At 40.1% G+C, this 72,089-nt stretch overlaps 1 protein-coding gene across 1 annotated transcript; it reads left to right on the forward strand.

The window, feature by feature from the left end:
- Positions 1 to 496: 496 nt before the first annotated feature.
- LOC126473138 (grpE protein homolog, mitochondrial) lies at positions 497 to 54,413 on the forward strand. The gene is made up of 6 exons (XM_050099997.1): positions 497 to 778; positions 916 to 1,111; positions 31,332 to 31,445; positions 35,303 to 35,422; positions 39,263 to 39,346; positions 54,111 to 54,413. Exons 1-6 carry the CDS (start codon positions 690 to 692, stop codon positions 54,219 to 54,221), a joined length of 714 nt encoding a protein of 237 aa, XP_049955954.1. The 5' UTR covers positions 497 to 689; the 3' UTR covers positions 54,222 to 54,413.
- The last annotated feature ends 17,676 nt before the right edge of the window (positions 54,414 to 72,089 follow it).

A 72,089-nucleotide genomic window follows, 5' to 3' on the forward strand; every position in this document is an offset into this window, starting at 1 on the left:
TGCCATTTAATAAAAAGATTTATCAAATTTTGATTTATTTTCATATGATCGACAGTTAAAAATAAAAAGGTGTTACCTTTATTTTAAAAATATGTGATTCAATATTTGCTATTTATTTTTCCATTTGTTAATAAGTAAGAAAGTGAATCCTAAACACCCTATGACTACAACACGATTAACGTATGCGCTGAGCTACCGACTAGTTCGTTAATATGTTGCAGGTTTTTATACTTAATAGCATTAGAAATGCTCTAGTATTCAAAAGCGCTTTTTAATTGATTTTAAGAGAAGTGTCATATTGCTTTAGGAAATTATCTGGATATTGATCTTATAGATATGAATAACATCGAAGAAACTCAGTCCGCAGGGTGTTCTTGTGAGATTTGTTTGTCGAATAGTTCCACCGAGAGGTCACATAATTTCTTGTAAGATTTCCTCACTTTCAACTGTCGCTGAAATAGTCATGGTAGAGAGTTGATCTGTGTCTCGCTGTGGACTTAATTCTGCTTTTGTACGTCAGCTGTAAAATTCATTTGATATCGCACACATCCGACTAGATAATTATTTCCGCAAAATATGTTCGGGCAGATATTTGAGGATTCCCAATGGGTTCACTGTGCAGATGGAACCGATGGAACTAACAGTTTTCGTGATTAGCTTTGACCTGTTTAAAGTTCAGCAAGGCGAAGATGGCTGCTGCCGGCTTGCGTATGGGCTTGAGGGTGGCATGTGGGTTTACGGAAAGTATTAATGGACAGGCAACAGTTGTAACATCGAGGTATTCATTTAAAAAACGAAATACATAATGTGCTATCAGAGAACAGAACTCATGGCATATATGTTTTACATATGTATGAGAAATGTTTCTTACATGTTGCGTAAACATTTGATAGGTGCGTTTTCTGGTTCTTATAGATTTTCTCACCTCAAGTATGTTCCCCGCAATCGTCAGCAGTGGAAAACTTGCAGCACAGCGGCATATGAAGGGAAAAAAACCGATCCAGATCCGACGCCTCCAGGAACGGATACAACAAGCAATAACCTGAAATCGGAGATTGAAAAACTGAGTAAAGAAGTTTCGCGGTTGACAGAGGAAAACAAAACATTGGATGTAAGTTCACTAGTTTGCATTGTCACAGATACAAATGATTTATATAATTAACCTAATGTTCAGATGTTTGTTGTTATCAAGAGTTGTCTGCATTGCATTCATCTTTTGACTGTTGCCTTTGATCTTATCTTTGACGACTGTGGACTATCCTGTCATTTATTTGAAGATAAAATGATCTTTTAGCAACATGTTTTCCTCTGTTCGGTGTGACTCTTTGGTAAAATGACAGACAATAGATCCAATCTTCTGGGCAGTATAACTGGCAAAGTCAAAACGCAAAGATGGGTGGGGGGGGGGAGTGTAATTGCAGGATCTTGCCTAGCAAAGCACTGTTGCTTTCAAACCAACTTTCATGTTGACACCAGCTTAAAACCTGTCCGTTTCTAATTTTTATTGTGAAATATTCTCTCAAGTGTTGTATTCAAAGTCAAGCTGAGTGTCATATTGTTGTTTAGTAGCCCTGTCCTCTTCGTTTCAGGCTGTGGTGCTGAAATCAGTAAATGTTTGAGATTGACATCAAGTGTCCAAACTACATTGGTTGTCAGTCTGTGTTGGTGCATTTGTGGGCTAGGGTGTTACTCTGACAGGACATGGTGCCTGCCCCCTCCCCACCTCTCTCTCTCTCTCTCTCTCTCTCTCTCTCTCTCTCTCTCTCTCTCTCTCTCTGGCTGTCAGTAGCCCAAGGTTTGAATGAGATTGTGGTAACACATTTGTCTATTTTCTACCCATATGTAGACATTTGCAGCATATTTAGTGCATTTCTTGTTATGAAAAGTAAAACTACAGGATTACTTCAGAAAGCCAAATTATATAGTGGAAGAGTCTGATTATTTTAGTGCGTGTTACGTTTGTATATCATACATACACTGCTAAAAATGCAAGGAGTTGTCCGTTAAATAAATTTAACTCAGTTTGCATGTGTTTAGTCTTTTATTCCCTTTATGTAACTAATTGATTTTATTTTTGGTGTTGAAGCGACCAGGTGAAGCTAATGTTGCATGCTTATTGCTCACCAGTTACATGGACACAATCCTCCGGTCACAACCATAGCTCCACCAAGCCATTTGTTTGTGGCCAGTTAACCAAAACGTTACTGCTCTGATTCTTGCCTAACCAGGTGGGTCCTGGTAGTCCTTTGGAAGCTTCTGCTGCCACTGTCCGTTCATCAGTGCCATCATGTTGTGGCCCTGTGCTATTGTACTCACTGGGCAGTGATTCAGAGTGATGCAGGTGGCCATCGCCTGCAAGCATCGGTACGTGCAGGTGCTAATCCATTCTCTCTAAGCCATGTGGACCTCCGGTGGTTGCCCTGTCCAACATTGTTCCCAAACCACCCTTGCTACGTGCCCTGGCAGTGGTCATCTCATCAATGATATATATTGGATTTACAAACTACTTATATATTATTTCTTGCTGTCAGTGGTTCATCTACCTACTCTTGCGAACCTTGCAACGCCAAACAATAATTGAATTGACTATAACTAACATTTTTCCCGAGGGCATGCAGCTTTACTGTATTATTAAATGATGATGGCGTCCTCTTGGGTAAATTATTCCAGAGGTAAAATAGTCCTCCATTCGGATCTCCGGGCGGGGACTACTCAAGAGGACATCGTTTCCAGGAGAAGGAAAACTGGCATTCTACAGATCGGAGCGTGGAATGTCAGATCCCTTAATCGGGCAGGTAGGTTAGAAAATTTAAAAAGGGAAATGGATAGGTTATAGTTAGATATAGTGGGAATTAGTGAAGTTTGGTGGCAGGAGGAAACAGACTTTTGGTCAGGTGAATACAGGGTTATAAATACAAAATCAAATAGGGGTAATGCAGGAGTAGGTTTAATAATGAATAAAAAAAATAGGAGTGCGGGTAAGCTACTACAAACAGCATAGTGAACGCATTATTGTGGCCAAATTAGACACGAAGCCCATGCCTACTACAGTAGTACAAGTTTATATGCCAACTAGCTCTGCAGATGAAGAAATTGATGAAATGTATGATGAGATAAAAGAAATTATTCAGGTAGTGAAGGGAGACGAATATTTAATAGTCATGGGTGACTGGAATTCGACATTAGGAAAAGGAAGAGAAGGAAACGTAGTAGGTGAATATGGATTGGGGCTAAGAAATGAAAGAGGAAGCCGCTTGGTAGAATTTTGCACAGAGCATAACTTAATCATAGCTAACACTTGGTTCAAGAATCATGAATGAAGGTTTTATACCTGGAAGAACCCTGGAGATACTAAAAGGTTTCAGATAGATTATATAATGGTAAGACAGAGATTTAGGAACCAGATTTTAAATTGTAAGACATTTCCAGGGGCAGATGTGGGCTCTGATCACAATCTATTGGTTATGAACTGTTGATTGAAACTGAAGAAACTGCAAAAAGGTGGGAATTTAAGGAGATGGGACCTGGATAAACTGAAAGAGCCAGAGGTTGTACAGAGTTTCAGGGAGAGCATAAGGAAACAATTGACAGGAATGGGGGAAAGAAATACAGTAGAAGAAGAATGGGTAGCTTTGAGGAATGAAATAGTGAAGGCAGCAGGGGATCAAGTAGGTAAGAAGACGAGGGCTAGTAGAAATCCTTGGGTAACAGAAAAGATACGGAATTTAATTGATGAAACGAGAAAATACAAAAATGCAGTAAATGAAGCAGGCAAAAAGGAATACAAACGTCTCAAAAATGAGATCGACAGGAAGTGCAAAATGGCTAAGCAGGGATGGCTAGAGGACAAATGTAAGGATGTGGAGGCTTATCTCACGAGAGGTAAGATAGATACTGCCTACAGGAAAATTAAAGAGACCTTTGGAGAAAAGAGAACCACTTACATGAATATCTAGAGCTCAGATGGAAACCCAGTTCTAAACAGAGAAGGGAAAGTGGAAAGGTGGAAGGAGTATATAGAGGGTCTATACAGGAGTGATGTTCTTGAGAACAATATTATGGAAATGGAAGATAATGTAGATGAAGATGAGATGGGAGATACGATACTGCGTGATGAGTCTGACAGAGCACTGAAAGACCTAAGTTGAAACAAGGGCCCGGGAGTAGACAACATTCCATTAGAACTACTGACAGCCTTGGGAGAGCCAGGCCTAACAAAACTCTACCATCTGGTGAGCAAGATGTATGAGACAGGCGAAATACCCTCAGACTTCAAGAAGAATATAGTAATTCCAATCCCAAAGAAATCAGGTGTTGACAGATGTGAAAATTACCAAACTATCAGTTTAATAAGTCACAGCTGCAAAATACTAACACGAATTCTTTACAGGCAAATGGAAAAACTGGTAGAAGCTGACCTTAGGGGAAGATCAGTTTGGATTCCGTAGAAATGTTGGAACACGTGAGGCAATAATGACCCTACGACTTATCTTAGAAGAAAGATTAAGGAAAGGCAAACCTATGTTTTTATTATTTGTTGACTTAGAGAAAGCTTTTGACAATGTTGACTGGAATACTCTTTCAAATTTTGACGGTGGCAGGGGTAAAATACAGGGAGCGAAAGGCTATTTACAATTTGTACAGAAAGCAGATGGCAGGTATACCAGTCGAGGGACATGAAAGGGAAGCAGTCATTGGGAAGGGAGTGAGACATGGTTGTAGCCTATCCCCGATGCTATTCAATCTGTATATTGAGCAAGCAGTAAAGGAAACCAAAGAAAAGTTCGGAGTAGGTATTAAAATCCATGGAGAAGAAATAAAAACTTTGAGGTTCGCTGATGACATTGTAATTCTGTCAGAGACAGCAAAGGACTTGGATGAGCAGTTGAATGGAATGGACAGGGTCTTGAAAGGAGGGTACAAGGTGAACATCAACAAAAGCAAAACGAGGATAATGGAATGTAGTCGATTTAAATCGGGTGATGCTGTGGGAATTAGATTAGGAAATGAGACACTTAGAGTAGTAAAGGAGTTTTGCCATTTGGGAAGCAAAATAACTGATGATTGTCAAAGTAGAGAGGATATAAAATGTAGACTGGCAATGGCAAGGAAAGCGTTTCTGAAGAAGAGAAATTTGTTAACATCGAGTATTGATTTAAGCGTCAGGAAGTCGTTTCTGAAAGTATTTGTATGGAGTGTTGCCATGTATGGAAGTGAAATGTGGACGATCAATAGTTTAGACAAGAAGAGAATAGAAGCTTTCGAAATGTGGTGCTACAGAAGAATGCTGAAGATTAGATGGGTAGATCACATAACTAATGAGGAGGTATTGGATAGAATTGGGGAGAAGAGGAGTTTGTGGCACAACTTGACTAGAAGACGGGATCGGTTGGTAGGACATGTCCTGAGGCATCAATGGATCACCAATTTAGTATTGGAGGGCAGCGTGGAGGGCAAAAATCGTAGAAGGAGACCAAGAGATGAATACACTAAGCAGATTCAGAATGATGTAGGCTGCAGTAGGTACTGGGAGATGAAGAGACTTGCACAGGATAGAGTAGCATGGAGAGCTGCATCAAACCAGTCTCAGGACTGAAGACTACAACAACAATAATAACTAACTTGAAACTTTTGATTCTTATACTTTTGTGACATACTAATGGGTGGGTGTATGACTAACATGGACTAATCTTTACTCAGTCCTCATTTTTTGACCCCTCTATCAGCCAGGACACTGAAATAAAATAAATATTAAGTTGTTATGTCCCTTACATTGTGACACTATTTAGCTAGGGTGCTAGATACGCAGTACTTGTGTGTAAGCTGTGCCTTAGTGTTGAGAAGCCAATCCCACCCAGGTATGAATGGGGGCACATAGTCGTAGCACTACTATCATGAACTCACTCAGAGCCTGCTTTCTTATTGGCTCGCTGCTTTTTCCAGCAGTGTTCTGGGCTCTAATGCTGTGTGGTGGCAACAATTGTATGGTTCTCTCCTTATTAATTACCTGTAAGGTGCCCTGTGATAAAGCTGAAAACTGTTTCCAGAGCAGCTCAAAAACTCCTTGTTTATCATTGGTAGCTGACTACAAGACTATTCGTATCTTCTTCTAACAGAGCTTCTTGGACGTCATATCCATACATCACCACTCTTAATTGTCATGGTTGATTGTTCCAGCTAGATTCTTGTAGGATCATGTGAGAAATTATTCTCTCTTTATCACCCTCTTGCACATGCTGGTAGCCAATTGGTCCTGTTCTGTACTTTCCTCTCCTGTTTTAATCAACAAAATATATGATATTTGCAGGAGAAACTGTTCTACAGGTAGACTTCACTACAGCCATATCCTACTGTGTGTATTTGTGTTTTGGCTCCCATTCATGCAATATTTATCCCTTAAATGTGTGGAATTGCCACAGGCTTCTCAGATATCCTCATATAATTTTATTATTAGTGGTGTCACCCAGTTTGCATGTGTAAAAGGTTCGTTTAAGTATTGACTGGTTTCCCAGTTCCTGGAGAAAAACCCTTTCGAAGCCCCTGCAATTTTTTCTGCTGTATGTATGACCTTGAAAAGCTGAGCCTGAACATCATTTTGCTTCCAGAATGAGATTTTCACTCTGCAGCGGAGTGTGCACTGTTATGAAACTTCGTGGGAGATTAAAACTGTGTGCCAGACCGAGACTCGTACACGGTACCTTTGCCTTTCATGGTTCGAGTCTTGGTCTGGCACACAGTTTTATCTATCTCCCAGGAAGTTTCATCATTTTGCTTATTTGCGACCAGAACTAATTAACACATTTGCTGCCAAACTCTTTGAGATCATCAGAATTCCACTGCTTGCAGTCCCCAAGACAATGCTTCTTTTTGAAACCAACTCAACACATAACTTATCTTTCATGCCACTTCAGTGGCACCAGGCCCTCAAATTATCTTAAAAATGATTCTGGAAGTAACTTTTCCTGTACATGAAACAGCTGTGCTGCACATACAGTAAAGAAGCACTTGCAGTTGCTTCCATATTCACTAAATGGCAGAACAGATTCATTCAGTGCTCGTGTTGCAGCTGTTGCTACATTGTTTATCGTCCTCGTTGACTAAGAAATCATAGCATGGTAGTGTCCCTAACTCCATTAACATTTCTTTGCAGTTTTATGTTTGGGTCTTCCGATCCTACCATTACCAGATGGTGGTTCTGTCCCATGATGTTACAATGTGGCACTTCACATTATACATGCACAAAAAGGAAGAAAACAGAACATTAGCAGTAGTTTTCTTTGTATGTTTTGGAATGCAGGTTGTGGTGGCAAACTGATCTGTAGAGTAGCCTGAGATCTAGTCAAGTTCGAAAGGCGATTGTGAGCTGGTGAAGTCAACGAATCTAAGTTCTTAGTAGTGGTGAAATACTGGTCTGTAGTGTAGCTTGAGCCCTTTGTTTGATTGAAATGTGACAGTTTGCTTATGAATTAGTGAAGTGTTATCAAATACTTACGTTAATTACTATGTTGCTGATAATGCATCTCCTTCTCTACCAGCTGATATTTAATTCCATCATTTGTTGGAGTCAATTAAACTGTGAAGTTGGTAGCAATAGCCCCAACTTGTTTCAGGTGCTGTTTGATATTGAGGACTTTGTACACAGTAATTCATTTTGCAGTGGTCTTGGCTAAATGATCCACCATTTCATTAAATACATCTTGCCTTTCAGTTTGTTCCTTCATGTTATGAGAACCTTTGATTTATTGTGCTGATTATTTACAATCTGCTCACGCTTTTTGTGTTTATGCCTATACTCGTTCAGTTCCCAGTTGAGCTTCTGAGTTAAACGTCGTCTTGTATGGATGTGTATATGCAGGATGATTAATAATTAAACTTTCAAACTGCTGTAGAAATAACACCACTGGTCAGAATGATGCCAAATTGCAACAGAATATTATCAAAGAAAGGGACAATGTATGTTAGAAGAAAAATAAATAGTTACAAAATGTAGCAATAGATGGCGTTGTAAACATCATAATTTAAGTGATCGACTACAAATGGCAAAATGAATCATACAACAGTGCCTAAGGTGTACGTTTGGTGTTAAACAAACTGTACTGCTCAGTGTGCATGGATGTACAGGTGTGATACTGTTAGTTGCGTAAGCTCAACCATCACAGCAAGGTCATATCACATTGCATGGGAAAAATTGGCTTTTAGTTGTCCTGAGGCAAAAAACCGCATAAAAAGCATCACTCACATCAGTTTTTAATTGTCCTGACACCGAGCGAGGTGGCACAGTGGTTAGCACACTGGACTCGCATTTGGGAGGACGACGGTTCAATCGCGTGTCCGGTCATCCTGATATAGGTTTTCCGTGATTTCCCTAAATCGCTCCAGGCAAATGCCGGGATGGTTCCTCTGAAAGGGCACGGCCGACTTCCTTCCTCGTCCTTCCCTAATCCGATGAGACTGATGACCTCGCTGTTTGGTCTCCTTCCCCCAACCAACCAAAAATTGTCCTGAGGCCAAAAACTGCAAAAAAAGCATCACTTGCTTTAATTGTTCCACAACTGATCAAAATGTTTCTGGGGTCACGTTCAGAATTTGTTGCGCAATGCATGCCATCAATGCACCTAAGTTTGCAATTGGAACACTGAACACAACGTCTTTCAGATATCCCCACAGCCAGAAGTCACAGGGATTAAAATCAGGTGATTGGGACGGCCAAGCTGAAAGGAAATGGAGGCTGATAAATCTGGCATTTCCGAAATGGCACTTCAGCAGCTGATTAACTGGATTTGCAATGTGCGGCGGTGCACCATCTTGCATAAAAATGACCCCATCCACACTGTTGGAGAGCTGGAATGATGTGGTTGCGCAAAAGACACTCATAGCACTTACTAGTGACGGTGCAGGTAACAGGACCGGAAGCACCTGTCTCTTCGAAAAAATATGGCCCTATGCCATAAATATGGAGCCATAAACCTGCACCAAGCAGTGACCTTTTCAGGATGAAGTGGTACTGGTAGATTTGCGTGTGGATTTTCCATTGCCCATATTCGACAGTTCTGTGTATTGACATAATTATCCTGTCATATGGAAGTGGGCTTCGTCTGTCCACAAAGCCTTCCATGGCCAATCATTGTCCACTTCCATGCGAACAATAAATTCTAAAGCAAACATCTCTCTTGCTGGCAGGTCAATGGGAAGCAACTCGTGCACATGGGTAATTTTGAATGGATAGCAAAGAGGGATGTTTCATAGGATTTTACACACTGTGGTCACAGGTATGTCCAATGTTCGGGAAATTCTCAGTGCACTACATGTTGGCATACGATGATGCGTCTCCTCCTTCATTGCAAGGGCCATTGCATACACTGATGTCGAATCAATTCACACTGATGTCGAATCAATTCATTTCCTTCCTCTACCAGGTTGCACACCAAAAGAACCCGTCTTTTTGAATTTCTGAATCATTTTCTCCAGACCCACGGCAGTCATTGGACCAACACCTTTTTTTGAAACCATTCAGTGTCTGGAACTTCTGCAGAGCAATGTGTGCACAATCGTCATTCTTGTAATACAGCTTTACAAGCAGAGTGTGATCCAGCATTGAGACAGTCATGGCGAACGTCGCAGGCGTGAAAGGAGGATATGCCATGTACCCAGCGTGTTATACCAATTTCAGTGGGTCGTGCGCATAACAGGTGTTTTGATTTACATATTCTGACGCATACAGTGCCATCTGTTGATCAGTGTTCACACTGTTTTTTTCCTGCCATACGTTTTTCCCCCTTCCCCAACAATATTCCATTTCAAGTTGACGTCATTCTGACCAGTGGTGGTGTTTCTACAGAGTTTTGGAAGTTTAAGTATAATCACCCTGTACTTTCAGCTTACTATATCATTTGATACCATGACTACAGCCTCTCGTAGATAGGAGTCCCAAGTTTGCACCACCTACATTCTTGCAAAAGTATTTAACCTGTGAGCTTCTGCTTTTGTATACTCCAACAAAATTTTATGCTGAATAAGAATACAATTGACTTTCAATAATTTGAAACTCCAGGGACTAGGAAAAATGTTCAAATTAGTGTGTCCAGACAATTGAGAGGGACGGAGGAACACATTCGTATAAATGAGTGTGTGATTGAAAGTAAATTGTAGTACATACATGTGACATACATATGTACATTCATCTTTATTTTAATAATGTACAAAATAATATGTATGTATGTACATGATGACGCAAGTGTTGGACCTCTTTTTGCCCAGCGTGGTGCCCCAACTCGACATGGCATGGACTCAACAAGTTACGGGAAGTTCACTCCAGAAATATTGAGCCATGCTGCCTCTACAGCTGTCCATAATTGCTAAAGTGTTTCCGTTGGAGGATTTTATGCATGAACAGGCCTCTTGGTTACACCCCATAAATGTTCAATGAGATTAGTGTTGAGTGATCTGGGTGGCCAGATCATTCACTCGATTTGTCCAGAATGTTCTGCAAACAAATCGCGAACAGTTGTGGCCCTTGGCTGCAAATGGTCTCTAGGTAGCTGACCATAACCATTTCCAGTCAGTGATCAGTTCAGTTGGACCAGAGGGCTCAGAAGTCCATTCCATGCAAAGACAGCCCAAACCATTAGGAACCCCACCAGCTTCTACAGTGCCTTGTTGACAACTTTGGTCCATGGGTTTGTGCCACACACGAACCCTACCATCAGCTTTTACCAAGTGAAATCAGTAGTCATCTGACCAGGCCATGGTTTTCTGGTCGTCTTGGGTCCAACTGATGTTGTCATAGGCCTAGGATAGGCGCTGCAGGCGATGTGCTGTTAGCAAAGACACGCTCTTCATTGTAGGTTTAGGAAGGACCGGTCCACCTTCAATAACCTGGCTCTTGTGGAAGCAGTTTTAATGTAGGCTTTCTTGCATCGGCGTCATCTCCTAGGTATATTTTTTTGACATTGAAAAGGCCCATGATACTACTTGGAGATATACAAGGTGTTTCAAAAATAATATACCTATTTCGAATGCCTATATTTATTAAACATTAAGACATATAGATATGAAACTGTGTACACACACACACACACACACACACACACACACACACACACACACACACATATTTATGAACCTCTCAAGTTCAGAGTACAGATGTTCAATATGTCCTCCATCAGCGACATGAGTAATATCACATCAATACTCAAATTCCTCCCATACTCGGGCAAGCATGTCCTCCGCCACTGATGTTATGGCAGTACGGATCAAGTTCTTCAACTGTTCCAGGTTCTGTGGGAGTGGTGGTACATAAACATTGTCTGTAATGAAACCCCACAGGTAGAAGTCAGAGGATGTCAAATCCAGTGACTGTGGAGCCCAGCTGAGACTTGCTACGTTGCCAGCTACTTGACGACCAATCCTACAGTTTGGGAGAGTTTCATTCAGATATTCACGCACTTGACAAATCAGTGAGGGATGCCTCGTCTTGTTGAAAAATGAAGTTGTCCTCGTGCAGCCTCGGAAACAACTAGTTATATAATATAGCGAGATACTGCTGAACGTGGGCTATAAACACGTGATCGGGATATTGTACAAAACACATTGACTTTGGGCAAATCTCTTACATGTTCAGTGGCTGCATGTGGATTCTGTAGGCTCCAAATTTGAACATCGTGTTTGTTCACCTGACAACTAACATGGAAAGTCGCTTCATCACTGAACACGATGCGTTGTGCAAAAGTGTTATAATTGTCAGTAGCATCAAGAATCTCTTTACAAAATGCCACACGTTTGCGTTTGTCATCAGTATGTAACTCGTGCAGCTTCATAACCAACCAACGTCTCTGAACACACCAAATTATTATTGTAGGCAGTTGTAACTTCCAACTGGCACGAGGAGTTGATTTTGAAGGACAACGTTGGAAAGCATTTGTATTCGTGCAACATTTTCTTCAGGAACACGAGGGTGGCCAGGACTCTTTCCTTTACATACATATCCTGTATCTAGAAACTGCCAATACCATCTGCAAGTGTTCAACCCATTCGGAGGATCAATTTGGTACCACAGCCTGAAACGTCTTTGCACTGTAATCACGGAATTGCACTTCGCAAACTGAAGAACACAAAATGATGTCTGCTGTGGAGTAGCCAGTTTAAACACATGACGGTTACCAAGCGAAACAGAAGACAACTGAAATCTAGAAGCTATTAATATAAACTAGACTATGTATTTGTTTCTCCAATGGCCAAGCCAAGGTACAGCGATCAATAGTTCGGACAAAATTAAACTTTTGCAGTATGTATATTCTTTTTGAAACACCCTGTATTATCCTTGGGCAGCTCCACGAGTTGTGTTTTCAAGGATGTCTTCTTCCTATCACCATGCTGTTTTCGATATCAAGTTAATGACACCTTATGTGATCATTTTGAACAGGGAATTGTCACTCAAGGTAGTGTTTTAAGTGTAACGATGTTGATCATAGCCGTTAATAGTACTATGTCAGTAGGTAAGTGCCTAGAGTCTGATTAAAATTACTTGATATGACACTTCATGGGCTGGAGGTGGTTTGTTTCAATCAGAGCACTCAATGTCATTTCTGAATTGTCCGCTGTTGCCAAACTGTCGCAATATTGTCCAGTTCACCTTGTACAGTTTTCTTTGTTGTTGTATTTGGATCCCAAATCCTGGATCTGGCCCTCTAATTTTGTATTTCATCATACATGGAAAAACAAACACACACACACACACACACACACACACACACACACACACACACACACACATTCCGTACACAGCAGTAGCCAAACACTACTAGATCCTTCTGCACAAGACGTGATTTAGCGTCACATATACAGTTATTATAATCACAGAGATCGATTTACATTAAAAAAGTTTTGCATGAGATTATGTGAAGCCAAATTTTTGAAGGTTGAACTCAACATGGCTACTGCTCTATGACCATAAACGTAATGTTTTAGCTTAGGAGCTTCTTGGAGAAGGTCACAGACTTGAAACTCATGAAGGACAGCAATATTTTTTATTTCTAAACCTAATTAAGACTTTCATTGCTATTTTTCAGTTAATTGATTTAAATCTAAGTTAAAAGCTCTTTGTCCAGTGGTGACATTTCTTTAAATGATTTAATCTGACTTTTACTGTAGTAAAATGATGAAGGCTTATGACAATCAGTGCCATTTTAGTCACCAAAAAGAAAAAAGAAAGAAACAAGCACTTCTTGGTGCCTTTCACAGAACTTATAAAACACAAATTAGTTCAGTCACAAAACTTTCCGAGAGCAAACTAATCACGATGTCAACACTGGACACCCCCCCCCCCCCTGCTGGTCCGGGGATTAGCATAGGCCTGAGGTATTCCTGCCTGTCATAAGAGGGACTAAAAGGACTCTCCCACTTTCTGGCCCTAAAACTTCAGGTCCCATTTTATGGTTTGAGCTGTCCCTTCCCAAATTCTTCAGAAGTGCGGGTCATTTGGGGAAGCACGCCTTACATGGTGCAGTTATCCATAGTGCCATTAGATTTGATCTCCTGAACCTCTTCTTGTCATGGCTTTGATTCTCCACCTGCAATTCAACTGTTTGGCCACTTTCCTGGGTACATCATCATCATCTTCTTCTTCTTCTGTTGTCTCCTGTCCTCTTTTGCCCCCATGACAATATTGGATTTCTCTGCGCCCAATATACAGCACATTAGCCAGTTTGTTGTAGTGGGACCATCATGTACCCATTTGGTGGTAGCCCCCTGACAACACAGGGATTGCACTGCTGATGTCTGAGCTTTAAATACCCCACGTATGCCAAGGAGTAGATGCCCGTGTTCTTGGGGCATCAGGACCCCCGGCAATGGCCCTCATGCCAGGTGGCCTTTGCTGTGACTGAGTGGCGCCCAAGGGGAGAGCCCCTGATCAGAGTGGGTAGCATCAGGGCGGATGACCCGCAATGAAGCGGACCAAGTCATCTCTTGCTGGTGACCAAATGGTGCCAGCAGTCCCTAAGAAGGGAAAGATTGAATACAATGCTGACACGTATGACCCTAACTCATTTCCGTCCCTCGCTACAACGTGCGAGGAACATAGGGCTACAGAAAGAAGAGAGCCATATTCGCCTCGGTATTTCATCTGTAACAGAATGGATGGGGACTCCTTTAGACCTACAAAGCCTCAATTATTTGTTGAAAATCTCGAGGACAAGTTTGGGGAAGTCACAGTGCAAGATGAGAGATGATTCAGTCTTGATACAGACAGCATCCCCAGCCCAGTCTTGGGCCGTACTTGCCTGTGACCAGCTGGGTGATATTCCTGTTTCCGTCACTCCCCATAAAAGCCTCAACATGGTCCAGGCGATTATTTTCCATCATGGCCTCTTCTTGCAGTCTGATGATGAGCTTTGCACCAATTTAGAATGGCAGGGTGTTCATTTCATCTGGTGCGTTTATAGGGGACCCAAAGACAGTAGGGTTGGTAGTGGTGCCTTCATCTTGGCCTTTGAGGGTGATTCATTGCCTGAAAAGGTCAAGGTGATGGTTTACCGCTGTGATGTTAAACCATATGTCCCTACCCCTATGTGGTGCTTCAAGTGCTGGGAATTCGGGCACATGTCTTCCCACTACAATTCCAGTGCCACACATAAAGACTGTGGACATCCACTCCATCCAAATACTCCATATGCGCCTCCTCCCACTTGTATCAGCTGTGGAGAGCACCACTCCCTATGCTCGCCAGACTGCACAGTACCCCAAAAGGAGTGGAAAATTATGCTGTATTATACCCTGGACCGGCAGACTTTCTTCAGTTGCTCACAAAGCACCTACTTCGGGAGCAATACACCTCCCCCCCCCCCCCCCTCAAGTTCAGGGTACATCAGTGCCGTCCCCCCCCCCCCCCCCCAGCTGGAGAAGCAAGAGGCTCCTCTGGCTCCTCTCGTGCGGAAGCGGTCCCTTGGGTCTCTTTCTTCCGAGATCTCCACTAATGCCACAGCAGACACTCGCCACTGGCTAAAGGAGCCAAAATATGCTGGATGAAGAGTTTCATGGTCTTCCTCCATGCCTGAAGCTACTTCAGAGAAGTCCTTAAAGCAAGCCCCTAAAGAGAAGTGAGAAGGCAAGCACACCAAGAAGTAGTCTGCTAAGAAACAGGACCGTCTGGTGGCCCCAACACCACCACTCCCTACCGGTTCTGCATCCATGGATGAGGTGGAGATTTTAGTGTCCCCCGAGGACCTGGATCTCAGCGATGCCTCATCTGCAATGGCAGTGGATACAAATACTCAACTGGTGGCAGCAGGTGATGCTGACGCATAACTTGCTTCTTTGGTCACTACATGCCTTCCCCGATTCTGGAAGGTGTCATCATCCAGTGGAACTGCGGCAGTTTTTTTCTCCCACCTAGCTAAGTTACATCAACTTTTAAGCGTTACACGTTTTTTGCATTGTCCTTTAGGAAACCTGGTTTGCTGCAGTGTAGGCCCCTGCCGTCTGTAGCTTACTAAAAAAAACTGTCGTGCCTGTGACACTCTGTCAGGTGGAGTTTGCATCTTTGTCCTTACCACTGTCTGTAGTGAACCTGTGCCCATTCAAACACCTTTAGAAGCTGTGGCTGTCAGGGTGAGGACAACACAGGAAATTACCATCTGTAACATCTACCTCCCTCCAGATGGTGATGCATCGCCTCATGTATTGGCTGCACTCATTTTGCAACTCCCCCCCCCCCCCCCCCCCCCCCTGCACCTTTCCTCCTTTTGGGTGATTTTAAAGCCCATAATCCTTCATGGGGTGGCACCAAGGTTACTGGTGATGGCAAAGATGTTCAGGACCCACTAACTCAACTCGACCTTTGCTTCCTAAATACAGGTGTCCCCGCACATTTCAGTGTGGCACATGGCACCTATTCAGCCATTGATCTCTGTTTGCAATCCTGGTCTTCTTCCATCTGCCCACTGGGGAGAGCACATGATGACCTGTGTGTTAGTGACCACTTTCCACTCTTCCTGTCCCTACCCCAGCATCCCCCATCTTGATGCATGCCCAGGTGGGCTCTTCCCAAAGCTGACTGGAACACTTTCACAACTACTACCAAGGTTGATTAACCGTTGCATGCCACCATCAATGAAGTGATCCATGCCATCACTAATACCACTGTTGCCGTGGCTGAATCGGCAATGCCTTGTTCCTCCAGTTGCCCCCAGCAGAAGTCGGTGCTGTGGTTGTCGCCGGAATTGCTGCGACCATCAGAGTCTATAGGCGGATCCTCCAATTTCATAAGCACCACCCCTCCCTGGAGAACCTTATTGCCTTCAAATGGCTCTGTGCCCATGTTCGTCTCATCAAACGAAGGAAAAAGGAGTGTTGGGAATGCTATGTCTACACCACTGGAATGCGAACCATCTCCTCCCAGGTTTGGACCAAGCTCCGCCTATTTTACGGCTATCAGACACCTACAGGTATATCTGAAATTTCCACAAATGGATCTGTATCTGCCAATCCAGATGTAATTGCAGAGTGTCTAGCTGAGCATTATGCTTGCATCTCTGCATGTGGGAATTACCACTCAACCTTTCGTCTCCTCAAACAGAGGGTGGAAGATAACACCTTTCGTTTGCTCCGTGCCATCCTGAGCCTTGTAATGCTCCCTTCAGTGAGTGGGAATTTGTCAGTGCCCTTGCTGACTGTCCTGACACATCCTCTGTCCCAGACTGCCTCCATTCTCAAATGCTGAAACATCCGTCAGCGTGTTCCCAATGCTAACTCCTTGCCAGCTTCAACCGCATCTGGGTATCATCATTCCAGTACTAAAGTCCGGGAAGAACCACTAGATGTCAATTGCTATCGTCCTATCAGCCTCACCAGTGTTCTGTGCAAGCTGCTAGAACGTATGGTGAGCCAACGGTTGCGTTTGCTCCTTGCGTCTCGGGGACCTCTGGCTCCATCCCAGGGTGGTTTTCGCCAAGGACGCTCCACCATTGACAACTTGGTGCCCCTGGAGTCAGCTATTCGATCAACCTTTTCCCAGTGACTACACCTTATTGTCTCCGGTCATCCTGATTTAGGTTTTCCGTGATTTCCCTAAATCGTTTCAGGCAAATGCCGGGATGGTTCCTTTGAAAGGGCACGGCCGATTTCCTTCCCAATCCTTCCCTAACCCGAGCTTGCGCTCCGTCTCTAATGACCTCGTTGTCGACGGGACGTTAAACACTAACCACCACCACCACCTACACCTTATTGTTGCCTTTTTTTGACCTGATGAAGGCCTATGATACCACTTGGCGACACCACATCCTTGCTACTCTGCATGAGAAGCTTCTGATTTTTATACAGAACTGTTGTTGCTCCGCACTTTAAGAATTCTCATCAGTGCTTTCCACAGTGCAGTCTGTATATGAGACAATGGGGTCCTGCAGGGCTCTGTCCTGAATGTCCCACTCTTTTTAATTGCCGTCAATGGTCTCGTAATAGTGGTAGGATCATGTGTCTCTCCACCTACATGCTGACGGTTTTTGTATTTTCTTCTGCTCCTCTTCCATTATTGTGGCTTAATGGTAGCTGCAGGGAGCTATATGGAAGGCACAGTCACGGGCTCTCACTCACGGCTTTCAACTTTTGGCTGCCAAAACTTGTCATGCACTTCTGTTGTTGTTGTACCATCTATCCCCATCCAGAATTTTATATTGATGACCAACTGTTAGATGTAGTGGAGACTTACCACTTTTTGGGACTGGTATTTGACACCCACTTAACTTGGCTTCCCCATCTATATCAGCTTAAGGGCAAGTGCTGGTGGCACCTTAATCTTATTCGATGCCTGAGCCACACCGACTGGGGCGCTGATTGTCCTACACTGCTGCAGCTGTACAAAGTCATTGTACAGTCCCTTATTGATTATGGGAGGGTGGTATGGTTCAGCATTGCCCTCTGCACTGTGTCTGTTGGACCCTATCCACCACTGTCGAGTTCACCTCGTGACGGGATCCTTCAGAATGAGCCCAGTGAACAGCTTCCTTGTGGAAGCTGGAGTTCCTCCATTGCGACTCTGGTGGCAACAGTTGCTTGCAAATTCTCTCTCCCACATTCATGTTTGCCTCGCCATCCAAATTACCATCTCCTTTTCCCTAACACAATGATCCATCTTCTGCAACGGCGGCCCCGAGCTAGGAATCCCTTCTTCGTCCATGCCAGGTCGCTTCTTAATGAACTTGACGCTTTCCCGTTACCACCTTTATTGCGGGTCCACTTCCGTACACCTCCATGATCCATACCTCGCCCACGGCATCAGTTGGACCTATTGCAAGGCCCGAAATGCTCAGTTCTGCCTGAGACCCTCCGCCAGCAATTTCTCTCTCTTCTCAGCAAGTTTGAAGGCTCAGAAATAATCTACGCAGACAGATCAATTGCCGACATCTTGTTGGCTTCGCTTACACTCACTTTGGCCATACTGAACAGTGCTCCTTGCCAGATGGCTGCAGCATTTTCATTGCAGCGTTGGTTGCCATCTATCGCACTCTTCAGCATATCCTCTTCTGTGCCACTGAGTCCTTCATCGTCTGTAGTGATTCCTTAAGCATTCCACAAGCTTTCGACCAGTGCTTCCTGTGACATCCTTTGATAATGATTATCCAGGAGTCTCTTTATGCCCTCTGCAACAGTGACTTTCAGTGACTTTCATTTGTACCCCAGGACACGTCGGTATATCGAGCAATGAACCCGCTGACCGCCTGGCCAAAAAGGCGACCGGTAAACCATCTCTGGAGATTGGACTGCCGGAGACTGATTTGCAATTGGTCTTGTGCCGAAATGTGGGGCAGTTATCCATGCGAGACACCATCTGTTGTCCTTTGCCGGCTCCACATTGGCGAGGCCCCACATCAGTGTCGCTGTGGCTCACCTGCGACTGTCGTCCATATCTTGTTGGATCGCCCAATTTTAGCCACTCTGCGGCAGGCTTTTAACCTTCCCAGCACCCTACCTAGGTGTTGGGGTGACAGTGCCTCAACAGCAGATTTAGTTTTACATTTTATTTGTGAGGGGGATTTTTATTGTACCATCTAAGGATGGGCATCTTGGGTTCTCTAAGGCCTCCACTTTCTTTCCATTTTAACTATCTGTCACCCTTTCTTTGCATTTGTTTGTCTTCGTGCGTGTTTTGTCTTTTCCCTACGTGTGTTCATCTCGCCTAGTCCTTTTGGGATGGACATTTTAGTGTGTTGCAAAGTGGCTGGCTCATCCTCTTTTATTCTTGTGATCAGCCAGCCCAGACCATCTGCTCTATAGTTTTAATACCTTCCTGTACCTTCCCTTGTAGTTTACATTTTCCCCGTTTTTTGTTCATTTCTCTTGTTTTCTCTTTCGGTTTTGTTTATACCCCCTTTTACTTCCCCAAACTTAATTTGGGTGTTGTCTTCCCTTGAGCCTTCTTTGTGTCAGGAAAAAGGGCTAATGACCCTGTAGTTTGGTTCCTTTATACCCCAAACCAACCAACCAACCAACACTGGAGAGAAACTGACCGTTCAGAGGAAATAAATATTTCTTCAACAGTGATGATAAAAAATGTTTTGGCTGTATTTTCAGTAACGTCTTAAATAATGCTGTAAAATAAGTTTTAGTAATGTAAATGTTTTAGGTGTAACAGGGACCTCTCATAGAGAAACAAGCTTTGAGTCATCAACAGGCACTGTGTGTGTGTGTGTGTGTGTGTGTGTGTGTGAGGGGGGTTCGATGAAAATTGGTGGGGAGCGAGGTGTGTGTGCAATTTAGAAGAATATGATGGAATGAGAGGTTTTGTTGAACCTAGGCACAAATGGGCCAGCAGTTTATTAAGTACTAGCTGACCTGCGACTTCAAATGGGCTTTGGGCATATTGGTAAAAACACATTGTAATCCATTGATTTTTGTTTTGTTTTGTGTGTAGTTTAATATGGTAAGCTCAGAATGTAAGAATACTAGGTAGTGCAGATTTAATGATTCTCTCTCTCTCCCCCCCCCCCCCCCCCCCCCCCTCTCTCTCTCTCTCTCTCTCTCTCTCTCTCTCTCTCTTCCCCTCCCCCCCCCCCCCCTTCTCTCTCTATATTGGACATATACACTAACACAAGGAAAATTGGCACCGAAAATATGTGAATAACCACTTAAAATGGACAAACCTGTACCTAAATCAATACAAAATAGAACTGGGAAAATAGGAACCTAACAGTTTATTAGGTGCTCCTAATAATATAGTAACACTAAGCCTATTCTGAATTGATTTTAGTCATCTGTTATAATAAGTTATTAGATATTTTACCAAATCTTTCAGTAAGGGCTTATCTTCGTCACATGATGTTATGAAGTAGAACTTCATTGTTGCACTGTTGCTTACAAAATAATCCTCAAAAAGTACGTCTGGAATCACAATGTCTGATACAAAGTTTTTCTTTAACTTGCAAGTTTAAGAGCTAACACGCATGTGCCAATTTTGTATTGTATTAAAAAAAATTACTTACAGTGTTTAACATAAAATAAGGAAACCACGGATTCATATAGGTATAGCAATGGCCGTAACGATTGTTTCATTGTAATTTTCATTTTTTAAGAAGCAAAAAGTGGGTGGTTCAGTACACAGTTTCCTCATTATGTGATATGTTGACCTGTTTCTACAACCAAGACAAGCAGCTGGTGAGAGCTGTTGTGGAAATAAACTCAATTTATGTGCATTCTTAAATTTTTTATTTTCATGATTGTTTATGGCTGTTGACCATGCGTTAGTAAAAGTTCACAATGATTCTGAGTGAAGTTTGGCTGACCAGGTAGGTAGTAATAACTTTTCATGCACCATTATGGTCATGCAAAGTTAGGCATATGGTTTAATAAATTCTGTCTAATGACAAATAAAATGGGTTCAAGCTACTAAACTGTACAAACATAATTTTAAAAATTACCCACCTCAATCTTCTTTTTTCTTGCAACGACGACCCCCACTAACTGCTCCATGCCAAGTTAACGCTGTCTGTTTTTCCACTGCTGTTATGGCAAGACCCCTGAGCTGCTCATTGCTTATTGAAGATCTCTGGTTGTTTTAATGGCCTTTGACTTGGAAAAGCTATGTACTGCAGATGCTACAGACACTGACATGCATAAAAGTATTCTTAACGCAGTGGTTACATTTGGGAAAATATCTTAAGTTCTTCTCAAAGAGGTACTGAAATACTTCTGAACATGTTGGCAGTTTGTGGGGGTATAGGGAACAACAGATCAAATTCATGTATGAAAGAGAGAACATTGAGACCGTGAATTTATGTCTCCTGACTGCATTTTAGTCTCTCAGGGCACTTGCAAGATTTCTGTATCCTCTGTTGTGATCGTATTTTTTTTGGTGCCAACTTCTTAATGCCACAAATAATACTGTACACTGAACATGTCACTGTAGCTAGTGAGTTGCTGAAACCTTTCCTTCCAATACATAATAGTGGTGTCAGCCATAACCTAGAGTAGTACACTTAAGTGGTTTTCTTCCCCAGGAGTGGGTTGTCCCTTACTTTTGTAACAAAACTGTCTTTTAACAGTGGCAGATCTGGATTCTGTTATTTCGGCAACATTTCCTAAAGTTGGAAGCAGTTCCTCTGCTCCTTACGTTGCTGTTTCAAAATTATTGGCTCTGTGACACTAAAGCCTTTTCACAACTATTAGCTCCATATTCTTCAGTGACACTAAGTGTTGATTTTATTAAGTTTACTCTAGCAGTAATAGCACACGCTTTTGCTGAACTGCTTTATTGACTGTTGACATGGCAAGTGACAGACTGCCATACCACAGCTCACAAAGAAAACTTAAATTTTGTGATTTCTTTAAAGAGACTAGATAAAAAGATTTTTCAATGCAACTGGTTTGGGAAATGCATCTACTGCTATTAAAACCATAGTCAATTGCTCTTGTGACCTAAATCAATTGTACAGCCCAATATTATTGAATAATATTTATTTTTGAGTAATTCTTTGTTATACAATCTTACCAGAAATGGTGGTATTGATAACATTTAAGTGAGTAACCAATCCTCCAGGTTTAATCACATGAGTAGTATGATCATTTAATTTGCGGATCAAACATGGCCATTACTTCTATGTGCCCTAAAAAGAGTCCATTACTTGGTTTTCCCAACATGTCATGGTCACCTCTTAATGGGAGATATTTGGCAAAGAAACATACTATAGAAAATAATCTTAACAAACCTGATCTCCACCTCTTTTCTTACTGATCAGTTTGGTCTCAAGTTGCCTGATCCATTAGTTTTGAGTTTTTAATTCTCTTTGAACACCCTTTCATTTGTACATCTCAGTAATATGGTTGTGGGGCAGTTTGTTGTTAGAGAGCTAGCACTCAAATTGAACAACTTGCAACAGAAGCAATAAACCGTATCTTTAGTTCTAGAATATACTTGCCACATTCGCTTAACATTTTTGTCATTTGAGAGATGATAGAAGCAATGGAAAAAGCAAAACAATTCTTGTCATGCTATCCACAGGAAATTTTACATTTCTTTTAAGTAGTGTCTTGTGGATCTTCTTTAATTGTTCTTACCCTAAAATTATCTTTTATATCTTGCCAGGTTCCCAGATCGTTAAGATTGACGACTTGAAGGCCGTTACCTTCCTTAGATGAATTTCTTTCCTCTTGGTGATTTTAACACTCTAAGCGCCAAGCCCGTAAAATTTACGGGCCTGGGATCGCGCGAAAATCACCAAGCCCGTAAAATTTACGGGCCGCTACATTTAATTTCATTCAAAACACTGCAACGTTATTTCTACGGGTTTGGCCAGCGCTATACGTTTTTCAGATGTTTATTAACAAAATGCGTCCATAGATGTCACGGCAGCGCTGTAATTCATGTTAAAACTTATCTTTGCGTTCTCAGTCTGTATATCATTCAGTTGTTTGTCATCATGTTTCGGCGCGGTTTATCAGACGCAGAAATTGCGGATTTGATCAATCATAGCGACACTCTGGATAATGTAGAGAGTGATTCAGACGATTCTGAATGCAATGGTGTGTTTGAAGGTACGTATTTCCGAATTTTCCACGTAATTGTGCAGTACGCACATATCTGTTGAACATGTGTAAACGATGTATGTAGTTACACATAATGTGATATTCTTTTTAGAAGACGAGATTGATGACAGTTTGTCTTCAGATGAAGACGAGAATGATGTTGAAGGTGTTGCTTCAAATCCAGCAGCTGTGCCGTATCCGAAAGACAGTGAGTGGACTGCAGTTGACACCTACCGACCTCTGCCTGTCAACACGACACCCAGGCAGATACTAGTGGATATTGATGAGTCGAGTTCTGTACTGGATTGCAGTAAAGTGTTCCTTACTGACAGTGACGTAAATGAACTCAAGAGACAGACAAATTTGTATGCATCACAGACAATACAGAAGAAAAGAAGAGGAAATAATCTGAAGCCCCATTCAGTTTTGAGTTCGTGGAAGCCAGTGACTATAAGTGAGATGAGGCGTTTCTTGGGTATTATTTTCCACATGTGTGTTTCGAAAAAGCCAAAAATTGCGGACCATTGGAGCACTAATCCTGTTCTTAGTTGTAACTTTTGTCCCCATGTCATGAGCCGTTTGCGTTTCACTCAGATACTGTCATGCTTGCATCTTGTTGACAATTCAAATCAGAAAAAACCAGGCGAAGATGGATTTCATCCACTTTACAAAGTTTTGCCATATTATAATAATTTGAAGGAGCGATGTATCCAGGCATATCGTCCCTCAGAAAAAGTGACAATTGATGAAGGAATTTGCCCATTTCGAGGTCGTGTGAGTTTCCGTGTTTACATGCAAAATAAGCCTCATAAGTATGGACTGAAAGTATATGCTGTTGCTGAAGCCAGTAGTGGCTATGTTGTAAATTTTGAAGTTTATGCTGGTAAGCATATTGTTGACAATTCTTCGTCTGCGGTTATTTTGCGATTGTTGTCTGACAGCAGCTTGCTGAACAAAGGCCACACTGTGTATTTAGATCGATTTTATTCCAGTCCAGAGCTATTTCAGCAACTGGCAGAGAAAGGCACTGGAGCTGTTGGTACTGTGAACAAATCCAGGAAAGGATTGCCTAAAGATTTAGTATCTGCTAAGCTGAAAAAGGGCGAAATGTCTTTTCGGCGTAAAGATAATGTATTGGCAATGAAGTGGAAAGATAAGAGAGATGTGTATACATTGTCTACAAGGCATCAAGCAACATTTGGTACGCATACTAAGAGAAATGGGTCTGTAGTATTGAAACCACTTCAGGTACTTGATTACAACCTCAATAAAATTGGAGTGGATATTGGAGACCAACGCCTGCAGTACAATCCGTTCCAGCACAGAACTGTGAAATGGTGGCGAAAATTATATTTCCATTTGCTGCTTATGGGAGTATCAAATGCATTTTGGCTGTACAATGCAGTGCACAGGAAGAAAATTACAATAACAGACTTTATAACAGTGCTTGCAGTTCAGCTTGTTGAAGACGACACACTTGAATTCATTCCAAGAAATGAAGGAACTGTAGGTCGGCTAACAAAGAGACATTTTTTGCAGCACATACCTGCAACTACTAAGAAGTATGCTGCTCGTGTGTGTCACGTGTGCAGTTCCAGGAGCAAGAAACAGAGTGGCAAGGCTTCTCGCAAAGAGACACGATACGAATGTGAACAGTGTGGCGTTGCACTCTGCCTGGAACCTTGCTTTAAAATTTTCCACACTAAAAAACAATATGATTCTGTGTGAAATTTATATGTAATACTGTATACTATCAGAAACATGTAATGTAGTGCCACAATTTTGGTTAAAAATAAATCACAATTGTATTCCCTTATTCGTATGACTTTTTCTAAATTCTTAAAACATCTAAGTGATTTCTATAACTGTACCTTAAAGCTGTGCATTGTAAAGTAGTTTCTTTCACTCAGAATTAAAGTAGAAATGTGCAGCTTCAAGATGGTACCAAATTTGCCACAATCCAAACAGTAGATTTGATGCAGTAATTTTTTTAATATTGGTAAAATTGCCCGGTTTCTAGGGACGGGTGCATAAAATAGGCCTGGTACAGAGAGTGTTAACTTGCTCTGGTTTCTTCTGCAGTGACTCTATCACAAGCTGTTTCTGCTAGTGGAACAGTTTCATCAGCCACTAGTTCTTGCTTGCACGAAACCTATTATTATTATTCAGCATTATCAACTGATGAAGATTTAGTAACACTACATTCTTTCACATCACACTGTACACTCGCAGAAACATTATCGGTTCAGTTAAAAAACAGCTTTAATGAACCTTTTTGCCACAATTGCTCTTTTAGGATGTTACAGCTACCTTTTCGTTTTTGGCACCTGACAAGTAATTGCGATACATTCTGCACTCTTGCATAAAACAAATAACAGGCTCCAATAGCAACACATGTAGACCCACAGACTATGTTTGTACGTCATGTGTTACTCAAAATGCACCCGGCCCGTGGTTTAGCAGTGAAAATTCAAAACCACGTGCCAGTCACGAAGGTTTAGAGCTGTCGCCATGGCTGTGTGTCTGTCTGCCTACACGTTACACTTTGTCTAGCATTGTAGACAAAAATGTGTACTGCACCAGTTAGCCACATCAGACATTTCTGATATTTCTACACAATCCAAAGGCAGACTGGGAGGGAAATAGGAATCTGTATTGTCATTCACTGAGAACAACTGCTGCGATAGTCATCTAAGCTGTCTGTTTTAATGAGAAGTAGAATCAACAATGGAGTTACACTTGACAGGGGAACTGGTGCGAATGCAGCCTATTAACATTAGAAATCTCATTCCTTTCAGCAAAAAATTAAAGTATTCATCAAGTAGTACAAATTTTGATAAGCATCACGGCAGCTTTCCCCCCCCCCCCCCCCCCCTTCTCCTCCCCTCCCCTCAATTTTGCAGCCCTCCATGATTGCAGTTCTTGTGGTAGCCTTAAACTGGGTGTATTTGTTAAACATATTTGTACTCCAGTTTTAGAAAGGATCACTCTGAAAGCTGGCAGGTGTTATTTCCTCTTTGTGTGTGCCTGTCAACAACTCAATGCGTCTGCTTTTTGGTGATTAGTCTCCTTTACTCCAAAAGTATTCACACTCAACCTGAACTTTCCTACTATGAATGTCAAAAATGAATTTATAAAATCTTTTTGCACTCATTTTGTCGAAAAGTAAGCATGGTTATAAAATTTGCTTTTAGCTTCTGGAGCAAAAGGATACTCTTGTCGATACAGCAATATAAAAAGGACTAAAAAACATACAGGTGATGTGTGGTCCCCTCAAAAATATCTACAATTTGACACCCAAAACGTTTACATCAGATTTGCAAGTGGATATATTTTGATAGAGGAGGACAGACAGAGGCTATTGCACAAAAAGCACAAGAAGCCAGCGTGGCTGTCATTTTACAAAATCTTGGTTGAAACTGCCTATAATATTATGACTTGTAGCTGTTAAAAGATGGGCAGTCCATGTCACATAGTGAATTTTCTGCCATTTTTAAAGACATACAGTTGTCACCAGACACATTTAAAAATCTAATCGATATTTTATAATCTTGTTCATTATGAAAAGTTGAAGTATACAAAAGCAGTCATTCATAAGTTATGGTAACTTTCCATAGAAGTTATCCAAAGTGGGCATTTCAGCATGCCTGTAGGTGGTGCGAACTTGGGACCCCTATCTATGAGATGCTGTAGAAATGAAACCAAAGCAGATATCAAGCTAAAATGTTGTACATATCCATTCAAGGCAATGTGGAGCTTTCATTTCATTGGATTTGGAAATGATCGAATGTGGCCCCTGTTCCACTTGACATGGACCGAGCGAGGTGGTCCAGCAGTTAGCACACTGGACTCTCATTTGGGAGGATGTTGGTTCAATCCCATGTCTGGCCATCCTGATCTAGGTTTTCCGTGATTTCCTTAAATCGCTCCAGGCAAATGCCGGGTTGGTTCCTTTGAAAGGGCATGGCTGACTTCCTTCCCCAATCCGATGACCTCGTTGTTTGGTCTCTTCTCCCAAACAACTCAACCCCAACCCCCAACTTGACATGGAATGACCCTTCTCTAATTTTCTCTCTAACTGTTCATCATGGTTTTCTCCATCTGCTCTTGAAAGCATTTGAGCATTTGCTTCATTATTTGTGTGGCATTCAGTGGTGTATCCCCCAAAATGAAACTTTATTCCCTGTCTGAATGATGGGTGCTGCTTGTGTCTGCAAGCTAATCTCCACTTGCATTTTCAGTGGTTGCTTTGCCAACTTCATCTTCATTTCAGTGGCTGCCTCAGCAACTTCTTCAACAAATACACTATGTCTATGCAATGAAATCTATTTCTCCCATTCTGAAAGCTTCTCTACTCTTACTTCACACGTTGTTCTTAATGAAATCACATGCCCAAAGAAGTAACAACCCTCCTTAAGGCACTCATATATAATCATTATGAAAAGAAAGGAAAGCAACACACACATATATATATATACAAAGATATCAATGCAAGAATACATGTTGAAAATTATTGCTAATAGACCCTGGAAAAAATTTTGAAATTTAGTTTCACAGGGCTTCATGTAATGCAATTTGTAACATCAAACAATAAATTAATTAAAACAGTCTTCAGTACCCAGAGATTTATGTTCAAAGGTAAGAGACAGTTGCGTTGTATGTTATCCGGGGACCTAGGAATGACAGAGGGGCTCCGTCCCCGCTGTAGCCACAATAGTCCACAACCCCACGACTACTACTGCAGTCCACTTCACCCCTCTGCCGCCCCACACCGAACCCAGGGTTATTGTGCGGCTCAGCCCCTGTTGCCCCCCCCCCCCCCCCCCCCACCCCCCGCTCTCCCCAGGGAACATCTCACACCAGATGAGTGTAACCCTTGTGTTTGCGTGGTAGAGTAATGGTGGTGTACATGTACATGGAGAACTTGTTTGCGCAGCAATCGCTGACATAGTGTAGCTTAGGCAGAATAAGAGGAACCAAGCCCGCATTCGCCGAGGCAGATGGAAAACTGCCTAAAAACCGTCCACAGACTGGCCGGCTCACTGGACCTCGACGCAAGTCCACTGGGCCGATTCATATCAGGGACCAGGCGCTCCTTCCCACAACAGAAAGCCGTGCGTTAGACCGCTCGGCTAACCAGGCGGGCTTAAGAGACAGTTACTTCAATTCTACATAACTGCTGGAGGAATTGCACTCCTCAGTGATTTTACTTGATGTTTACTTTTCCTCCATCCTCTTATCATTTTCTCCAATTGGCATCTGAGTGAACAGCGCAGAACCTGCCATTGCTCTATGTTAATAATAGATGCAGAGTTGACCAGATTTTAACTACTGTACTGATATGCCAGGAGTATAGGCACTGATGTGCTAATTTTGTTGAACACAGTTACTGAAAGATACAGAGTAAATATAAGATAAAATAATGTTTCTTCAATATTATTATTTAATGACCTTGTTGAATGCATTCACTGCTTTTTTTAATCTGTTCAAAGTCAGTTGTTATAATTATGTTGTGGCTGCTCATGTATGTTCCCAGAGGTGTAGACATAAACGAAGGTGTATAATCATAAAATACATATCTCTAAGAAATCGTTAAATTCTAATTTTTGCTGAGAGAACCACTGACTCGGTCTTAGATGATTTACATATTAATTCTCAGCTACCTGAATCAAATTAATGTTATCACTGAATAATATCAAATATTATTATAAGAAATATAAATTGCATACATGTAATGTATTTTGAAACTTTTATACACAGACGCTACAAACTACTGCAACTCACCATTCCTGCACTGTGTGACATCACATTCCTGCTTCTTCTCTACAGCTCACCAAGTTCATTGTCCAGTCTACTGCCTCTCTTGAAGAATCCTTGTAATTGGTTGTCTCTTATAAATTTGGCTTGTGTGGGAAATAACGACGGTTTTTCAGGAGTGTGAGAACTCCGATAAACCATATAATTACATACTTTTAAAGTTTATTACACACATGTTATTAACATCTATAGAAAAGCATCAGCATAGTATTGGAAATGTTGGCACGTGTGTACACTGCTGGTTTGAACAGAAGACTCATAGTAATTCTATCCACGAAAAACTCACAGTTGTTACAGAAATTTAAATCGTTTTTAGTTTCGTGGGCAGGAATGAGATTTAACACCATTGCCAAGTACCAGGAGTACAAGACACTTCACTTTCTTCAGTCCTCCAAGCATGTATGAGAAGTCAAAGCTATCAAGTGTCCACTAAAAATACACTTTACCGTTTCTTCTGGGGAATTGTGGCCCAAGTATGTTCTGATAGGTCAGCACTTATAAGAAGTGCCAGCCACTCACTGAGCAGTTCCTTAACCCCCCCACGTGCGCACAAGAACACACACACACACACACACACACACACACACACACACACACATACGTACGTTCTGTCTAATTTTTTGTATTTACCTACATTAAATTCTGTTCTTCGTCTTTGTCTGTCAGATTTTTGTGAGCTACTGTTTTTTCTTCTAAATATCAGTTTTAGTTATTGGTGTATCACTCCTAATTATCTGAGACAGTATTTGGTGCACAGCCTTTCCTAGTCGCTCCCTGGGAGGACTACTTCGTTTCCTTGTTGCTTGCAGAAACCCACTTGCACCGGTGTTCTGGCCTTCAGGGTGGTCATTTATGACAATCTACTACTTCTTTGAGCTCCAAATCGCAGCTCTAGCCACTCGCGGCACTCTCCTGTCTCCCCCCCCCCCTCCCTCCCTGCCCAGAAAAGCCCTACACACACACACACACACACACACACACACACACACACACACACTCCAAGTGCCTAGTTTATGTAATGTATTTTAATAACTTGTTGGGAGGATTGTATCATTACACCCAGCACTAATAACTCCATCCACATCATTCTTACTTTTCCTCAGGTTAAAAGTAATTACTCTCAAATTGAAAATAATTGTGCGCTGTTTATACTTGTCACTGCTTCATACTACAGACAGAGGCTATTTGGGGCCACTATAGATAACTCTTCCAGTCCTTGCTTCTGCTAAGAGATTTCAGTGCACCTAACAAGCTGTGGGGCTTTGTCAGCACGTGCCTGTAGAATTAAATTATGGAGAGCTCATCATAGAGCCATTTTTCTTACAAACTAAAAACTGGGTGACAGCACAGAACTCTGCTTTTCTCTGTCACTGACCTCTTCTTACCTGTCAGTTACTGACCTCTTCTTACCTGCTGCTCTTAATAGCACTCTGCATCCCTAAAAAAAAAAAAAAAAAAAAAAAAAAAAAAAAAAAAAAAAATCTTGATTGGGTTGATAGACAGACTGATCTGCAGCACAAGCCAAAGCATTGGTTAGGTTGCAAAATGCCAGTTTGTGTGTTTATGAAGCCAAGGAGTTTGAATATGAATCAGAGGTTGTGGTAATAGACTGATGTGTTGAGTACAGTGATATCTATGACTACTCTATATTCAAAAAAACTACTTTATAAATAACTAAAAATGAAAACCAGCATTACGCAGTAGACAAAACTGCAGTGAATATTCGGGACATTTGTCTTAAATCAGCTATGGAAAAGTTATGGAAGTGGGGGGGGGGGGGGGTTACTGTGTAACTGTTTCCAAATATTGTAATTACTTATTTAGAATTAGAACTCCCTAATGTGAATTCATGTACCTGAAATGGTTATGCCTAAAAGAAATCTGTCCAAATGGATGCATAGCAGTATACTCAACGTCTACAGCCAGCCAGCTTTCTGTGTTTTGAGCAGTATAACATTGTCCAGAACAAAGGGGTTAACTTTCTCAGTGATTTGTCTATGAAATCTTATTAAGTCTTTTGAAATACATAACAGCTTTACACTGTAGTCTTACTGTACTTAAAGGAGAAGTGTCTAATGGGAACCATGTGTCCTCGACACTTATTACGGATGCAGGAACTAAGTCAATTCATTGTTTTAAAACTTTGAGAGTAGCTACTTGTGCTTTCATGCATCTTTCGGCTTTACAGAGTGATTGTATTATGTCACCTGTCATAAGGATGGAAAGGATAGTAGGACTGCTAAATAAGGACTTTCATGAATCACATTTTTGATAGCTTCGCATGTCTCTTAATAAAACCTATGTCCATTACTTCTATCATCATGTGATTTAGACCAAAAAGTAATTTCTGGTCTCTTTGTGTGCTATCTGAAAGATACTTGATCACTTTGCTATAGTAACCTTAACAAAGCAGATGTAGAATAGTTAAAAGTGTGTGTGTGTGTGCGTGTGGGTGTCAGCATGCATTTTTTTAATACCCTTGTTTTAACTTCCTCTTTCTATAGGATAAATACAAACGTGCACTTGCTGATGGAGAGAATCTCAGGAGAAGAATGATGAAGCAGATAGAAGATGCGAAATTGTTTGGCATCCAGAGCTTCTGTAAAGACTTACTTGAGGTATGTGTAGAGTGTTTGTTTCAAATGCTGTTCAGTGCCTTGTATCTTTTTGATCTGCAGCTTCAGTAATGACAATGTGTGGGATGCTGTTGCTTGCATATTTTGTGAAGTTGTAGGTAAAACAGATTTATGGAAAGGATAGTTCGCTATGCACAGCTGTCAGTTGGGCCACAGTGGCCGGAGATGGTGTGTGTGTGTGTGTATTTCTGAAGAAGGGCTTTTAGCCAAAAGCTTAGATGTTCAGCAGTCTTTTCGTTATGCCTGTGTGTGACTCAACATCTCCTCTATGTGGTGAGTAGCAGTCTATCCTTTTCATAATACTGCTGTTATTCCATCCAGGACTTTCCATTGTTTAGATACTCACAGGTGGAGATAAGTAATGAAAACAACTTGTGATGATTTCAGAACTATTCAGAATAGGCTCAATTAACTGTTTATGTGTAGTATCTGGCAAACAAACCTGACATAATTAAGTTGGCTGAAACAATGACTTACATGTAATGGTAATTAGATAGATGAATACTAATATGTGATGTCCCTGGTAAAAGTTAAAGAGTTCGGTGTTTCGTGAAGCAGTGTTGATAGCACACATTGAGAGGTGTGGTGCGTATCCACAAGGTATGTCCACAGCTGGTTTTAAATTACCAGCAAGACAATAGAAGTTATCTGATATCGTACTTACCGGTGAATTGCTACTATGGTATCTTGTCTCATGATATGCGTTGTATTTTTTTTTTTTTAATGGCAGTAAGCAGCTTGATTTTTGTCGTCCAAATTAAGAGTTTAACTTACCAAATCAAATCATGCACCACTGTAGTTGCAAAATTAAAAATTAGTTGCTGTTCATGTGATTGACACATTCTACTTCCATTCACTATTATTCTGATTGACTAATTCCTTCATGTGTCGTTCTTATGGGTGCTTAGGATATGCTACTACCAATTAGAACTGCAAAGCACTGAAGGTATAGCCAAAAATAAGGTGAATTTTTTACACATTTGAAAGATTATGAGATGATGTAGTAAATTAAAAATCTGAATGAAAGTAAAGTAGTGTTGTGTATTTAAAACCAGTATTTGGTGAAGCTGCCAGAAGCCTTAATAATAGTTAATAACAGCCTCTTGACACTGCAGTTTTGGGTTGCTTACCTCAGTCTAAAGTTTAGTAATATCAACTACTGGATGACCCATGAGTGAGGTGCTGACTGTCAAGGTTGGGCAACATTTCAAGCTAATGAAATAGGAAAGGAACTATTGCTACTTGTCTAACTTAAAAAAGATTTCAAAAAAGTCTGGACAACACTTGACAGAGTTTTGTTCTATTGCACTGCAGCTTCAGTAGTGTACTGAACAAAGTGTACCACATTTATTTGTAAATCTTTGGTGATGGAGAGTTCTTGTTGAGAGTACCCATGGTCAAACACGCAAGGATATCTATAACATTCTGTCTAATCATAGTGGGCTTCAATTTGGTATGGTGTTGTATATGGTACTGTAAAAGTGACTCACATATGTGTGACAGTTCTGAATTGTTTGAGCACTGATTTTATTTAGTAATGTATTCTGTATGTTCGTACACTGATGGTGATGGAAAGATGATCCAGTCTGCCATTAATATCTTAGTAGACATGAGGGAATATCAATTTGGATTCTGGAGAAATAACCCAGCAACTTCCTTAGAAGATAGACTAAGTAAAGACAAATCTATGTTTATAGCATTCATAAATTTAGAAAAGTCTTTTGATGATGATGATGATGATGATGATGATGATGATGACTGAAATACACTCTGAAATTGTGAAGTTAGCTGGGATAGCATATTCAGAGTGGAAGGCTATGTGCAACTTCTACAGAAATTAGATTGCAGTTATGAGTTGAAGTACATTAAAAGAAAGCAGTAGTTAAGGAGTAGTGAGAGGGGGCTGTAGCCTGTCTGCACATTGAGCAACCAGTATAGGACATTGAGCTAGCAGTAAAGGAAACAGAGAAATTTCAAAAGGGAATTAAAGTTCATGTAGAAAAAATAAACCTTTGGGGTTTCAATGATGATGTAACTCTGTCAGATGGCAAAGAACTTGAAAGATCTGTTGAACAGAACACCACCCTCTTGGAAAGAGGGTTGTACGATCAACAAAAGTGAGACAAGGGTAATGGAATATAATTGAATTAAATCAAGTGAAGTTGAGGGAATTAGATTAGTAAATGACACGCTAAAAGTAGTAACACGTTAAAAGTAGTAGAGGAGATTGTTATTTGCAAGGAGATGTGTTCTTTCGGTGGCAGTTAGAGTAACAATGGCTGAAGTCGACAAGATATAAATTGCAGACAAGCAATAGCAAAACACACATTTATGGAAAAAAGAAATTTGTTAACATTGAATGTAAATTAAAATGTTAGAAATTCTTTTTGAAAGTATTTGTCTGGAGTGTAACCTTGTACAAAAGTGGATGATAAACAGATCAGTCAAGAAGAGAAATGAAGCTTTTGAAACTTCTGCTTAGGGTACAACTCATTTGAAGCAAAGGTTACATTCTGTAATTCAAATTATGAACATTTTTATTGACTTGTGAAGTTTGATAACATGTGTGTTGTTTCTTTTCGGTGTAAAATTTCATTAACAGTACTATAGATACCTTAAATCACTGTGACTCAGTAAATGGTCAACTGTTTAATTATAGTTTGTGATAAATGGCTCAACTTCAAATATGACACCCTACAGATTTACATTTTTATTGAGTACACTATTAAGTATTACTTTTTTCATAAAATGTTTATGTATACTCTGTCCAATATCGACAGTTTCTACAGCCCTTGTAACAAAATGAAAATGAACCGTAAAGCATTAAGTAGACAAAGGAAAAGGACTTGCATGAATCAGAAATAAAGTACCATACATATAATCAGTATGTGCTTCATTCATGAAAGACTGATTAGCTGGGAGACACATATGCAGAAGTATACCTGTGTTTCTCAATCTCGAGGGATCCATTGTCTCCCAGGAACATAAGCTGTATCTGCACAACATTACAAGATCTCTCCTAGCTGTTATTCCATCATAAAGGTATTAAAGAGGTCTTGTTCTTATGATTTGGTAAATTAATATAAATTCTGTGCTTAGATACCGTTCGTGCCGTCAGTTGACCTAATGAAAAGAAGTTGTGTACAGGCTAGTGCGTACTTTGTATGTGTGGTGTTTATATTGTTTATGAATCATATTTTTTGAGGAGGAGATTGGCACCAGTCCAGCATTTGCCGAAACGGATGTGGAAAATCACTTAAAAATAAATCTCAAGCTGCCTGATGTACTTGACAAACAGTTGTTAATCTGCCATGTGAATTTGATCCTGAGCTGGTCTGCCTCCCTGTCGTGCATGCTGCGTGTGTAGCTGTACTAGCAGATCTCCTGAAAACTATATTGTCAAAATACTTATGCATTTGAGTCATCTGTTCTTTGTGGCCGTAAATATATTGCATATAGACACAAGTGCTCATACTAAAAATAATTCGCTGGTATGAAAACATGCTGCATTTGCTTTTTAAGTTTCAAATACACCAGGTCTATTTCACATAAAGCGTTTGTGCTTTGTTAGTAATGACCTTTGCCCATCAGATTGTTTGCTTCCTGACATTATAAGGTTTACTCGTTCTGTTGAAGTTAAGTCATTATGTATTTCTCAGATATCTTTTCCGTCCTGCTCATGGGACGATGATATGTGTAGAGACTGTGTTTGAAGTTCTGACCATGAAAGCATCGATTTTGACCAGTGATAATTGTTGGATGAATTTGTTGGATTAAACAACTATAAATGGAAATTGTGTATGAAATTTCTCATGTATGCGCATTTTTAATTCTTGCAGGTTGCTGATGTGTTGGGGAAGGCAACAGAAAGTGTACCAAAGGAAGAAATTAAAGACACAAATCCTCATCTGAAAAGTTTATACGAAGGTCTTAAAATGACAGAAGTTCAGTTACACAAGGTGTGTGTATATATTTAACTTTCTACATAGTTGCAGAGCAGTTTTTCTACCTGGGATTCTTTGTGCTTAGAAAAACTGGTAGAGAGGAAAAATGACTTTAATTGATTCAACTATATGGAAATTAAAAGTGCAATACAGCAAACTGAGTTTTATAGTTGAAAAAATTAGAATTCCTTGGGAGACCAGTTGAGTGCGAGGGGAACAGGGAAGGAAATGACTGGTAGTGGTACAGGGTACCCTCTGCCATGCACCATATGATAGCTTGCACAGTGTGAATGTAGATGTACAAATGTTGGAAGTCAAGGAATGATGAAATGGAATATCAGTGACACGTTAGTGATGGTAGCTAAATAAAATATTGGACAGGAGCACCGAAAACAAGAAACTGAAAATTGAATTTGTTCTTTGCTGTAATTTTGCCGCAACTATGTTATGTATTTTTTTCAAAAAAAAAAAAAAAAAAAAAAAAAAAAAAGGCAGCCATCAGCTACACAAATGTAATATTTTATTGCACTTAACTGGCTTTGACAGATTAATGTATTGTATTCAGAAGTTCAGTACTGGCTTATAATGTGGATAAGCAGAGGTCAATTGTCTGATACTCATTTGAAGTCTACTTATCCATGCTATAAGCCAGTATTGAGCTTCTGAAGATAACAGTTTAATCTGTTGAAACCAGTTAAATACAATAAAATGTTCCAACTGTGCAGGTATTGTCTGACTTCATTTTGGAAAAAAAACTAGAAAATGTGATCCATGAACTGGATACCTAAAGAGGCAAAGAGAAGAAAAAATATACACAGTATAACCCCAATTTTATTTTTGCAGTGTTTACATTTCTCCCGTTTTTTACAACACTTTTTAATTGATTAGTTGCTTCAAATTCTCTTTGTTCAGAATGATAAAATCCACCCACTTTTAGGTTATCATGATTGTAAATTTCTCACAGTTTACAATTAATGAAACAATGTTAAGGGCAGGAGAGAAAAAAGTGTAATTCAGATATAACAATATTGACAAGGCATTGACTTTCCAGTGGGGTTTGCAAATGTTATGCAGCAAAATTAATTGTGATCTGGACTCTGACATTGAAATGGTAGAAGTTGTTTCAAAAATTGGAAGTATTCACACTGCAAATGCTTTGTCTCCCTACATGAGCCATTTAACAAAACTGTATGTAGCTTAGTGATTGTGTTATCAAATGAAGTGAAGTGTCAGTTTGGGCTAAAGCTCAGTATCAGTCTGAATTGAGGGAAAGTTGGCAACAATAAACAAAAGCTTTGGCAGTGCCTCTTCTGGATGATATACAGACTACCTCCAAAACTCTTGCAAAAAATAAATACATGGGAATTGTTGGAATATTATTTCAGGTGGGGGACGGGAGAAGTTGACCTTCATTTTTTGATTTGCAGAGAGATATTATGACATGGTGTATGGCATATGGTGTGTGTTTTTGTTTTTAAATTGTAACTATTTCTAGAATGATGGTTAGGTAGGGAGCTCAGAGCAGAGCCTAAATAAATTTTGATATAGTCATAACTGTTGCACACATTCGGCACTTTTTTTAGAAATACCTCTTAATTTCTGAGGTCTTGCGATGGAACCTGACAGCCCAATTTAATTTTCACCGTACATTCCACATGAAATTAACTCCTACAGATTTACATGTGTAATACCATTGTGTATCTACATATGTATGTACAGTCAATGTTTTGATAACATTACTGGAACATATTCCTGCCATTGGGTCTGCTATGTTATGTAATCAGTTAACATCACCACTTGCCAATTGCTGTTCTGTATTTCACATCTTTTTCTTAAAAACTTTCTTAGTGTATGATATAGTAAGTACACCCAGGTCTCACATTTTTCAGTCTTCTGCTCATTTTTTATATAGTCATCAACACTTTCAAATGTTTTTACGGCGTAGAAAGCCGTATGGGAAAAAATAGACAGAAATTATTGAAAAAACTGTAATTCTATATTAGTCCCCTGAAAAGAATATAAGAGGTCTTGCACTGTAGCAGAAAAGAGGTAGGTGGTTATTTGAAGTAGAATTTTAAGCATTATGTTGAAGTTAGGTGGCTGTTAGAAATGACCACCGTTTTGCAGAGAAAGTTCTTGTTTGATAAATCGGAGTGCACTATTACCAGGCGGAAGAATCCATATCACTTACACTATCTGATAAAAAATACCTGGCCACCTATAAATGGACAGTAATATGAGGTGTGTTCACCCTCTGCGTTTGTAGCGACTTGAACTCTATTTGAGGTGCTTTCAATGGGGTGTCTGAATGTCTATGAAGGAATGGCAGCCTATCATTCCTCAAGAACCAGCTGTAGAAGGTAGTGATGTCAGACGCTGGGGTTTGTAGTGAAGTCGAGATTCTAACTCATCCCAAAGGTGTTCCATCAGGTTTGAGTCAGGACTGGGCAGGCCAGTCCATTTAAAGAACATTATTGCCCACGAACCATTGTCCCACAAATGCTGCATTATGTCAGGGTGGATAATTGTGCTAATACAATTCATCATCATCTCCGATCTGGTCCTCTACTATATGCAGTACACAGTTCTATAAAATGTGTTCGTATCCTTTGGCATTTAACGTTTTCTTAGCATAGCAAGGGAATCACATCGAAATGACAAACATCCTTATACAGTAATGTCACCACCTGTTTCCTTCACTGTTGGCACTACACATTACAGCAGGTAACATTCAACAGGTGTTTGCCAAACCCAAACACTTCTATCAGGTCGCCACAGGGTGTAGGATGGTTCGTCATTCCAAGTCACTCATTTCCTGTCATCCACCACATTGAGCTTTGATTAGCATGGCTACAAAAATGTGTGGCTTATGAGGAGCTAATCGACCATTGTTTTCCATTCATTTTAACTCCTTGTGCACATTTCCTATGCCAGCTGGACTGCTGGTAGCACTTAGGAACTTGTGAGTCATCATCCTGATTTCATGAGATTTTTTACAACCACCCTCTGGAGTACTTGACAGTCCCCTTTCCCAGTATATGAAATCCTCTGGGTCTCGGTTTAGCTGTGGTTATTACTTTGCATTTCTTCTTCACACACATCACCAACAGTCAATTTTGGTACCTTCAGAAGGTTTGAAATGCTTATGATGGATTTATCAGGTGATATTCAATGACTAGTTCATATTCGCAATCACTTAGTTCTGACTGACCCTTTCTACTGTTTCTGCTTCTTTGCTGACAACCAGTCCTCTCCGCCTTCGCCTTCATATGGTGGCAGGTCTGCCTTTTATGACATCTGGTGGTCAGTTCTATCTTGCATAGGGATGGGTTGTATACTTTTGGTCAGATAGTGTACGTGGTAAAACAAATACTATGATCTCTCTTGCAGAACACGATACCATATTGCACAATAATGGCAGATACATAGGGTGCCAGCCACGTGACTGTTGCAGTTGGGCCTGTGCTTCCAAAGATCTAGAAATTTGCTTCTATCTAGTTCCTCACCAACTCTGTTACATTTATCACTTGGTTCTGCCACACTTGATGGGCTTTGCTATTTCTGCATGTGTTAAATTTCATTTCTATTCAATTAGTCATTTCTCTAGTACCTGGCTCAAGTGTGGGCTCTACGATTCTTCCTAAAAAAAAAACTAACCAACATGTTTATTGATACCTCTCTCTATTCCAAATGAATTAATCTCATTTTACGAAAGCTAATAAAATTGTTGCTTTTTTGCATATAACTGTGAATCTGAGATACTACCTCTTTAACTATAGATTTCTTTTTTATCTTTATTTGGTTTCAATTCTGTTGTGGCATGTTCTTTGCATTATAATTCTTTCATAATTCTAGGTTTTTAAGAGACATGGCCTGGAACCAATAAATCCACTAAATGAGAAATTTGATCCAAATCTGCATGAAGCCTTGTTTGAACAGGTAAGTGTTGTACTTACTCATCTGTGTTAGTATGATGTAATGGTTTGTGTCAGTTCTGTTATACTGCTTTAATTCTTAAGGGCAAAAGGAAAAACTGACAATAAGGGGAAAAAGGCTATTGATGCTTTGGCTCTACCAGTCAAGGATCTGGGAACAGCCTGAATCCAACTGTACCAACTGCTGGAACATCTTAAAAGTGGAAAGTGTAACATTTTTCAATATGAAAATTGGGTGATATGGTCTCAAAAGCTTGTTTTTGGCAAAATAGGATTAATAATGCGAACATTGGACTTATGGTAGAGTAATATCACTAACAGAGTACTTTTTTCAGTGAGACTTCAATGTGTTGTACAGCAAAGAAATACAATAGAAGTGCTGTCATAAATGATAAAATTTGATTGTAGGAGTGCAGAATTGTATTATGGTTAAAGCTATAGAAGTGCTGTGATCAGAGAGTTCTAAAGTATGCATAATGTGCAATAAGTGAGGAGTGGGTGGTACATACCAAAAATATGTGCAGCTGACTGGTAAACACAGTGATTTGTGCTGCCAGACCTCCACAGCAATAAGCTTCGACATATGGAGGTCACTCAGAACCTAGGCAGTATGTAGAAAAAGGCAGCCAAAGGTAATGGAAAAATATCAGGACATATTACATACTCCTGATGTACTGATGGTGGAACAGTGACCAATAGACTACTGAAAAATTGTCTGTAGTCACAATTTATTTATGTTCACTACAGAGTAGCAATTTTGATATACAGTACCATCTTCAGAGCCATCCCCTTTACACAGTCATCACTCATGCATCCCAAATAGATGTGTAGGTATTTGACACAACTACTTGTGGTGCAAGAGTGATGACTGCAAGTCAGGGGTTGGCCTGAGGATGATACTGTGTACAAAACTGGTTGCCAGTAGGCAAAATAAATAAACTGGGACTATAGATTAAAACATACTTTTTTGTATTAGAGAGTGTGTGAAGTCAAAGATAATACATGTGTAAGAACTGTTCGGAGATGATAGAAAGGAGGAGCAGGTGGATGTAGACGAAAAAGATGGCAATAATACAAATCAAATGTAATCGGGGGGAGGGGGGGGGGGATGGTGGTGGTGGTTAGGTGCGCAGAGTGAGTCAGTTCTGGAGAAAATGGCTAGGGGAGGAAAATTAGAATAGGTTATATAGATTGAAGCACCAAAGGAAGTGGTATAGGCATGCATATTCAAATAGAGATATGTAAACAGGCAGAATACGGCGCTGTGGTTGGCAATGCCTTTATAAGACAGCAAGCGTCTAGTGCAATTGTTAGATCGGTTACTGCTGCTACAATGGCAAGTTGTCGAGATTTAAGTGAGTTTGAACGTGGTGTTACAGTCTGCGCACGAGCAGTAGGACACAGCATCTCCGAGGTAGCGATGAAGTGTGGATTTTCCCCATTTCATGAGTGCACCATGAATATCAGGAACCTGTTAAAACATAAAATCTCTGACATTGCTTTGGCCGGAAAAAGATGCTGCAACAACAGGACCGATGACGACTGAAGAGGATCGTTCAATGTGTCAGAAGTGCAACCCTCCGGAAAACTGCGCAGATTTCAATGCTGGGCCATCAACAAGTGACAGCATACAGACCTTTTAATGAAACATAATCAGTTTGGGCTTTCAGAGTTGAAGGCCCACTTATGTGCCTTTGATGACTGCATGGCACATAGCTTTATGCCTTGCCTGGGCCCATCAACACCGGCATTGGAGTGTTGATGACTGGATACATGTTGCCTGGTCAGACACGTCTTGTTTCAGATTGTATCAATCTGGTGGACGTGTACGGGTATGGAGACAACCTCATGAACCCATGGAACCTGCATGTCAGCAGGGGACTGTTCAAGCTGGTGGAGGCTCTGTAATGGTCTGAGGAATGTGCCATTGGAGCGATGTGGGCTCCTGGTATGTCTAGATACAGCTCTGACAGGTGACACATATGTAATCATCCTTTCTGATCATCTGCAGCCATTCATGTCCATTGTGCATTCCGACAGACTTCCACAATTCCAGCTGGACAGTGGTACACCCCTCACATCCAAAATTGCTATAGCGTGGCTCCAGGAACACTCTTCAGAGTTTAAACACTTCTGCTGGCCACCAGACTCCCCAGACATGAACATTATTGAGCAAATCTGGGATTACCTTGCAACATGCTGTTCAGAATAGATCTCCACGCCCTTGTATTCTTACAGATTTATGGATAGCCCTGCAGAATTCATGGTGTCAGTTCCCTCCAGTACTACTTCAGACATTAGTCGAGTCCATGCCACATCGTGTTGCGGCACTTCTGCGTGTTCGCGGCTGTCCTACACGGTATTAGGCAGGTGTACCAGTTTCTTTGACTCTTCAGTGTAGTGTAGTAGGCACACAGGTCTCTCTGAATCATGTTGTAGAGCAAATTCAGGATATTGGAAATTGCCAAGACAGAGTTTTGGTGTGTCCATTTGTGCATTCTGACAAATTTGTGAACACATGTAAACTGACAAACGACATGAATAGTTTAGTGTATGTACCTGCCTTTAATCATGACAGTGAAGGAAATATTCTACATGTAAGTTCCTGATTGTGTTAGTAACCCAAATTTGGATTTCCATCTAAATCACACTTTTGACTTACATGGTGTGCCAAAACATTATGTTGACATAGTAAAGAGTGTTGTACTGATCAAAAATGATGTGTTCTGTGGTTTGCTCCAGGAGGAGACTGAGTGGGTACTATGAAACCTAAAATATAAGTCCAATTTATTACATCGTAGATAAGACAAATTACTTATCTTTGTACACTCCATTGCTACAGGAGTGTCATATTGCTACAGGAGTGTCATGAGTATTTGCAACGGTTTCTGAGCACTAACATATCACTTGATGCAGACAGTTTATAAGTCTCTCATTTGGAGTGTATTAATCAATAACTTTGATGTTGAGTTCATCTTAATATATTGATCACACAGCTGGCCTACTGGATGATGATGCTGTCTTCTTACTCGTTGATCGTGGACTGGGCTGGACTGGATAGTCCTGTGCTGGGCTATAAATAGAAGAGCTGATGCGGCAGTGTAATGAAATGTTTCTGGGCGTGGCTAAGGTGTCGCTCATTGGTTGATGCAGCTTGCAACAGCCATCTTTTCTTGTGGTTGCACTGAGAGGTACCAACCTTGCTTTGGCACATTGCTATTCAGATGACACAAAGTTCTTCCCTCCTCCCCCCCCCCCCCCCCCCCCCACCTCTGCACAGTCATTGTGTAGGGTTGTGGCACTTGATGATGTGGAAGGGGAGGACTGAATGTGGACACACATGGGGCGACAGGAAGTGTAACTGTAGCAGATGGCAGCTCCCTGGCTGCAACCTGGTATCTGCCTTGTGAATAACTGGAATTATGGCTGAAAAGCTGGGCATAGGGTACGTGCCTGCACCCAGAGAAGCAGATTCTGTGGTTGTGTGCACAAAAAATTTGCAGTTTCACATTGCCTTTTAAAAGTGATGTGCACTTCAAAATCATTATCCCTTCCTGAATCTGGTTCAAACAGTTCCTTGTACTTATTGCACAAGTCAGAAACATTAGTGTGACACACTGTAACACTGATACATAACACATTGTCTTATATGTGCAAGTTGAACGAACAAAACAAGCCTAAACCAAATAAATTTGCACTGTTTCTAGATCTGACAAGGGAACCTCCCCACATCGCACCCCCCTCAGATTTAGTTATCAGTTGGCACAGTGGATAGGCCTTGAAAAACTGAACACAGATCAATCGAGAAAACAGGAAGAAGTTGTGTGGAACTATGCAAAAAATAAGCAAAATATACAAACTGGAGAGTCCATGTGCAAGATAAGCATCATCAAGGACTATGCGAGCGCAGTGGTCTCGTGGTTAGCGTGAGCAGCTGCGGAACGAGAGGTCCTTGGTTCATGTCTTCTTTCAAGGAAAAATTTTAATTTTTTTATTTTCAGACAATTATTATCTGTCCGTCCGACCGTCCGATGGGACGTAACTGCGCCGTAGTATGGGGACGCTACACCTAAACGGAAACATTTGAAAACGTTAAAAACATATGTGTTGACAGAGCACAGGGAAAACTGTGCAACTGTTGCATTCATTTGTTGCAGTTTATGTGACAAACTCTTTATGTTTTCATCACTTTTTGGGAGTGATTATCACATCCGCCAGAAAATCTAAATTGGGCAAGGTAGAAGAATCTTTTTACCCATTCCCCAAGTGTACAAGTTAGGTGGGTGGACAACATATTCCTGTCATGTGACGCACATGCCGTCACCAGTGCCGTATAGAATATATCAGACGTGTTTTCCTGTGGAGGAATCGATTGACCTATGACATTGCGATCAAATGTTTTTGGTTCCCATTGGAGAGGCACGTCCTTTCGTCTACTAATCGCATGGTTTTGTGGTGCGGTCGCAAAACACAGACATTAAACTTATTACAGTGAACAGAGACGTCAATGAATGAACGGACAGATCATAACTTCGAGAAAATAAAGAAAGTCAACTCTGTACTCGAGGGAAGGCTTGAACCAAGGACCTTTCGTTCCGCAGCTGCTCACACTAAGCACGAGACAACGGCACTCCGGCGTCCACATTATCCTTGATGTTGCCTATCTTACACGTGGACTACTAAGTTTGTATAGTTTGCTTCTTTCTTTCATAGTTCCACACAACTTCTTCCTGTTTTCCCGATTGATTTGTGTTCAGTTTTTCAAGGCCTATCCACTGTGCCAACTTATAACTAAATCTGAGGGGGGTGCGATGGGGAGGTTCCCTTGTGAGTGCATGAAATTATTCACATTTCATAGCTTCACAAAAAGTTGCTGGTAAACTGCACACATTAAGCACTGGAATTTCATGTCTGTTGTATATAGATAGTAGAGAAGTAGGCTGCTGTAGCTGTGGGATTATGATCTTTTCTAATGCACCAGTATCTAACTTAACTGCCCTCTGAGCCACCCTTACTTGATCAAAAAGTCTCTCCTGTGTGCATACTGCTGCAGAAGAGTTAAGTGATGCGGAAGTGCAAGCTGTTGCTTGTGTTGGTTTAGTGGCCTTGCTGTTACAGAATGCACTTATTGCTAGCTGTGCTGCAGCTATGTGCCTGCACAGCATCCGACATTGCTCAAGCCTGGGTTGCCTTATAAACACACTGAATGTGACCTTTCTTTCCACACTGGAAACAGTTTGCATCATGACAAGAACAAATTTTTCAGTCATGATTCGGAAAACCCCTTAGGACAAGACTTCTTAACAGTATGATGTAGTACATGTTGTGTACCAAGGTACTGAAAGTGTTTACCTGTACATTTACTGTTTGTCTGAGTCCTATTTTTATTTACTTTAACTCTAGCATTAACCTTAGACTGAGTGTCATGTGTTCTTTGAACAACAAAAATACACAGAGCCTTAAAATCAATGGCAATTGTGTCCACATTAGTTTGAGATTCCACAAGACAATACTGTTTTCAGATCAGGATCCAAGTTGAGAATAACAATGTGAATACATGCATCTGACATATTCTGCACGATTTGAATATGTCAGATGACATTACTGTCACTTAGTCCATAAAAACTCTTAAACATATGCTGTCTTGTTAGCCTTCAAGTTCGGCAATCCACTGTTTGAAAGTTTGTGCCGGCTGCTTCTCGAGTTGAAAAAATTTAAACCTTGCGCCTGACTCTCATAATGTTCGGTCAGCAACTGAACAAAGTTGTCATAACTATTCTCTTCCTACTACTGTCTGGATGAAACTTCGGTGCAGCAACCAGTGGTAGTGCTGCTCCTAGGGAGAGAAGGGCAGTCATTTGTTGTACATTCAGCAGCAGGCATTCAGTCTGCTGCACCTGAAACTGAATAACTTCATTAAGGGACATTTAACTATGTAAACACTAGATATAACACACAGAAAAATAGGATTAGAGATAAGGCTAGCCCCAGGCAGCTAAGGCGTGTGTGTGAACCTGCACACATCAACCTTTCGCAAACAGACGAGTTTATATAACGACCAGCGCTGTCACCGTTTGTTGTATTGGACAAAGATAAACTCATCAATACAACAGTGGGTTCTTTGGCTTGCTCCAGGTGGAGACCAACTGGATACAACAACACTTTATTATGACATAGATTGTACAAAGTTAAGTACTTCATCTTATCTATTTCCACAAGAATGGCACGAGTATTTACAACTGTCTCTGAACATTAACGTATCTCTTGATACAGACAATTTGTGAGTCTCTCACTCGGAGTTCATTCAACAATAACTTTCCTGTTGAGTTGAGCTTCGTACATTGATCACCCACCTGGCCTACTAAAAGATGCTGCCAACTTACTCAGTGCTTGCTTTGGCACTTGTCTCTTTGGAGACACCACAGAAAGTATGTAAGCAGAACAGAAAGGATTGGGTAATCAGCCTAGTGATGATATGAGTCACAAATGGGGAAATGTGCTGACGTCAGTTACTTTGACAAATGGCAGACCGTGGCCCAGTGCATGAGAACAAGAGTCTTGAAAGCAAAAGAGTTGGTTGGCTGTTCTCTTGCACTGTCATGAGCATGTGTTGAAAGACAGTGGAACCATGTGAGCAGGCAATGATGTGTTTGCTTGTGAGCAGGCAATGATGTGTTTGCTGTCCATGCCTCACCACAGAATGTGGAGATTGGAGGCTTTCCCGTTCTGTAAAGCAGAATAGGTGGTGGTCTGACGACAGTGTGTTGACCTAATGACATCTTCAATTATTATGTAGCTCTGTGCCCAAAACCACTGGCCCGCAATTTATGGGAATTGCGTGACCTGTGCATAGACATCTGGTACCACATACCTTCGAAAAACTACCAAGGAGTTGCGGAATGCATGCTATGCAGAATAGCTACTGTATTGTGTTCCTAAAGTGGACCAATACAATGTGCGGCAGGTGGTCTAATGTTTTGGGCATCATTGTATTAAGCTCTAATTTTTAAAATGGTTCAGTACACAACTACCATCAAATACAAATTGAAGGCAGTCCTTAGGAGAAAACAGGACCACCTATATCACAAATGAGCTGCTCTGGTATTTGTGGGAATGTCAGAGAGTATGTTTGATGCTTAGTTGCTTTGGGATGTTAAAGGTTGAGGGAGAATTTTGGTAGGACAAGTTTACCAAAGGTAGGACTTGAAGAGGAAGTTCACTTAGTTAAACCTACAGGGGTGTGTTTGGTCATGAGTTAAGACAGTATTATTGATCTGTGCCTAATAACATGTCACAGAGGAGGGGGAGGGAAGGGGGGAGGAGGGTGCCACCTTGAGAGGGTAAAGCATATGGAAGAATATATTATGTGTATGTAATTGCATATGGAGCAGAACTGCTTGGTTGTTTTCACGCTGTTGGTTTCACCATGTTGACTTTCATGTCCATGAGAGGCAGAGGCTTCTGTGTTTTGAGGGTGTGCACTAGGGTGGCCTTTAGCTATATTTAATTTTCTGAAAGTTAGAATTTTGCTTCCCCCCCCCCCCCCCCTAATTTTGTTCAAATTGGTAAAAAAATCTTTAAAATTTTTTATCTCATCACAACAAATTTTAGGTGACCCTCAAATGCCTTGAAGTTGGTACATAGCATCCACAACACCTGTTTCCGTTAATGTGCACTGTATTCTTCACCTCCACTGTTTTCTTGTCATTTGTGAGAGTAATGTCACACATTCAGACAAACCCAGAAATTGTTTAAAATCAGTTTTACTCATATTGCTAAAATGTTCATGCGAGGAATTCCAAAAGCAACATCAAATATTTAAGAAATGTCAAGTTTTTTGATAATGCACACATTATTTGTGTCTTACAATAATTGTCTAACAACATTCATTTCTGTAGAATCAAAATATAATTTGATTGAATGAGCCCTGAACATAATTTTTCCTAGGAGAAGATTTAAACGATGGAAACTCCAGCTTGGAATATCAACAATGTAGAAAAAAACAGATTGCTACTTAGCATAAAGAGGACAATTTAAGTTGCAGCAGGCACAATTAAGACATTTACACAAAAGCTTTTGGCCACAGCCTTCATCAGAATGAGGAAGAGAAACACACACCATTCATTCATTCATTCATTCATTCACACAAGCAAGCACACCTCACTCACATGACCACAAACTTTGGCACCTTGGGCTGACATGCTGTACATTGTTGTTAAGAGAAGATTTAGTAGCAGCTAGGTGTTTTTTAGAGTCTCCAGCAACAGTCCGTAAAACAAACTGTTTCTGTGTTTTGCCTTTTGTGAGAATGTTATTGTAGTCCTGAATGGATTTGACACCTCCTTCTGCAACATCATTCACAACCACCATCTCCTTTAGTTTTTTAATTGCACTTTTGTAATACACTTTGCCTCTGTGTATTTTCTTTATTGCATTTTAGTTTAGTCAACACAGAACATGTTGCTAGGTCACCCTTTTCGACACTGAAGTGTTAAAAATTTCTTATCCTCTTTATTGCCATATGTCCTTAACGATCAGAATGAGCTACAGCAAAGAGATCGTTGAGGTTTTGCACGAAGTTGTCTTGCTCCCCTTTATTTTCCGTTTTCTTAGTCTTCTTTGCCTGAAGTTGAAGTTGTAATCAAATTTTTATTTTGAACCTTCTATTTCATCATTTAGATTGAGTAACTTTTCAGTGCAGTGGTCTGTTCTTGTAGTAGGATTTCGTGCTTTCTGCCAAAAAATGGAAACTTAGTGAATTGCCAGTATGGTCCTTTGGCTCTTTGTAAGATTTACAACTGTTACATTGTAGAACAAAAACTTGCAGTAGTTTGGTTAGAAATAGAACTAGGAAGACACACATTGAAGTCTTTACTTAACATCCATAGTGAAGAACATCAGGCGGTCGATGGCATTTTCGAGTAGGCAGAATAAGCCAGGACAGTCAGTTTTCAACAGCGGTACAAACTGTTCTGAAGCAATAATTTAAAGTCAGTGTGCTTCTTTTCTTCACTTTCTTTCTCAAACAGCTCCTTCTTGAACTTTAGATTTGATGAAACTAGATAAATAAAGTCCAAAAATATGCCTAGTCTTCCGTGAGAAGCAACTGACTGCTGTCCCCATGTTGGTGCCATTACATTAAATGTAGTTGAATATGAAATCGCATAACCCAAACTGTTCACAAAAATATCCTTCCAAATGTTGGAATATAACATTTTGTTAGTACTGTAGCAATTAACTAGCAAAATATTTATTTTAGTATGAAATATTTCTTACTCACCTTACATGACAATGCAGGAAACACAGACAATAACAAAGCAGATGATCACGGCAAGTATTGCCATGAAACTTGCCGACAGTACCAAAGTAGTCTTTTTGTTTGGTTTTAAGTGTTCACTGCTTGGCTGCAGCACTCTCCAAATCCATAAAAGAAAGGGGTTTCTTTTATATGCACCTGGCTGCTGCAACCAACTGTATTTACATTATTACTGTTTTGCTATAAATAAAATTGATATTTGTTATATACCATATTTTATGGGTTATGAGATGCATCTCAATTTTTAAGCATTTTAAAAATTCTTCATCATCATTGTTGTTCTCTTCTTATATAACATGGTCTTCACTGCTATCGAGAGCATTACTTACGCTGCGCTTCTTGGAAGATTTAACATTAGTGTCTTCTCTCATTCTAGAACACGACTGTTTTATCCGCGGACACACTTGTTTGATTGTAGGTAGTTTTAAAGCTCCCTTCGGTGTGAATTCATCTTGGGTTTCACCCATCAGCCATTTGTTCCTTTTTCTCTCATACACATTTTAAATGGTTTACTTATCAAGACATGAAGAGGTTGCAGTTGTGAAGTAAGTCCTCCCAGAATAACAGCAAGCACTGTATTTCCCAGTCTCAGTTTCTCTTTCACAGAATTTTTCGAATGACTGCTAAAATGATCCAGCACAAGAAAACAACTCTTCTTCAACGAAGCATCTTTCCATCTCTCCCATGTGAACAACATTACCTTGTGGAATTTCAGGTTTTGGCATTGTTTTGCACTTGAAAATGATCATTGGATTAAGTTTAGCATCGTCAGCACAATGGAAAAGGATGAAAGTGTAGTGTATTTCTCATGTCCACGTGTTTCTATAGTTACAGTTTTAGCATTGTCCATGGCAAAAGTTGTGTTACTCGGCACATCAAATGTCAGGGAAAATTTGTCCATATTCGCTATTTGCCTCTGTTCCAACTTGGTTTTCTTTTGATGTTAAATAATAAAGTGATGGAAAGATAATATTTTTTGTTCACGCTCTTGCATTGTTTTCTGAGATATTTAGGTTTTGGTTTGCATGCTGAGTCCAAGATGCTTCATAAACCTGTAGCAGCAACCACCTTCACCCTTAAAGTCTGTTCCACAGTAGCTCTAGCTTACAAGTGTGTATTTGAAACATTTTTGTATTAATTCCAATGCCATTTTGACGATGTCCATGAATCCATTTCAATATGTTATCTTCTAAATTTGGCCGTTTTGCGATTAGTCCTCTATTTGTGCATTTAGTCTTCCTCATTTTTTCATTTCTTTACTAGCCCACCAATTGCGAATGGTTTTTCGTGTTGGTGGAGGGCCAAAATGCCACTCAGCTGCTCTGTTCCATGTTGTGCTGCGTATGCTATTACTTTAAATTTATGGCCTGCATAATATGGATACCTTTAATTTTTTCCATTTTGAAACTAGCTACTAACAAAAATATTGTATTGTTACTAATAACACACATCACTTTCAATTAAAATTAACTGGCACTGTAGGCTTCAGTGATGATCATAGGCTGGACAGTGTCCTGGGTTTGTGACAGAGGGACAGGAAGGAGACAGTGTTAGCAATATTGTGAATCACCGCAACTTAAGTTTGTCGCATCGGTGCACTGCTTCCGAAGTGGAATCCAATGTTGCCAACTAGAGATAGGTTTCCCACAGCATTGAATATGTGGCATTTTTAAGATTGGTGGGAATCTTAACCAAAACACTGGACATTTTTGTATTAATTTCGAGTAGAATTCACACCTGAATTTTGTAGTCAATTTTTCGAAGAAAAAATTGTGTCTTATAGTCTGTAAAATATGGTGAAGAGTAGTATAGTAAGACTTTCCCACTTGCAAAGTATTAGTTCCAATGTGCTGTTATGATTTGACATGGACAGAAGACACCTTTTTTGCGTAGTAGAGTCTGTTGCTGTACATGAGTACTTTCCCACTTTCCCTTTTGGTGTATATAGATTTGTCAAGTGTCCCAGCATGTCATATAAAATTTTGGTGGTGCAGTTTTTCACTGAAGCCTCCTGCTGTTTCAAGGCTTTGCTTTTAGCTTAATTTATCTGCTGTCATCTGGTTTTTAAATATTTAACAAATATAGGAATGCATGAAATAACTGCTACTGGTGAGAGTTTGTGTAATTTGAAGGAGAGTGCATATTTTTGCCATTCAGTCATTAGAAGAGTCCTGTGCCATTGCAAACTTTTGAATTGTATGAATATCTCTCTTCCTTCTCAATTTTTGTGTAGTATTATTTGGCCACACCTGTTGTGTGACTTGCATTTTCTGCACCTGTAGCACTCGCTTAAGAATCCCTTTTGTAACTCATTGAAACTGCGAGCATTCTGTAAAACACAGTGAAAGACAATCCATTGTGTACCAGTTGCCCAAACTAACATCAGAGATGAGGGTATTATCAGGAGTAATCCAAAGAAGCGTGATAGGACTGCTGTTATTTTCTAGCAGCAGTCTACCACTATTTGCTGATGATGAAGTGGAGTATGGGAAGGTGTCATCGTTGAGTGACTATACGGGGATACAGTGTGACATAGACAAAATTTCTAGATGGTGTGATGAATGGCAGCTAGCTCTAAATGCAGAAAAATGTAAGTTAATGCAGATGAATAGGAAAAATGAACTCATAATATTAGAGTACAGCATTAGTAGTGTGCTACTTGACAGTCATGTTGATTAAGTGTCTAGGCAAAACGCTGCAAAGCAGTATGAAATGGAATGAGCTTGTAAGGGTTGTAGTAGGTAAGGCGAATGGTCGACTCGGTTTATTAGGAGAATTTTAGGAAAGTGTGGTTCGTCTGTAAAGGAGATCACATATAGGACACTAGTGCAACCCATTGTTGAGTACTGTTAGTGTTTGGGATCCGCACCAGGTTGGATTAAAGAAAGATACTGAAGCAGTTCAGGCTGCTAGATCTGTTACTGGTAGGTTCGAACAATATGCAAGTATTACACAGATGCTTTGGGAACTCAAATTGGGATCACTGGAGGAAGGCAACGTTCTTTTTGAGGTGTACTATTGAGAAAATTTAAAGAACCAGTATTGAAGGCTGGCTGCAGAATGATTCTACTGCTGCCAATGTACATTCCACATAAGATCTGTGGCGATAAAATTAGAGAGATTAGGGCTCATACGGAGGTGTACAGACAGTCATTTTTCTGTTGCTCTATTTGTAAGTGGAACAGAAAAGGAAATGACTAGTAGCGGTAAGGGATATCCTCTGCCTCACACTGTATGGTGGCTTGCGGAGTATGTATGTAGATGTAGATGCATATGCAGATATAGACTGCTCTGTCAAAGGGATATTAAATGCTAATCTTCCTTTTTTTCATCTCTTCCAATAAATAATGCTATAGGTCCATTCTTGGCTTGATTATGGGGAATTGCCTGTCTAGCCTAGAACATGTGAGCTGCACTGAGTTTGTAGATCTTTAGTTTCATGCAGCAGAGTGGCAGCAGGATTCCCATGGTGGCAGCTGTGGTGCTGACAGCAGTGGCCTCCCAGGTAAGGGATCTAAGAACTGACAGACAGAGCAACCCGTAACCCAAGTGTATTCCTGAAATTTTTCTTATTTTGTAATTGCAGATGGTATTACATATGTTGATACAAGAGTGTTACTTCTCAAAAATGTGCAGCAGAACAATAGCAAGACTTTGGGGAAGTGAGGTAGCATATTGTCTAGCACTCTGACTGGTTGCACAAACACCCAATCAGTAGCATCTCAGGCATGCTCTTCTTTTTATGTTAGTTTTTGTAATTGCTGTATTGGTTTGCGACTTTAAGCTCTTCTTGGAGCATCCAGCCGCCCCCATGGTGTTATTTCTGTTTAGTTAAAACTGGCTAACAAAGATGTGACGTAATGCCCCAATAATCAAGATTGCGAATTTTTTCATTTTCTGTTATTTTCTAGCTCAGAGGTCTGCAAGCTTTCATGTCTCCTACACCAATTTTTTCAGTTTTTCATAGACCTCGTGCTTTCCAGACATTGCATTTTTACAAATTCTTAGCAAATGTGTTTTTGACGCCTACTGACTTCGATAGGAATAACTGTAGAAGTAACCTGTATATTAGGCTGCTGTGTAACATCAAAACTTTGAACACAGCAACAACAAGAGCTTAACCTCTGAATATAAGGTGATCCTGTATTCTTCGAATGCCCAATTTGGAGAAAAAAGTGTCATCTTGTAGTCAGCTGTAACAAGCTGTGGACAGTGCAAATGCTCATACAGATGAAGAGCACCACCTTCTTGTTACTGAGAAGGGAGGAAGGAAGACTCCCTATCCATCCATCTATCCGCTTGTGTTCTTTTATCTGCCATGACATTTCACTCTGGTGGGAAGAGTCAGTGTGCCACTTTTTATGCCAGTGCATTATATTTCCTTTGAAAGAGATGAGATGTAAATTTCAGTCTGAACTTCTTAAATGATAGACATGGTATGAATTTTGAAGCTATATAACTGAATTACTACCTGATGAAAATTATAATAAGTTGTAGTCAGTCAACCTGGGTGTGGACAAGGGGAGCAAGACTTGGCTTGTAAACCTATTTCGATAAAACCATGGCAATAGTGCTGCTGCTCTTCATGAGTATTGAAGCATGAAAGATACATGAAGAGGTCCTCTTTCCACACCGGGGTTGAACAACAATGTGGAAGCTTGAATTAACTGGCGGTTTGGGAATTGCTTCTAGTAGAGACTGACAGCCAGTTGCACCCAAATTGCTGAAGTTGTTTAGAAGTGCTACGAACAGTTGTGAAATGGTATACGTACAAACTTCCAGGCTGTCATAGATTCAGGTGGTTGTCACATTGAGCAACGTATGTTAACCTGGAATTTTAACAGGGTATGTATTTAATTTGTTACCCTCTCGTGTGGAAATTAAAATGTTTCTTTCAAAGGTTTTTCATTATTTATCTTCCACATGCCTTTACAAATGTTTCCACAAAGTTTCATTTTCCTACAATCGCTTGTTTTTCATGGGGGTCCTTTCTAGTAGCGAAAGTTTAATATAACCACCATATATTTGCTGTGTACTTGTATCCTTTTGATATGCTATGCTTCCTCCCCTTATATATGCTGTAGCATGCCACACAAATTGAAGAGCAACCTTTCTTCATTTGGTATTGCAGATTTTTAGTTTGATACCTAAACATTTCAAATGCGTTATTCCATGTAAGTGTTTACCACAGACCAAATTTTACTTTGATACAGTGTGGATGGTTGCAGTGCATATTTATGCTTTTCCATGGGCGATCAACGTTTTGATTAATCGATAGGTGCATATGTATTGGAAAGATATTACAGAATTTTGTCACTTGTCGGCTTGATGGTGCCCCTGCTAGTTCTAAGAAATATGTTTTAATATCTTTTGAGATGACTACCTTACAATTACCTATTACTACTTCTACTACTACATCTGCTACTGTTTTAACTCCTTTTATTATTTGCAGGAAGTTGAAGGAAAAGAGGCAGGCACTGTGATTGTTGTCACAAATACTGGTTACAAGCTACATGAACGTGTAATTCGACCAGCAGTGGTAGGTGTGGCTAAAGCCAAATAAGGTGGTGTCTTGTTTTGTAGGACTGTGTACATATGGTGATTGTACTCAGAGGTGTGGATGTCATTAAGCCTTTATTTTTTATTATTCAGTGTTGTGGGCATTGACTTTCTATTGTAAAAACATGCGATGACCTGCATTTAGTGCCTGTAAATCCTGTTGTGTATATACAAGTGAAATATAATTTTTGTTGCATGTTTTGTTTACAATGTCATTGTACTTCAGATTGACAGTTGTACACAATTGTATATGAAGCAACGATCTTCCCCAAAGTGAATTTTTGGTGGTGCTCTACCACTTGAGAAAAGACTCTTTACACAGTGTAACACTTAAGAATGCTTGTTTTTTGACTCAGAAAGATGAACCAGGTCCACATTGAAAGTACATTGCTGGTCTTGTACACAGGTAAGTTCAACCATCCCTTTTGCACTACTATCTAGACAAATGGTGAGCTGTATCATGTCTTTGTATTACAAACACAGTGCACAAACAATTAAAATACAGAGAAGAAAATTTACATGGTAACTGTGTGTATGATATGAAAATCCCAGCTGCTTCTTCATCCATCGTAGGTTAAGATGATGTGGCAGTGACAGGAAGGGAAGCTGGGAAGAAAATGGAAAAGTAGTGCTAAGTATAGTATGTGTATTGGTGTTCATAATGTGAGAAATCCCATAAAGCAGCAAAAAAATCTAAGGAAAAGATACTGACACTGTGCAATTAACATTTTTCCCCCCATGAGAGCTGGATTGTGCTCATGCAATGTACAAATGGAAGTTAAGATCGGGTAACCACCCATAAAAACTAAAGAAACTGCAAAAAGATAGGAATTGAAGGAGGTAAGACCTGGGTGAAATGAAGGAACCAGAAGTTGTGGAAGGGTTGAGGGAGCTTCTTTAACTCAATGTTGGACTAACATGGGAAATGAGTAGAATAGAAAGCGAAGATGAAATGTGGAAGTCAGCAGAGGATCACAGAGGTAAAAAGACAATGCCTGGTGGAAATCCTGGGATACCACAATGTATTGAATTTAACTGATGATGGGGAAAATATGAAAATCCAGCAGGTGACAGATGAAAGGGAATATGGATTTCTAAATAATGACTTTGACAGAAAGTGCAAAATAGTTGAGCAGGAATAGCTAGAGCAAAACTACAGATGTAAAAGTTTGCATAACGACAGACAAGATACATGTAACCAGTAGGAACATTGAGAAGATCTATGGAGAAAAGAAAAGGAACTGTAGGACTATCAAGAGCTCAGACATCTATAAGGGAAACTGTGAGGGGAAATATTATGGAAAAAGAAGAGGAAGTAGGTGAAGTTGAGATGGGAGGTAAGATACTGGAAGAATAATTTGACAGAACACTGAAAGACCTAAGTGAAAACAAGGCTCTTGGGGAGGTAACATTCCCTCAGAATTATCGATGTACTTGGAGAACCAAGCATGACAAAATTATTTTACCTGGTGTGAATGGTAAATAAGAGAGCCGAAATAGTGCCAGGCTTCCAAAAGACCTTAATAATTCCAAGTTCAAAGCATCCAGGTGCTGACAGGTGTGAATACTACTGAACCACCAGTTAAATAAGTTGTTGTTGTGGTCTTCAGTCCTGAGACTGGTTTGATGCAGCTCCCCATGCTACTCTATCCTGTGCAAGCTTCATCTCCCAGTACCTACTGCAAACCACATCATTTTGAATCTGCTTACTGTATTCATCTCTTGCTCTCCCTCTACGATTTTTACCCTCCACGCTGCCCTCCAATACTAAATTGGTGATCCCTCGATGCCTCAGAACATGTCCTACCAACCGATCCCTTCTTCTAGTCAAGTTGTGCCACAAACTTCTCTTCTCCCCAACCTTATTCAACACCTCCTCATTAGTTATGTGATCTACCCATCTAATCTTCAGCATTCTTCTGTAGCACCACATTTCGAAAGCTTCTATTCTCTTCTTGTCCAAACTATTTATCGTCCATGTTTCACTTCCATACATGGCTATACTCCATACAAATACTTTCAGAAATGACTTCCTGACACTTAAATCTATACTCGAAGTTAACAAATTTCTCTTCTTCGGAAACGCTTTCCTTGCCATTGCCAGTCTACATTTTATATCCTCTCTACTTCGACCATCATCAGTTATTTTGCTCCCCAAATAGCAAAACTCCTTTACTACTTTAAGTGTCTCATTTCCTAATCTACTTCCCTCAGCATCACCCGAGTTAATTCGACTACATTCCATTATCCTCGTTTTGCTTTTGTTGATGTTCATCTTATACCCTCCTTTCATGACACTGTCCATTCTGTTCAGCTGCTCTTCCAAATCCTTTGCTGTCTCTGACAGAATTACAATGTCATCGGCGAACCTTAAAGTTTTTGTTTCTTCTCCATGGATTTTAATACCTACTCCAAATTTTTCTTTTGTTTCCTTCACTGCTTGCTCAATATAAAGATTGAATAACATCGGGGAAAGGCTACAACCCTGTCTCACTCCCTTCCCAACCACTGCTTCTCTTTCATGTCCCTTGACTCTTATAACTGCCATCTGGTTTCTGTACCAATTGTAAATAGCCTTTTACTCCCTGTGTTTTACCCCTACCACCTATAGCCTTTTACTCCCTGTATTTTACCCCTACCACCTTCAGAATTTGAAAGAGAGTATTCCAGTCAACATTGTCAAACGATTTCTATGCTAGAAACGTAGGTTTGCCTTTCCTTAATCTAGCTTCTCAGATAAGTTGTAGGGTCAGTATTGCCTGACGTGTTCCAATATTTCTACAGAATCCAATAAGATATGTTTGGAAAATACTAACACCAATTATTTACAAAATAATGGAAAAACTTATAGAAACCATCCTCCGGGAAGGTTCAGTGTGGGTTCCGGAGAAATGTTCAAATCAATACTGACATTACGACTTAAACTAGAAGGTGGGTTGAAGAAAGACATACCTTTATAGCATTTGTAGATTTAGATAGCTTTTCACAATGTTTATTAGAATATACTCTTTGAAATTTTGAAAGTATCATAGATAAAGTACATAGAGCAAAATGTTATTTATGACTTGCACAGAAACAGCTGCAATTATCAGAGTGTGACATTAAAGGGAAGCTGTAGTTCAGAAGGGAGTGAGATAGGGTTGTATCCTTTCTCTGATGATCTGCAATCTGTACATTTGAGCAGGTTATGAAGTAAACAAAGGAGAAATGCGGAGAAAGGAGATGAAAAATAAAGCCTTTGAGGTCTGCAAATGATATCGTAATTACGTCGGAGGCAACAAAGAACTTGGAAGAGCAGTTGAATGGAATGGATAGTGCCTGGAAAAGAGATTATAAGATACTAATTGAATGCAGTTGTATTAAATCAGGAGATGCTGAAGGGAATAGATTAGAAAATGAGACATTAAATGTAACAGATAAGTTCTGCTATTTGGTTAGCAAAATAACATGCTGGTCGAGGTGCAAAATGCTGACAGGCAATAGCAAGAAAAGCATTTCTGAAAAAGGAATGTGTTAACACCTAATATATTTAAGTGTTAGTAAATCTGAAGATGTGTCTTGAGTGTATTCTTGTATGAAAGTGAAACATTACTACAAGCCATTAAGGCAAGAAGAGAATAGGACCTTTTGAAATGTTGTACTGAATCGGATTGGAAAGGGGGGGGGGAGGAGGAGGAGGAGGAGGAGGAGGAGGAGTGTGTGTGGTAGAACCTTCTAAAAGAAGGGATCAATTTAAATGGGCCGCATCCTTATGCATCAAGGAATGGCAAGTTTGGTAATGGGAGTAAGTGTGGGAGATAAAAATTGTATGGGAAGACAAAGGTTTGAATACAATAAGCAGGATCCAATTGATGTAGGGCACAGTAATTACCCTGTGATGTTGAGGCTTGCACATGATAGGCTAGTGTGGGAAACTGCATCAAAACAGTCTTCGGATCACAACAGAAGCAGCAGCAGCAGCAGCAGCAGCAGCAACAACAAGAGACTCACAATATGAAGACAAGTTTTCATTGTGTTTAAAGTTATGGATCTGACAACACATTGTGGCTCTTTAGTGAACTCCGCAAAAATTGTTTTATTAGTGACAATTTTTGTAGTATGAGGTGATAAGTCTCCATCTGTATACATCCGCCTTGTTTATAATACTCTGAAGAAGCCACTGATGTAAACTTGAAATTAAAAATGTCTTTCTGAAGAGAGCTTGTGCTGGCTTCACTGTATGTCCAGTGACCTTACAGAAAGACACTACTAATGAATATTCAGATTTTTTTCTTTCTCCAGAGCAATAATGTCTCCTAAGACTTTCTAACCTCAGCTGATTTGAAACATGCTTTTAATATGAGATCTGTCAGTAAGCTGCTCTTCATTGTCAAAAAAATTGTGCACATAATACGTATATGAACCCAGTGACATAATCATAGTTACAAGCTTGTGAATTTAGGCCGAGGAAAATACTAATAGACGTCAACATGACTAATTGTTCCTACACATTCCTTTCATATTATCAGAATTTTTATCGTCATGTGATTCATACATCGTCTAATCATCAAAGAAAAGGTAAGTGGAATCATATTAAACATTTGCTTCGTTTGGAAACACATGGCTATCTAGAGTACACACACTTGCTTTCATTTGAGATGAATTATAGTAATTATTTTGGGATTGTTTGGCTTCTGCCAACTTTTTGAAAATAAATTACTGACTCAAGAATGTTAGAAAGGTTACCTTAATCATTCCAGTAACAAAGAAAATTAAAAGTAGTTTATTCTTCTTTTGGAGAGGAGCATGATTTTCTTTGCTACACTGGACACTATTTGCATTGTGTACCATATATTTGAATGAAAGGTACTAATTGCCTGAAATCCATAAAATTTCTTGAGATACATATGTTCGGGTGTAGATACGATAGATTTACAAAGTCTCCTTTTGCAAAACTGTGTTATGTTTTTGTAATGTGAAAATAAATTGTGTGTGCTGATACTAGATGAATATTTTAAACCATTCACATCACTTGCAAAAATCGCCCCCCCTCCCACTCTCCTCAATTTTATGCTCTTCATGTTCTAAGATACAACAGTTCTCTGCTTTTAAGGTATTTATCATTACCAATCAGGAGCATGATTTTCTTCGCTACACTGGACACTATTTGCATTGTGTACCATATATTTGAATGAAAGGTACTAATTGCCTGAAATCCATAAAATTTCTTGAGATACATATGTTCGGGTGTAGATACGATAGATTTACGAAGTCTCCTTTTGCAAAACTGTGTTATGTTTTTGTAATGTGAAAATAAATTGTGTGTGCTGATACTAGATGAATATTTTAAACCATTCACATCACTTGCAAAAATCCCCCCCCCCCTCCTCAATTTTATGCTCTTCATGTTCTAAGATACAACAGTTCTCTGCTTTTAAGGTATTTATCATTACCGGAAATACGGAAGCGTCCGATCTAACCCGTCGGCTTTGACCCATGACGTCACAAATATAGCGGAAACGACAATTCCAATATGGCGGATATAGAAACGTTGCATACGTATCACAAAGACGAAAACACATAGAAAAACAACACACACAAAGGTTTCACAAGAACAATCTGCTAACATTGATAGCAAACAAAGATAATAATAAACAAGTGGTACTCAAGTCCAGGCAGGGGGGGGCTGCGCCCCTCCCTGACCCCCCCCCCCCCCCCCCCCCCCGCCAAAAAAAAGCTCCCAACCTAACCTCGTATTCAGGGCTACGCTACAGATCAATGTCTAGGTCAATCAAAAGATAAAAAAAGAAACAAATAAAAAAAAAGAAAAAAACAATATTGATTCATTAGAAATAACGAGTAGCGACAAAACTCCGCGCCGTAATGACGTCACACACCACAACACCCTTACGTCACGGGTCAAAGCCGACGCGTGAGATCGGATGTTTCTGTTGACCCTCATGACCAATCAGTGAAATTTTTCATAGTATTTAAAATTATGAAATGTATTGATTGTCAAACACTTTTAATATCATGCAAGGGTATGGCCTTGCAGGTGTTTCGTCAAATAACATTGAAGTATACAATTTTGCTTTGAAGTTTCTGCCATGACTGTTACACTTCATGTTATTTCTCACTTTAGCCCACCAGTTTGTGGCTCACTTTCAGTTCTTCCATCTTTAGTGCTAGTTTTTGATTCTCATATATCTTCTAAAAGATTTAATTTTGTCCATAAACTTTTGTCTTTGTCATGCTCTCTGTCTTCTTTTTCTCCCCTCCCCACACCAAACTCATTCTCTTGATCAGAGTAACAAACTGGGATGAATGACAAAGCAAATTGGTAATTATGTTGTTCCTACTAACAGTGACACTCTTGAGCAGGCTCCTTGTGTCACCTGCTCTTATCACTTCTTTGGTTGTGCATCTGTCAGTCCACAGTATCTTCAACTTTCTCCACCAATTCCACATCTTCTCAGCTTACAAACTTCCTTTTTTCACCACCTTTGATATGGAAGTGTTTGCCCCCATACAGGCAAATGTTCCAAAAGTAGCTTTTAAATAATCCTTTTCTAATAGTCAATGACACTGTTGCCAGTAGTTTTCTATTCTGGATAAGTAATTTTTTTTTCCTGTGCTATTCTAGCTTTAGCAGCAATTGTGCTTTCACCACCCTTTGTTATACAACTTTTGAGGTACCTATTGAAACTATGATAATTTCAAATGAAATGACAGTTGAAACTCTCTGTGAGGTTAATGAATTATTCAATGAATTATTTAAAACATGATTTTCAAGTTTTGAAGGTAAACTAATGGTTTCAGTGATATCTTAAGTCATGTTTATTCCAAAGTTTTTACATGAATTTTCATTTAATTTTACCACTGATGGAGATATTTTTCACGTTTCACGGAACAGGATGTTTGTTCTTTGTGATTTTTCAAAGCACTTCGACATCTATTTGAGGTGCATATTACATTATTGCCTTGTGCCTGCAATATGTACTGTAGAAACCATGCTGTCATTGGACCTCAAGGCATCACACACAAGGAAGGAAGGAAAGGAAGGAAGGTAGACAGGTTAGAGTTGAATGTCCCATCCACAGCATGATCAATAGACGGAATATCACACAGCATTATTATCTGGTCTTTGTCATCTCACTGTTTGTGTTTGTTCTCTGTTATAAGATTATTTTATTCTTGACTAAAATCAAGTTCTAGTCTTCTCAACACGATTACATTACCAGAGAAGCCTCCAGTACAATCATATTTATTTGGAGTTAAAAGAAATTTCTCAAATCAACAGCTATATTCTCTTTGTAGAGACACAAGTTCAGGTTGGTTAGTTAAAAATACCAAATAAATGAGGGGAAGATGTTTGTTATAAAATTCTGGGAGTCTAATGGCCAGTCCATAATAACTCTGAAGGATGTCTATTTCAGTTTCTGTCACTCTGCCTCAACCAGAGATTTTCCATCAGATAGCAACTTTAATTTCTCTTCGTGGCTTCCTCAATCTAGCACCCATCCTCCATTGTACATGTCCACAACATTCCAGTTTTGTTATCAAGGTATCACCATAAACATTGAACTCATTAATTTTATTGAGTCCCCATCACATAGGTAATTTTGTATATCTAATGTTATAAACTGGCACCGACATCTGAAATATTTTTAGAGCTCCATCACACTCTTACCTCCAATGGACCGAGGATGGTGGAGTTCTAGCTTGTTACAGCCTTGCCTCCTGTTCCTTGCTGGTTGTGTGATGGTGTTTCCTCCTTCCTCAGCTGTACGACTGCGTCTTCCAGGATGTAGTCCCAGTCGCATGGCGTAAATACGGGGTTCCCGTTGATGATGTTGAGATCCTTTCTTGTGGCGAATTCAAGCATTATTGCCCGGTGTCCACCACGGAAGTCTAGTGGCCTATGTGGTAGCGAAGGCTTCTGCATGCCTTCTACCTGGGCAAAGAGGTATGGGTTTTGCTGCTCGTTGAAGTGCCCATCCTGCAGCAAGATGGCGATCTTCTTCTGCTGTCGGGAAAGGGATGACATCGGTGCGCAGTTTCCCACCCTCTTCTTCATGTTTCTTCTGGTGTTTCAACTCCCTATCGGGAGTTGGGGAAGGGGAGGACAGTGCCACATCCATGGGCGTCTCACCGGTCTCCTGTGTTGCTTCAGGTTCCAGGGTGACGTCCGTTTGTGTTGCTACGGAACACCCGTCTGGGCCGCCGCGTCCACCCTTGCTTGTCGAGCCACCGTGGAGGTGGCGTCGGGGATGGGTGTCTTCTTCATCGCCATCCTGAGTTCCTCCCGCAGCTGTTGGAGCTGCTGGTGAATGGCGAAGAGCTCCTTCTGTGTGGCTGCCCTCTTTGCCTCCATTGCGGCTTTGAGAGCAGTCACTGCGTCGTCAGTGGCGGCACTGAGCGGGACTCCAGCATCACCGACATCTTGTTGACGCGGTCCTTGTGGGGCTGCAACCTCTTCCTTATGTGCCGCTTTTCTTGCGGTGGCCTGTGTCCTCTTCTTTCGGTATGCGCAGCTGTGCAAGTTTGCAGCACACGCGCCACCACAGTTCACGCATGTGGGCACCACGTGTTGTGGTTTATCGCAGTTGTGCGTGTCATGCGCCTTGGTGCATTTCAGGCATGGGACTGCCTCTTTGCACATCCTGGCGATGTGCCTGACCTTCTGGCAGCGGTAACGCTGCCTCTTGTGCTGTGGTCTGCTTTGCCTCTTCTTCTTGTTGCCCCGGCCATCTCGCGCCAGTGTGAGCAGGAGCTTGGCACGGCAGCCAGCTTGCCTTACTTTCTGCGTCCCGACGTGGCATTGGGCTAGTGGCATTGGCGTCCGCGAGCGACGGTAACGAAGTGCGTGAGAACACTGATGTTCAATATGTCCTTCAGTGTTACCATGGCAGGTGTGACAGTACTTACACATAAGCACTCAACATCAACAACTTTTCCATTCTCCAGAGAAGTAGCACTTACAACACCAAAGGAAATGATGTCCCCCAACATTGCCATGTCCCATCAAGTGCAACAGCAGTGTCCCTGGTTCCACTAATATTTATAGTTTCTCCTACTGCACATTTCATAGATGCTTTAGACACAACTGTCAAGGCACCTAAAAGTATTTTTAAGTACTTGCTGTACCTACTGGGAGGAGAAGGAAGGTCCATCAAACCAGAACTTTAGAGCAGCCCTTTTTCCTTGTCCTATTGCATGCACTGCGTACACTAACTTCAAATTCACATCATATGAATTATGCACAATGTTCGAAGTCATTTTCGCGCTAGATTTATTGCAGGATCTACCCAGAACAACTAATTTTGACGCTGAACCTTTCCTGCTACTGTGTTGTTCAGTTACTTCCAGACAGCCTACACCATCACATTGTCTACATTTCGCCACTTCCTTTATCAAAGAAGATAAGATGCCCACATCATCAACAACAACAAATCCAAAATAGTCATTGTTAGCACAAAAATTTGAATTACTAGGAGGCATGCCTTGTGGAAGTTTCTTCCCTGAAGAATTTATACAGTGGTTATTTTAAACAGTGTGGCTTTTGCTTTGTTTGTGAACTGGTTACCATGGAATTTCCTTTTATTGAATCTCTTGATTTGTGGAATAACTTGTATTTGTTGCACACATAAAGGATATGTACTTCAACAAATATATGTAGCACTTGGGCAACAAACATTCAGTAACATTTGAACAAACTGCTTCAGTGAAACAAAAGTAAATACTAGCAAAGATAATCATTTACAGACACTAGAAACCTGCACTGTTACCAACATATACAATGTCGCTGGAAACAAAAGGTTCAGTTCTTTTTGAAATAATACTGGCTTCTGTAACAGAAATAAAGGGGGCGTGGCAACATACATGACCGTAACCTTAAAGTTTGGTATATATAGGTCATTTTTCATTTGAAACCCTATGGGTATTTATCAATGTAATCAGGAAAGACTATATAATTTAATAAAATTATTACAAAATTTCTGTTTTTCCACCATTTATAAGTAACCTGTATCTTTAAGTTAGTAAAAGTAGTGTGTCAGTCTAGGGACCAATGACCTCAGCAGTTTGGTCCCTTAGGAATTCACACACATTTGAACATTTTTTGAATATTGCAACTTTTATTTATCAGGGCATCACATGATTTCTATTGTTCAAAATACATTTTACAGTTGTGAAATAGCAGTATGTTGAAATGTATAACAAACTGCACTTCTTCATTCATCAAAATTTTGTGTATAGATCCTCGATAATTGTGACCATATTTTAAAACATAGCAAAAAGGAAATTAAGGTATCTTGCAGAGGTAAACATGCCACTTCTAATTACAGATGAACGAACTTCTTTAGATCTGGGGTTTCTGAAATGTAAGAGCTCAAAATAGCCTAAATATCAAGTAAAAATTTACCTCCAGTTTTCTCAAGAATCATCCATTCTGGTAACTAAACTGTGCATAACCCTTGCCCCTCCCCCTTAAAAAAAAAATGCCCGATGCTTTATATGACAAATACTCCTGGAAATAATCCTTCCTGAATTTGTAACATTTTTCACTACAATGGAATTTTTTGAAAATTTTGAGAGCCATTGGTCTGGGAAATACTGTATCAAGACTCTTTAATAACTTTTGTACCTCCTACCAGCCAAACCATTAACTATTGCACAAACTTTCAGGGCTGTATCTTAACTGTTTGATGAAAAACCACCACTTCAAAAATTGCAAATAATTTCACATCATAAAATTTCTATTCTGCACTTAGGGACACTAAAAGGCCAATTATTGGATATTGTAAGCTACTGATGTTTGGAATCCCCTATAACATTTGTAGATGGCTGCATACCAGGTATGAACAAATTCTGGGGTGGTAAGATGGGAATGGTTTCTAAAATTAGATCACTCAAAAAGGAATATTATTTTGAGGTGTCCTAACAGCTTTTCATTGCCCACATCAATGAAATATGCTTTCAAAGGCTGTAATGCATAGTCTGATTTCACTGAAATTCACTGGATAACACTACAAGACTCATCCTGCTTTGTTTTTAGGAAGTTTGCCACAGTATCATTGGTAAATGCTGAGCTTGCCATGAAACATTGCGCCTCACCTTGTGTGTTAAAGACAAATGATCAACATGCAATCAAGTGGACTGTAAGTACTTAGTTGTGTGAAGGTAAGTTATAGTTAATGGAGCACGAAAGTGATTCAATTTATGAATGAACAAAATAGCAGTAGTTTGTCATCAGACTGTGTAGCTGAAGTAAATGGGTAGACTGTACATGAATATGCTGAAGTTGCCCAGTCTATTGGTGTGTCAGTGTGGGCTGTGCAATTTGTTTGCAAGGATGCTGTACCACTTGCAGTCATGTAATACATCATCAGAAAAAAGGTCCAGAAAGGATGCTAACTGACAGGAACTGGACACAAGTGTTACACCTTGTCAGTGGAAGTCAGTTTCAAGCTTAAAAGAAATCTCTACTGTCAGTAAATGCAGGCCCATCTCAACCAGTTTCTGAGTGAAGGAGACAACATGCAGTGGGCATTTCAAGTGTGGTAGCTTGCAAAAGACCATTGCTCAGTGTGGCAAATAAAGTGCCTGTCTTTGAGTCAAAACAGCACGGAAACTAGGTAGTGGCTGGCTGACGGCACTCAGCTGTGATTTTTGTATCCTTTGAAATAAAATGGCACAAGATATCGAGAGCAGTAACGGCCCAGTTAGCTGTTTAACACTCCCCCCCTCCACTCCTGCCCTATGTGTATAGGGGCTGTAGTTCAGGCCAGAAGTTACACTGAATATGAGTCGGTATGCTTATTTCACCATTCACATTGACCCACCTATAGGCCTCTCTTGTACACCTTCATTATGAGTATGCTGTAGACTCTGTCAGGATGTCCAACACACATATTCACGGGGTTGCTCGCAAGTGTTCCTGTTTTGACAAACACACTGGCGCCCTGTTTGACAGCTCTGCTAAACCACCCAGTCTTAAGCCAGTAAAAAATGTCTGGAATGATTTGGAACAGAACGTGAATCAACTCTGCAATTGGATTGTTCTACATGATCTAATCAGTGTGCCACCTCAGATGGATATGGCATGTTTGAAGAAAGTTGTGGACACACTCCTGTGCTGCATTGAGGCCACTAGCAAGACTAGAGGCAGCATTACACAGTATTAATGTGAGATCTCTTGGAAGTGGCTTAATTTTTTTGTCCAGTGTTCACCTTACCCAATGGGTCACTGTTCAATATGAAGAAATATATTTCTAGTAGGAAGATTTCATCCAGAAACTGGTATTAGAATTTTTCTGTAATTTTACAGGGTGATTACAATTAAAATACCACCATTAGATGGTGCTGTGTGTGTCAGAGTACATAAATGAAAACACCTGTCATTCGCATGACCCGTTGAAGTTGGTGTAAACATGTCGAGTACACGGCTTTTCCTCCTTTTGCGTCTGCAACATTCGCCATGACTGTCTCAATGCTGGATCGGGCTCTGCTTGTAAATCTGCATTACAAGAATGATGACTGTGCACACGTTGCTCTGCAGAAGTTCCGGACACTGGAGGGTTCGAAAAAAGGCATTGGTCCGATGACTGCCATGGGTCTGGAGAAAATGATTTGGAAATTCAAAGAGACAGGTTCTTTTGGTGTGCAACCCGGTAGAGGGAGGAAATGAATTGATTCGACACCGGTGGCCACAGCAGTGGAGGAGGTGAGAAGTGGTGGTGCGCAAAAGTGTAATGCACACAGAATTGCCCAAACATTGGATGTACCCATGAGCACAGTGCAATAAAATCCTACAAAACATACTTCTTTACTATCCATTGAAAATTACCCATGTGCAAGAGTTCCTTCCTGTTGACCTGCCAGCAAGAGAGATCTTTGCTTTAGAATTTCTTGCTCGCAAGGAAGTGGACAATGATTGGTGGTGGAATATTTTGTGGACAGTAGTAGTCCACTTCCATCTGACTGGATGTGTCAATACACAGAATTTTCGAATATGGGTAATGAAAAATCCACACGCAAATCAACCAGTACCACTTTATCCTGAAAAGGTCGTTGTGTTGCAGGCTTATGGCATTTATCATAGGGCCATATTTTTTCGAAGAGGCAGGTGCTTCTGGTCCTGTTACCTGTACCATCACTGGTAAGTGCTATCAGTGTCTTTCACGTAATCAAGTCATTCCAGCTCTCCAGCAGCATGGATGTGTGGATGGGATCATTTTTATGGATGGTGCACTTCTGCACATGGCAAACCCAGTTAAGCAGCTGCCTGAAGTGCCATCTTTGGAATGCTGGAGTTATCAGCTTCCATTTCCCTACAGCCTGGCTGTCCTAATCACCTGATCTTAATATGTGTCACTTCTAGCTGTGGGGCTCTCTGAAAGATGTGTTCAGTGTTCCAGTTGCAGACGTAGCTGCATTGAAGGCATGCATTGTGCCAACACATTCTGAATATGACCCCGGAAACACTTCGATCAGTTGTGTGGAACATGCTCTTTCTCGATTTTAACTTTTGCAGAAAGCGGCAGACAGCATATTGAATATGTTTTGCCGCCAATCACATGGAAATTAATAATCAGATTTGATTGATGCTTTTTGGCCCCAGAACAATTAAAAACTGATTTTGACTGTCCGATGTGATATGACCTTGCTGTGGTGGATGGGCTTACGCAAATAACCGTATCACACCTGTACACCCAAGTACACTGTGTAGTACAGTTTAATGTCAAACGTACACCTCACACATTGTTGTATGATTCATTTGTCATTTGTAGTCTATCACTATTAAATTATGCTTACAGCGCCATCTATTGCTACATTTTGTAACTATTTTCCTTCTGCCATAAATTTACCACCTTCTCCGATATAATATTCTGTTGCAATTTGACGTCATTCTCACCAGTGGTGTTATTTCTACATGGGTTTGAAAATTTTAACTTTAATTATAGTCACCCTGTACGTGACAGGTTCAGTGTGAAATTTTTGCTATTTGGCTGACTCTTTAAAAGTGAGTGTTAAGCACATTTTCACTTTAGTAATGAAGGCAGAATGTTCCGGAATGTAAGAAATGGATTTTAAAACAAGCTACTTCTTTGTCACAAACTTAATTTAAATGCAGTAACTTTTTTTCCCTTAATGCTTTCGCTCCAGTGGTTTGAATTCGTTCTGTTCAGAAAGAATGAAATGTGCTCTGTTCGGTCTCAAAACTGAAATTGCATAATAGTTATAATTTTAAACTTGGCTAAGGTGGATGCCTTTCTCACACATTTGTGATTTTTCATTTACATTAATCACATTTGTGATTTTTAATTTACATTAATCACATTTGTGATTTTTAATTTACATTAATCACATTTGTGATCCATAGTTCTATTTCTCACAGATATCAAATGCTGGTGCAGTGTTGAATTACTGTTGCAATTGTGCCATTCACTATTCCCATTTATGAGCATCAGCTGTACCAGTATGTCCATTGCACGCAACTTACCTTGCACCAATTCTAATACATTTGGGGTGCACTGATCATAGTAGTATAGACTGTAGGGTGTTATTAGAGTGCAGTGTGTAACACAGCTGCTGCAATATGTCTGCACTTGAATTATACTTCATGGATTGGTGTGTGTGTGTGTGTGTGTGTGTGTGTGTGTGTGTGTGTGTGTGTGTGGGGGGGGGGGGGGGGGCAGTGAAGTTCTTGGAAGGACTGATTGTGCTGTTCCCACCACAAAGCCATGAAGCATATGGAGTAAGGTGGGGATACTGAGCTGTTAGTGAATGTTGTGACATGATGGCATGATAACATCATGCACTTTTAATTAATAAATTATGCTAAAGTAGCATCAGATGCCACACAGTATTTCTAATAGCAGATGCACATTTCCATGAGGCCCGCTAGTTATAGAACCACTGCTGAAAATCCAAAGCTTTATAGCTATTCCTTCTTGAGGGAAGACTACTGTGAAGAGGAACCTACAAGAAAATTATAAATAACTATTTTCAGAAGAATGGAAAATTTTTGAAGAGGATGCCACAAGTTATTAAAGACACTCAACATGTTCTTTCAGAAGTGGTGGTGAAGTTTCTGTCCTCAGTTGTTCTACCTTGTCTCACAATTGACACCAAAGCACTCATGTCAAAATCCAGACTTGCCTGCTTTGCAGACACAATCATTTGCTTTGCAGACACAATCATTTCGCTGTTGCACACTGGTAAGAACAATGATTATACTAGAAGTAACATCCATCAAGGTAAGAGGGTTATTTTTTAAATAAGGTCCATTTGTGAATGAGAGGGAGAAAATGATGCAAATCAATGCAGTGTGATGTGTGTCTGCTCCCAGCTCACTTCGCATGTGTTTGAATCCAATTTAAAGCTTTGTCTATGTGCTGAATTGTAGAAGAAAATTTTCACTGCCAACTGAGAGATACAGTCTGTAATTAGATTCAAGAAACTCCATTGTGCCATACAAACAAGCAGCATGGCTGTTGTTCCTTGACAATGCAAGGTCACAAGTTTCTGCAGAAACACAAGGTCCAATCATATGTTTTGGATGGGAGCAATTTAATCATCTACCTTACAGTTTACACCTCACAATCTTTGACTTTTACTTATTAATGACAATTAAAGGAGATCCTTGGTCGTCAACAGTTAAATGAAATGTGAAAACTACAGTCATGGATTGGATTTTATTTGCTGTATTTTGCTTCTTACTAAAAAATGAACCTTACATAAAAATACCCCATCTTTAAATGAAATACGATGAGGATTAAAGAAAATTGTCCAAAATTTTTAAACTTACATGTTTGTGTATGATAACTATATAATTTCCATTCATATTTAAGCCTTTATATTGTCTGTTAACTGGTTGATAAATCCCCTCTGTGAAGTGAGCCAGTATAGCCAGGGTTTCAGCCCCTCGCCCCATTCCTTCTTACTTCCACTTTCACTACTCCCTGCACAGTACTGGGTTACTTTCCCTAGAGCCCTTCTGAATAAATAAGGACTCCTATTTCCATCAGATGGTTGTATTTGTAACAAGGTGGTGGTGGTGGTGGTGGTGGTGGTAGGTTCATTTTAATGAACAGTGGTCATTGTTGGGTCCACACATCTTTGCAAGTGATCGTTCAGCAGTGTTACATGATACTTTCACTTAGCTATATGACGTGTATTTAGTCAAGATACACACAGGACACTTGAAAATCATTCATGTTGCACTGTTTCAGAAATTCTGTATCCATGACTCAGAAGCGAATAATTATCCATTTTTCATAATCGTTTTAATTTTCTTGCTTTGCTAAACTTAGTAGTGGGCAGTTTCTATGTGTATTGTGAGCCCATTACACAATACATATCATCAGATGTATTGAAACTCTCAATTGTAGGATATAGTCCAATAACACATTTGTCCTTCGCGTTCTGGGGACATAAAGGTTTCATTAGATTTAAGATGCCATTTATATCATTTTTTTCCCCCTTCTTCTTGCAGACAAGCCAACTTTCAAAAGTGAAAAATCAGGAGAATTTTAGCGGTGTACTGTTGTGAATTACAGCACATCCCTGACGATTAAAGTTGCAATAATTCAATAACTGTAACAATTCAATTACATTTGGCTTATTATTTACATGTAAATACTAAATAATGGACATACCTGATCCTTCGGACTGTGTAATTTATCATTCAACATGCTGAACAATATGAATGATGAGCTCTGCAGGTTTCTTTGGATTCACACACATTCAAATGAAGCACTCTTGAGAGAACTACAGTTTGAAATTACGATACAAGGAAACAAATTAACGCATATTAGATTTCTGTTTTGACATTAGCACAGTTTTTGCATGAATAAATCACTGTTAAATAATCACACGTTTTCATTTCATAATGCAACCCATATTTGCAGGGCATCTTATATCCATAAGACATCTTTCCCAAATTTAAATAAATTTTATACAGGATGTACATGTTAGGCTTAGCAAATAATCTGAATAGTTTATCAGTCTGAATTTGTCTGATTACGGTAGTTACTTATTCAGCACACCTGTAGCTGACTTAGCCTTCTTCAAAAACTCTGAACTAAATTTCTGTTCAAAGCACCTGCCTTTTTGAACTGATTTTAAAATCAAAAATTTCTCCAAAGACCTTTCTGAAAGCATGGACCTGAACTGAGTTTTGGTCTTTGTAACTGTGCTCAAAATTCTCTCACATTCCGCATTACTATGTGGAATTGACAAAATAGCCAGCATCACCTTTGCAAGTTTATCATATTGAAGAATCCCATCAGCTGATTTCTTTTGACCTACCAATGGCCACTGAAGTTCAATTCTCTCTATTGCCAAGTTTGTTTCTTCCAGCTGAAAGTTACAGAACTGAGAGTGAAAAATATCAACTTCTGTACCTAAGTGTTCACTTTCGCTTGTCAGAATATTAGGAAATCTGTTTGTGAAAAATCTAAGGCTGGAAAATGATGCTTCGCCAATTATAGAAATATTTGCAACTTCTGCATGCATTGAAACTTCACCTTTGAATGGAAATTTGTGTATCAAGTAATCACATGATGATAAGAAACATTTTCTTACAGACTTAAAGAATATAGACTTTTCCTCAGGCTTCAAAGTGGTCACCAAAGCAAATGTAGAATTCCCTATCATCAGATCACAATAATCCTTTTGATTTGCTGGAGTGTGATAATCTATGTCAATAAGAGAGCTGGAGGTTTTAATAATGAGTGGTCTCAGAAATCTTGCTATCATATTCTTCAATAGTTCCTCCAAAATTGACTTAAATAAGTGGATATGTGGGGCACTTGACTGAAGAGCTACATTTGGGCTCTCAAAGACAGACATAAAATTTGAAAGGAAAAGGCATAAAGACTTATGTAAA

This window comes from Schistocerca serialis, chromosome 4 (assembly GCF_023864345.2).
Source record: "Schistocerca serialis cubense isolate TAMUIC-IGC-003099 chromosome 4, iqSchSeri2.2, whole genome shotgun sequence".
Lineage (NCBI taxonomy): Eukaryota > Metazoa > Arthropoda > Insecta > Orthoptera > Acrididae > Schistocerca > Schistocerca serialis.

Bases quoted from the DNA above. Each gene is read 5' to 3' on its own strand.
- LOC126473138 (XM_050099997.1), top strand. From the start codon at position 690: ATGGCTGCTGCCGGCTTGCGTATGGGCTTGAGGGTGGCATGTGGGTTT. The intron at 1,112-31,331 runs GTAAGTTCACTA...CTCTTTCTATAG, and splicing joins AGGAAAACAAAACATTGGAT to GATAAATACAAACGTGCACT. The intron at 31,446-35,302 runs GTATGTGTAGAG...TAATTCTTGCAG, and splicing joins TCTGTAAAGACTTACTTGAG to GTTGCTGATGTGTTGGGGAA.